The sequence below is a fragment of the Nansenia antarctica genome (genome assembly GCF_963989245.1).
Source record: "Nansenia antarctica genome assembly, chromosome: 3".
Taxonomy (NCBI): Eukaryota; Metazoa; Chordata; class Actinopteri; order Argentiniformes; family Microstomatidae; genus Nansenia; species Nansenia antarctica.
In genome coordinates this window covers 8,718,850-8,790,938 of record NC_137688.1, presented here as the reverse complement: position 1 = coordinate 8,790,938, position 72,089 = coordinate 8,718,850, and positions in this window count along the sequence as shown.

The window sequence follows — 72,089 nt, the reverse complement described above, 5'->3', positions numbered from 1 at the left end:
CCTATCAGAGAGTTGTGCAGCAGCCAGTGTCTGACCCAGTCCATCCAGGAGGCTCTGTGACTCTGCAGTGCTCAGTACTCTCTGAGACCTGTACAGGAGAACACAGTGTGTACTGGTTCAGAGCCGGATCAGGAGAATCCCTTCCAGGAGTCATTTACACCCAGGGGAACAGGAGTGATGAGTGTGAGAAGAGCCCTGAGACTCCCTCTCCTACACAGAGCTGTGTCTACAGCCTCTCCAAGAACAACATCAGCCCCTCTGACGCTGGGACTTACTACTGTGCTGTGGCCACATGTGGGGAGATCCTGTTCGGCAACGGAACTAAACTGGTTATTGGTACAGTAGGTTTTATTTATTAGCAGCTGTGATGTACAGAAATTGTGTTGAACACAGTGCTTGTTGTCTGATAACATTTTGTCACATGATGGGACATCATGTTTGGTAAAAGAACAAAAATGAATATTTGTAGATTAAGAATTTTAGGAAATACATGAAAAAAAAGCATTAGTGCTGATGGATGTATATTTTTCAATTTTCTAGAAAACGTAGATCCCGTAGTCATTGGCCTGGGACTGGCATTGGCTGTCTGTGTGATTGTCATCTTTATTCTCATCTGCACCAGAAAACCAAGGACCGTTTGTGAGCATTGCAAGGGTGAGCTCTTTGATATTGTACAGTGTGGAGGTTACCTACAGTTATACATATTCAAATGAACGTCAAATATTTGTACATTTTTAACAGTTTGTTTGCATTTATGGAAACAGGCAGTGCCTCTGATCGTCACAGACATGACAAGTCAACTACGGAACAGTCAAGTGGTCAGGTAAATACAGTAAATGAATTGTCCAAAGAGCATTGGTCAGTGATTTGACTGTTGACAACAACTTTGTAATGTGATATTTTGGAATCCCAGTCTGATTGAACCCCTAGCTTTCAATACAGTATCATTATTAAGTGTGTTGTTACCAAAGTCTTGAAACGTTTTCATTCCTCACAGGACGGAGATGAAGACATGTTGAACTACGCTGCATTACATTTCTCTGAGAGGAAAACTAAAGGAGGAAGAAAGAAGAGAGGGACACCACAGGAGAGTGTGTACTCTGACGTGAGGGGCTCAGGCTGCCAGTGAACTTATATACAGTTAGTGGTTTTTATTTAGTGAAGAATCTCCTTTTGAATAAGTTCATAAACGTATGTAGAACAATCAAAGAATTAGGCTTTATTAAACCCAAATTCATCCTAATTTATATCAAATGGTAAGCGCTCTGTTTTTAACAAAATCTTTGAAAATCAGTTTGTCCTCTATTTGTACTTACATTTTATTCTATATTTCATTTCTTTAGGAAAACACATGTGAAAAACTGTGTAATGAAATTGTTGTTGTGATATTGTTGTCAATGTTAAATGAACTTGAAAATAATGTTGTAATTCCTCTACTGTATGTCAACATTAACTCAATTAAATGACCATACAATGACAATGTTAGTTTTTCTATCAAATTAATCACCTTATCTAAAATGACATGGCTTAGATGACACTTTGTGGTACTGATCTATTAATCTTTTTTGAACTGGTAAATTCTCAACCCTGTACTTATATAGCGCCTTATTCCAAAGTGCTTTACAACGGCCTTTCATTCACCCATTCACACACCCATTCACAAACCAATGGCGGCAAGCTACCATGCAAGGCGAGATATTAATAAAATTAATGATATAAAGCCATTGATTCTTGAAGAATCTAACTTATGAGCATCATGAGCATATACTGTATGAGTTTCCCCATCAGAACCCAACATGTTACGGTTGGAGTCGCCATTTCGCTGGCGGCTCCTAGGTGCCTCTCTCTGGTGGCCCCTGGTGGCCCTGGGACATTCCTACACTCCCTCTTCCTCTCGTTATGGACTTATGTCCGTCCATAAGTCAGTCCATTTGTCTGTGGTAAATGGACTGACTTATAGCGCCTTACTCCAAGGCGCTTTACAATGGCCTCTCATTCGCACACACATTCACGCACCAATGGCGGCAAGCTACCATGCAAGGTACATGTGGCCAGTCGGGGGGTTTGATCTGCCGACTTTGCGATCATTAGACACCAGCTCTACCTCCTGTGCCACAATCTCCCCTGTTTATGCTTGGTACCTGTCTGTTTATGTCTTCACTTCCCAGCACTCCCTGCTTCCCTGAGTTGTGAGCGGCCCCAGCTGGTGGTTTGCGGGTAGACCTTTCCACAGGAGTGGAGAGGCATCTCGCCTGTTGGTCCCCTCTACTGCATTCGTACCAGTTTTGAGCAGCGTTCTCCCCATGTTTCCTCCTGTGGCTTTCTGTTGTAGTTTTCGGTTCTAGTAAAGAGTCCTTTGTTGTGCCAACCGCTGTCTGCTGTCGTCTATCTGTCCTGCACCGCACCTGGTCCACTGCACACACCACCCCTTACTTACACCAACATATCATCTGGTTTCAATCCATTCCGTTTCTAGACAATTTAAATTGTAAACAAACACTGTAGCTTCAAAACATAGTTGAAACTATCATTTTGATCTCATAGATGGTCAGTGCTTGCAAACATAGCTTAATCTATGAATTTTAGAGTGGTTACATTTCTATAGCCCCATCCCTCAGCTGTTTACCCCAAAAAAGTATTGGGAGACTGCTTCGTAGTTTGAATCCCAGATTGCCCCTTTACTGTATGTTGGGTGAGTGGGGGAGGGTAGAATGGTATACGCATGTCATAGAAATAATGAAGGTGCAATATGCTATGGGGAACACATATTGTTAAAATATTCTGATGCAAACGGAAGCACTCTCCGAAAACATGAGAGACATAAAGATATGTATAATTTTTGACAAAATAATTTCTGTGTCATATCATTCAGGACATCACACTTTGCAATACCAGCAATATGGTGGACACATTGTGACAGTGATGGAAAAGGGCCAATGTTTTTTTTTTTTTTTTTTTTTGGAAAAAGACATGCAGGTATTGGTAGGAAATCATTAAATCAATTAATTCAAACCCTAAATATAACCCTTACCCTAACCCTAAAACAACATTGTTTTGGTTCACTGCTGTTTAATTATAACAGCTATAACAATTACAACAGTTGAAAAGAGATTGGTAAACGCTGCAATCATTATGTGGCATGCGCATTACTACATACAGACTGATAGTATCTGAAACAATTCAAGTTAGATTGGTCTTGTGATATACTGTCATGCCTCTCTGTGAGCTCAACACCATGACTGTGAAAGAGAACAAAAATAAATGTGTAGATAAAATAAATCAATGCCAAGAGTCATACTAGATCAGAATTAGACCAGATTAGATTCAACTTTATGGTTGTATTGTACTTTACAACGAAATGCAGTTTAGCATCTAACCAGAAGTGCATTATGTCGTGAGCTTAGAATTATAAGGTTTTATCTCCGTCTAGGGTAGTTCAGAGATATTGAGTGTCAAAGTTTTTACATTCCATTATGTTTTGTGAGATGGGACCTTTGTATTTTATGAATTACTAACTCAACAATTTCAACATTTTAAAAAGAGCACGACACAGGCATTAATAAACACCTAATGGATTAGATTATGTAAAAAACTCAATTTTGACAAAAATGGAGATAGAATCTTATAATTCTAACGTCACGATGTGTTGTGGTGGGACAACTATTCCTTGGGCCACTGTTTGAGCATTACTGTGCTAGGGAGACCTGATTACATACCCCATGCTCCACCACCAAAAACTCTCACTCCAAACTTTTGGTGAAACATGGCAGCCCTAAAGTGTTTCTAATTTCGACACCAACACCACGATGTGTGTGTTCAGGGATGCATGAAGCTGGGGGCAGGAGGAGAACAATATGAAACGATGAAGGTTGGGGTAGTAGCCTATAGTTCCTGTAAGAAACTCATACCACTTTCACCCCTGCCCACTGCTCCATCACCTCAGTAGTCCGGATAGATGAAGACCCACTGCTCCATCATCACCTCAGTAGTCCGGATAGATGAAGACCCACTGCTCCATCATCACCTCAGTAGTCCGGATAGATGAAGACTCCCTGTCCTTTCTACGCCAGATTTCGCTGTTGTCGGGCGAGTCGCGTTATCATCTCCTTCTCCTGATAGTGGTGGACCCTGGCAATGAATGTGCTTACCCTAACCCTAAAACAACATTGTGTTGGTTCACTGCTGTTCAATTATAACAGCTATAAGAATTATAACAGTTGAAAAGAGATTGGTAAATGCTGCACACTACATTCAGACTGATAGTATCTGAAACAATTAAAGTTAGATTTGTCTTGTGATATACTGTCATGCCTCTTGGTAAGCTCAAAATCATGACTGAGAGAACGAAAATAAATGTGTAGATAAAATAAATCAATGCCAAGGGTCATACTAGATCAGATTTAGATTAGATTAGATTCAACTTTATTGTCATTGCAGAGTACAACAACGAAATGCAGTTCAGCATCTAACCAGAAGTGCATTATATGTTGTGGTGGGACAGCTATTCCGTGGGCCACTGTTTGAGCATTACTGTGCTAGGGAGACCTGATTACACACCCATTACACACTCATCCTACATTGACATGGACTACATCTCTCCATCTATGTCCGTGTGAGGTGGAGGATGATGGACATGACGATGCAGCAGAGGAGAACTCCAGTTCTGATGATGGAGAGAAACACCAGGACTCTCATCTGGGCTTCAACTGAAACAGCAAAACCAACACCAACATCAAGCTGCTATCCCCTATCATGCTGCAGTGTGTGCAGTCTCTTAACTCACAGAAGCAATATCAGGCCTTTAAGCTGTGATATCTTTGTATTATACTGGATATAAACTAACCTTCACATTCAACGTCCAGCTTGGTTCCGTTGCCGAACAGGATCTCCCCACATGTGGCCACAGCACAGTAGTAAGTCCCAGCGTCAGCGGGGCTGAGGTTGTTCTTGGAGAGGCTGTAGACACAGCTCTGTGTAGGAGAGGGAGTCTCAGGGCTCTTCTCACACTCATCACTCCTGTTCCCCTGGGTGTAAATGACTCCTGGATGGGATTCTCCTGATCCGGCTCTGAACCAGTACACACTGTGTTCTCCTGTACAGGTCTCAGAGAGTACTGAGCACTGCAGAGTCACAGAGCCTCCTGGATGGACTGGGTCAGACACTGGCTGCTGCACAACTCTCTGATAGGTCGAGGTCTGCCGATTACCCCCTACATTGTGAAGTTACATTGAAAAGTGGGCACATACAAAATAATAGAATAAAAATTAAGCTTTCTTGTATTACTAGAATCTTTCAAAGAACAGCTTAGAAATACAAAAACACAATTTTGCATTCATGGTCCTGATATTACAAAATGTTAGATTGCTAAAATACAATTACCCAGTACGGACAAAAATGTCCCATTTCTATAGTTTGTGTAATACGATGTCAATATTCCACAGAAGTATGTAGCCTCATCTGATGTGCTGATGTTTCTGATAATGAGATGGATGACATCTCCATCTTTATCCATTGTGAAACGTGGATTATTAAACTCTCCAGAAAGTACAGGATCTGCATAACCAGGTAAAGTTCCCACAACATGAGGTATTTGACCAACAGCCTGCTTGTACCATTGCATTGAACCAGATATATCATCTGGGCGTGAACATGAGAGAGAGACGGTCTCTTCAAGTTCAGCTGTGATCACTGGAATTGGCTGACGAATATCTTGAGTTTGAATCAGATCTAAAAATAAGGTGAAAAACAACGGTTTTCCAAATGCATTTCTTACTCACTCAGACATCAATAAGCATTAGTAAATGAGTAGGTGACACAATGAATAATGATGGCATCCTAAAAACATAATTCTGTGGTCAAAGCATGGGTTAGGGTTAATTAGCTTAACTAACTTTACCCCATCCTCTTTATACACTACTGTCCTATAAAATATAATTACTTATATTCCTGAGATATTACAGTCCAGTAAGACAATATTATGTAGACATGCACTTACACAGTTGAGCAAAAAGTAGAGTAAGGTTGATTCTGATCATCTTGGTACGTTGTGTTGTTGTGACAACAGATTGTCTTTTGTCCCCTAACTATGAAACATGTAATGCTGCTGTGGGTAAAAGAGCAGAGATACTGTGCAGTATGGCCTAGTTTGAGGTCTAAGAGTCACCTGATTGGTTGAGGGGAAAAGTCAACTCCCTTCCTGTCACATTTCTGACCAATAAGCTGTTTAAGTAATCAGGAGTCTAGTGATGCCTTTCGTTTTACATGTATTTTATTGTACAGTAATACATTATTCACACTAATAACAAATAACATTTACTAAGCTAGAAATATGCAGCTATTTCAAAGCATGATTTCAACATTAAATTCTTTACTGTAGCCAATACTACATGTGCATTACTATCACAACTGAGGTTTTGACAAAAGTGATGTCACAAAGTGTCTTTTTACAAGGCTAATGTGAAATATTACTAATAAACATAGAAATGTAAAGCATAAATGTTCAACAAAGAAACATATGCAGAAATAGCTCACAGAATTGGATCAAAGCAAGGCATGATGAGGTTCCAAAGCCCTTGTGGTTTGTGGTGGTACTGCATGCTGATTGCACCCAGGCCCAAAGACACTCCCCAGTACTGCCCATTATTCAGATGAATAGCATTACACCAAATGAAGTTCACTGGCAGCCTGAGCCCCTCACGTCAGAGTACACACTCTCCTGTGGTGTCCCTCTCTTCTTTCTTCCTCCTTTAGTTTTCCTCTCAGAGAAATGTAAATTGTGGTTTGTGGTGGTACTGCATGCTGATTGCACCCAGGCCCAAAGACACTCCCCAGTACTGCCCATTATTCAGATGAATAGCATTACACCAAATGAAGTTCACTGGCAGCCTGAGCCCCTCACGTCAGAGTACACACTCTCCTGTGGTGTCCCTCTCTTCTTTCTTCCTCCTTTAGTTTTCCTCTCAGAGAAATGTAATGCAGCGTAGTTCAACATGTCTTCATCTCCGTCCTGTGAGGAATGAAAACGTTTCAAGACTTTGGTAACAACACACTTAATAATGATACTGTATTGAAAGCTAGGGGTTCAATCAGACTGGGATTCCAAATATCACATTACAAAGTTGTTGTCAACAGTCAAATCACTGACCAATGCTCTTTGGACAATTCATTTACTGTATTTACCTGACCACTTGACTGTTCTGTAGTTGACTTGTCATGTCTGTGACGATCAGAGGCACTGCCTGTTTCCATGAATGCAAACAAACTGTTAAATATGTACAAATATTTGACGTTCATTTGAAAATGTATAACTGATAGGTAACCTCCACACGGAACAATATCAAAGGGCTCACCCTTGCAATGCTCACAAACGGTCCTTGGTTTTCTGGTGCAGATGAGAATAAAGATGACAATCACACAGACAGCCAATGCCAGTCCCAGGCCAATGACTACGGGATCTACGTTTTCTAGAAAATTGAAAAATAGACATCCATCAGAAATCAGGCTTGTTTTTTCATGCATTTCCTAAAATTCCTAATCTACAAATATTCATTTTTGTTCTTTTACCCAACATGATCTCCATTCATGAGACAAAATGTTGTCAGACAACAAGCACTGTGTTCAACACTATTTCTGTACATCACAGCTGCTAATAAATAAAACCTACTGTACCAATAACAAGTTTAGTTCCGTTGCCGAACAGGATCTCCCCACATGTGGCCACAGCACAGTAGTAAGTCCCAGCGTCAGCGGGGCTGAGGTTGTTCTTGGAGAGGCTGTAGACACAGCTCTGTGTAGGAGAGGGAGTCTCAGGGCTCTTCTCACACTCATCACTCCTGTTCCCCTGGGTGTAAATGACTCCTGGATGGGATTCTCCTGATCCGGCTCTGAACCAGTACACACTGTGTTCTCCTGTACAGGTCTCAGAGAGTACTGAGCACTGCAGAGTCACAGAGCCTCCTGGATGGACTGGGTCAGACACTGGCTGCTGCACCACTGTCTGGTAGGTAGACATCATCTGCCTGCTGCCTAAATAACATGCAACAGAACTAAAGATAGTTAACCAATGGAAAAAAGATATATGTAAAAGAAATATCATGTATGAATACATAAATCACTTATCAAGAATATGTACAGTATGTCTGTTTTCTAATTAATTTGAATGATAGGGATTAACTTGGATTTAATTGATTTAATTAATACTATTTCTATCAATTCAGTGACAGTATTTTTCTATGTAATTAAGCCAACAACAAGTGAAACACTGGAGATAGAAGAAAAGATCACAATGGTACTGTATTACAGTTACGACTACAATGTTTATAATTATTACTATACCTTTTAATGACAGAAATGTACCAGATTTGAACTCTGTTTTCAACGAATTACCGATTGCACAGCAATACATTGCTTCATCTTTTCTGGACGTCCTCAAGATAGTCAGCTGATATGTCTTCTCTGTCAATTTCACATTGAATCGTGAACCGTTGTGCTTATTGTGAAACGTAGGTTCTAGTAAATTTGGATGCATTGTTACCAATAAGTGTGGGATAGCTCCCACAGGTTGCTTGTACCAGTGCATGAATTCACTTTCTTCTGTGAAAACACACATCAGGGTCACAGAGTCACCAAGCTGAATGGTGGTCACTGGGTCTAGCTGGCGCACATAGTCGGCATCTAAATCAAGAGAAAATACAATCATATGAAAACACAATCTTAAACATAGTTATCACACATATTGTGCAAGAACACATTGAATAAGACATTAAAAGAAGTAGAATTACTCTTATCACTTTTTTTTTTTTTTTTTTAACAGTACCATACCAGTGTTCTCAAGTCTTATTTTCTACATCTAATCATTCCCTGCAGCTCTATTTTATATATAGTGATAGAATCACACTTACGCATGGTACCAAGAAGAATCACAGTAACCCATGTTCTGATCATCCTGGTACTGCAAGTAGCCTCTGTGTAGTAGCTCTGATGCTGCCTCGGCTTAAATGACAGCACAGTATCAAGAGGATCAAGGTCGTCAAATTGGTCTGGAACATAAACTGTAAGTAGTTCTACTTCCTGTTAAATATCTCACCACGAGGATCATGCTCTTTCAGATGGGAAACACACCCGATTGGCTGGGACATCCAGCCAACCCGTTTCCTTAGAGCTGAGGTAAGCAAGAGAAAGGGTTTGAGAAAGGAGTAAAGAGTTTGTTGTTGTCAGTCACGGTATCACTATGGTAACTGTAGTTATTCTGTCTGTTGGTGTCAGGCTACAGGGTCTAGCTTATGTACACAGCACACATTATTTCCAGTTGTTGTGCATTTCAGTGTTTTTGTATATTACAAAAGGTACAATAGGTAGAGAGTTCATAATAATGAAATCAATATTTAATTAGGTTTTACCATACCGTTATTCAGTGTATAATGCACTGACTATCTCACTTACAGCAACTTTTGACATTTTGAGTCTGCATTTAAAATGAACAACTACTTTAAAGTGCCAATCTGGCAATAACAAGCCAGCTGACGGATGAGTCTGGAGAAATGTTACCACTCTCAAATTCCCTGGACGGAGCTATGGATGCAAGGACTGACCATCCATGAGATGAAAATGATAGTTTTAACCATGTTTTGATGCTACTTTATAAAGTGTTTGTTTACAGTTAGATTTTTTTTTTTTTTTTTAAACAAACAATGCAGTAAAACAAGCTTATATGTTTAGTTCTGATGGGGTAAGACAGTTGAACTAATCTCATTACATGTAGTATACATTGTATGTGATATTTTTCAAGAATCAATGGCTATATATTATTCATTTAGAAGTCCAAAAATGTATTGACAATTCCAGAATGCCCCTTTAATGTGATAAATCAATGTGGACACCATTGGTTCACCGACCTTTATGATAAAACGTTTCTTATAAAAAGGAAGTCATGCTAACTTTTGGATGTCAATCTTTATTTATAAATGAAACCTTCATATGACAGTGGACATGCATTACAAATGCATGCCGTCACATTAGATTTAGATAATGCAGAATGGCAGATATAAGCAGGAAGCAAATAATCCATAGTTCACTATTTACAGTATTTTATGCATCCTTATGTAATATATAATAGTAAAAAAATAATAAAAAAATAAAATAATATATAATAGAATAATTTTAAATACACAGAAATGTGCAAATCTATATATATTGGCACATTTCTGTGTATTTTAAATGGTTAACTAAGTGCACCTAAAATACTTTTCCTCTAATTGCTTGTTTCAGTCCGGTGTCCGCATCACTGGTGGACTGGATAGATACGTGATGCTCCTCCCTCATGTTTTCGTCCTGGTTCCAGTGCTTTATTGATGAAGATCACTGCAGTGTATTGTAGCTGATCACCATCCCACCTAATGAGAAGATAGAGGGAAACAGGAGAAAACGACCATTCATTCATCGAGTGAATATTTATAATTGTTCAATGCATAAACCTTCATGCTGTCTTCCCCCCAAAAATGTTATAATAACTGAAACACATCATACTTCTTAGTTGAACAGTGAACACGGTCTTCAATCCCATCCCAAACTTCTGACATCAGAATAGACGCTCTCTTCCACTACTGCACATGGCTTTCTTTCATCTTGTGCTTTCCTCTTCTTAAAGTTCACGGCAGAGTAATGCAGCGTGTCATCATCATTTCCCTGAGGGGATGACACTTAAGATTTTAGACGTACTACAGTTTGGTGCATTTATACCAATTTAGAATTGTTTTAATATCAATCACATTGCATAAGCTCCATATTTCCTCTAGAAATATGAAAAGTACCATTCAAAGCCTACAACCTGCATGGCTTTTTACATTTTAAGGAGCATGCATAAGATTCTATAAGGAAACTGATGGTTATTACAATTACATTCATTTCAGTAATTCAATGTGTGAGTTTACAAGGCATAGGAGGACATATTGACATCTATTTGCTGTAATTACTTAGTAGATACTGTACCTGCTCACTCTGCTGATGGTCACTGGTCATGTTAGGAGATGTCTGCAGGGAACGGCCACCTGATTAACACATGAAAGAGATATGTAATGTTTTTGCAATTGAGTAAATTCATACATACTATGGTTCAGGTCACCCGTACAGTACAATTGTGTTACATTTATGCACTGTAACATTGTACAATAACATTGTAGTAGCAATATTGTACAGTATGTTTTTGCATATTCAATTGACTTACTGAGTTTCTAACTAACAACAATAAAACACTACTTGTTTCATTGAAAGCTAAAAAAAGTGAGAATTACACTTACCATTGCAACAATCACATGTTTTCATCCTTTTGGTGAGAATGAGGAAGGCTATTATTCCAACACTTATGGCCAATGCTGCACTCAGTGAAACCAGAACGGCGATGTAAGCCTTTTTAGAATCGCAGCACACGGCAGCGCTGGCTCCTGGAGAAAATGTAGACATTTGTGTCAATGAATCTTGGAGTGTGTGACTGAAATGAAATGATCAGAACCAATACCTGACAGATACTGTATTTCAACTAACGCTATATTTTGGGAAAATATATAAAAAATTGTGATGCAGGCTTTATCAGAATCATGTAGACTAAGTATGACCTCTATAGATTACAGACCAAACCATCACATGTCCTTTCAAATGTTCAATATTGATGGTTCATTTGTTACCCTCTATATTCAGTTTAGTTCCGTCGCCGAACAGGATCTCCCCACATGTGGCCACAGCACAGTAGTAAGTCCCAGCGTCAGCGGGGCTGAGGTTGTTCTTGGAGAGGCTGTAGACACAGCTCTGTGTAGGAGAGGGAGTCTCAGGGCTCTTCTCACACTCATCACTCCTGTTCCCCTGGGTGTAAATGACTCCTGGATGGGATTCTCCTGATCCGGCTCTGAACCAGTACACACTGTGTTCTCCTGTACAGGTCTCAGAGAGTACTGAGCACTGCAGAGTCACATTGGTCCCTAAATGGGTTGGACCAGGCACTGCTCTTTGTATCACACGTCTAATAATGGGCTTGGGACCTGCTGGACGATACAGAATAAAGAGACAGACAGTGCAGTATCGTCTCTGTGGTCATGGTTAGTATTAGCGCATACATATTTTGAGCGGTAAATAGTATTTGTGTTTTTGATGCAGCATCAGGTCAACTTGAAATGAGATTCCCAAACTGAATACAACATAGGGTTTATATATGTTAAATATATATGTAAAAAAAAACTACATTTTGTTAATATTTCATTATATCGATGATATTTCTTTCAGTAGACATTGTGTATGCACAATACGATAACAGTGAGATGTAAGATCATTAAAACAGTTTATAATTACCTTTGATTTGCAGGACAACTCCATTGATGAATCTAACACGGGCTGCTTGCACATTGCCTGTTGCACAGCAGTATGTAGTAAAATCAGTCAGTTTGGCTTTTGAAATATGCAGGTTAAACCTCCCTCCCTCTTTATCTACAGTGAAGCGAGGCGCATCATGAAAACCATCATAATGTAAAGAACCTTTAAAGTTGAATGTAGATACTATGAATTCATGTCTTTCTCCTGGTATATGCCTGAACCAGAAGATGAAATTATAAGTATTATTTGGACGAGAACATTCAAGCATCAAGTTGTCACCAAGCTGAGCTGTCACCAGAATAATTGGATGATCAGGTGTGCTGCCTGAAAGTTAACATAAAAAGTACAAGATAATTATAGTACATTTAAGACATCCTATGTATGTATAGGGTATATTGTCAAAAACACATTCAAACATTCATTTTGTATTAAGTGTATATACTTACACATAGCACCGACCACAACAGAAAAGGCATAAAACATAATCATCATTGTCATGCTGCATCTAATGAAGCAACTGTTATCATCAATTTACCTACATGGGAAATAGTGCCTTGATAGTCATAATGCATTACTATCAAGAGAGGAGGGGACAAATTAAAAGCTTATCTGATTGGCTTTCTGAAAACCCACAATGGAAAAATGGTTTGGCCTAAAAGCAGCCACGTCATAGAAATTCACACCAGTATTGAAAGAATAGTACTACAGAAATCTCTACATTACATTGGTATTGTTTTTGAAATAGTAGAGTATAGGATCTACACCCCCAAAAATGCCCACTGCTTACTATGACCGCTGCATAGGCTGACTCTGTAGCTTTACTTCATCAATATGCTGTTGTGTTGACTTTCTTGATCTAATGAAATTGCTGATTGAATTAAGGTCATTACAACTAATGGACATAGTTTGATTAGAATATAGGCAGACATAACAGGCATTACCACCCTTCAGGCTGCCACCATGCTGACAGGCCAGTATTTTCTTTGCTCTACTGCCATCTTTTGGTGAGGAAATGCATGACATCAACGAGAGAAAAAGGCTGATTGCAATGTGAATTTAGTTCTGTAAGAGTTTGTTGATGATACCAAATATTGAATATAATTATATGAGTACATTATACAATTATTTTAGAGACAATCATTGAAATGTATCTCAGCATAATTCAAATTAAATGGCAATTGTTGTTAGTCTTGTTACCATAACCAGTTTTATCACACTTATATAACTTCTTATTTAATGAACAGCTTAAAATATCAAGTAATAACCACTGTAGAAGTCTGTAACTACAGGATGCAGAATATACATATATGTAAAAAGATTGAAAATGATCATTACACACTCCTGGTGCTTACACCCTAATTCATTTTTAAAAATATGGGACTTTTATCTTGCTCTGTGTTATTGAACTATTTCTAGTTCACTGCAAGAGTTATACGATCAAATCAAATCAACCAAACAATAAATAGGCATAACCTCTAGAATTGCGCATGTAAAGGTACAGTATGTGCTATTCCTGACTAGTGTTGAAATCAGACCTCATAATTACCCTTGATGATGAACAGAGATGTATTTCAAAACTACACCTTATCTCCATACACTGCTTCATGAGTCCCTGGGCTTCGACTCCTTTTTGACTTAATAGTCTTTGGTACACTGCAATTAATTGAGGGCTCTCTCCAATGACTTGGATGAATTGAAACTTCAGACACACCTAAGTTTGACACTCTTCCCAAGCTTAACAGTGACTGTACGGAGATGGTTGGATAGTCCATCTGCAGAAGGAACACAGAATACAAAGAGATTTGTAAGTTTCATAAGGAATGTTCGGTTGCACTTACACACGTTTCTGACCTGCAGCTTCAGACTAATAAATGACACCACAGATGAGATTTTCTTTAGTTCACTTAAAAGAGTGAAAAGTGAACTGATCAGCTGTCTTGTGTATGCAAGTGTAGGTGAAAGGGCAACGTCGTCTGGGATAACGAGGCCTGAAGTCAATCCGTTGAATAAAGGCAGACTTCACTCTATATTTATGCCCACATTGGAGGTGTTAACTGTGTTAAAGCGGCCAGCTCGGACACGTTGTATTTACTTTGGGTTAAATATAGCCCAATAGAGAGGTTCAGTGGCCTCAGAGAGGGAGACAGACATGGGGACAGCTGCTGGGTGTTACAGACCACACAGGAAGTGAGAAACAGAGGGAGGTGAGACAAACCGTGCTGCCATTGCTGTTTAGTTCATAGGTTTCTTTTTTTTTTTCTCTGTGAAGACTGAAACCATTTCGCTTGGTATTGTAGACTGTTTGTTTACCAAAATATATGCTATAATGGGACACACTTTTGAGAAATGTGCTTATTAGTTTGAGCTGTGGTGTACAAAGGCTATAGTTCATGTAATGATATAAATCATAAACAAGATAAGGCTTGAGACTGATTCTGTTGAAATGATCCCTTGTCTACCTACATCCCTGCCATCTGTCACAAGAGACACTACATTCGATCCCTGGTTAGGGTTTCGGGCACCACACATCACACCACACTGAGCTATAACACTGCTGGTTAAATCCACTGTAGATGTCACTTTCAGTTCCAACCCAAAATATATTTTTAATTGTATTCTTCCCCAGAAATGCCATTAAATTCAGCCCTGAGACATGTTACAATTCCACACCAGTTACACACAAGTATTACATCAAAGTAGGAGATTTAGTAGATTAGTTTGAGGTGTAAACAAGAGAATTTAAAGGTGAACTGCGCTGTGCTTGGCAGATATAAGCAGGAAGCAAATAATCCAAAGTTCACTATTTACAGTATTTTATGCATCATTATGCAATATATAATAGTAAAAAAAATATATATATATATATTTAAAAAAATATATAATAGAATAATTTAAAATACACAGAAATGCGCCAGTATATATATATATATATATATATATATATATATATATATATATATATATATATATATATATATATATATATATTTGCACATGTCTGTGTATTTTAAATGGTTAACTCAGTGCACCTAAAATACTTTTCCTCTAATTGCTTGTTTCAGTCCGGTGTCAGCATCACTGGTGGACTGGATAGATACGTGATGCTCCTCCCTCATGTTTTTGTCCTGGTTCCAGTGCTTTATTGATGAAGGTCACTGCAGTGTATTGTAGCCGATCACCATCCCACCTAAGATAGAGTGAAACAGGAGAAAACGACCATTCATTCATCGAGTGAATATTTATAATTGGTCAATGCATAAACCTTCATGCTGTCTTCCCCCCCAAAAGTGTAATAATAACTGAAACATATCATACTTCTTAGTTGAATAGTGAACACGGTCTTCAATCCCATCCCAAACTTCTGACATCAGAATAGACGCTCTCTTCCACTACTGCACATGGCTTTCTTTCATCTTGTGCTTTCCTCTTCTTAAAGTTCACGGCAGAGTAATGCAGCGTGTCATCATCATTTCCCTGAGGGAATGACACTTAGGATTTTAGACGTACAGTACTACAGTTTGGTGCATTTATACCAATTTAGAATTATTTTAATATCAATCACATTGCATAAGCTCCATATTTCCTCTAGAAATATGAAGAGTAGCATTCACAGCCTACAACCTGCATGGCTTTTTACATTTTAAGGAGCATGCATAAGATTCTATAAGGAAACTGATGGTTATTACAATTACATTCATTTCAGTAATTCAATGTGTGAGTTTACAAGGCATAGGAGGACATATTGACTCTATTTGCTGTAATTACTTAGTAGATACTGTACCTGCTCACTCTGCTGATGGTCACTGGTCATGTTAGGAGATGTCTGCAGGGAACGGCCACCTGATTAACACATGAAAGAAATATGTCATGTTTTGACTAGTGAGTAAATTCATACATACTATGGTTCAGGTCACCCGTACAGTACAATTGTGTTACATTTATGCACTGTAATAACAATGTAGTAGCAATATTGTACAGTATGTTTTTGCATATTCAATTGACTTACTGAGTTTCTAACTAACAACAATACAACGCTACTTTGTTTCTTTGAAATCAAAACAAAAGTGAGAATTACACTTACCATTGCAACAATCACATGTTTTTATCCTTTTGGTGAGAATGAGGAAGGCTATTATTCCAACACTGACGGCCAATGCTGCACTCAGTGAAACCAGAACGGCAATGTAAGCCTTTTTAGAATCGCAGCACATGGCAGCGCTGGCTCCTGGAGAAAATGTAGACATTTGTGTCAATGAATCTTGGAGTGTGACTGAAATGAAATGATCAGAACCAATACCTGACAGATACTGTATTTCAACTAACGCTATATTTTTGGAAAATATAGAAAAGATTGTGATGCAGTCTTTATCAGAATCATGTAGACTAAGTATGACCTCTATAGACCACAGACCAAACCTTCACATGTCCTTTCAAATGTTCAATATTGATGGTTCATTTGTTACCCTCTATACAGTGTGCGAATTAAATCACGGTGTGCGGGGGAGCCGCACATCATGCGAGGGCGACGCAACGCCACATAGCAAGCCTAAACACTGCCCTACACAACACAACCATGCACATAGCCCTTCTCATTATAACACAGCAATCCATAGGCCTACAACACAGCAGAAGCCAAGTCTATAAAAGCGGGTCTTACCTTAACACAGAAGCGACCACAGATAAATAAACATTGTCCACATCCCCTTTTCCTGTCACGTCACATCTCACATATAAAATCATATACGCACGTCCGTGCACTGTGCTCTCATCAATAGTGATGCTTATTTTTGACTGAGCCTTTTTAACATTAACAACAAACTTTTTGCACATTTCGTGAGCAAGGTGGTGAATAATCTCAGCACAGGATTTATCGGATCTGTGTACAGGGCCTACCTTTGCCCCATTGATCTCTTGGAGCTGCATGACGGGTGGAAGTGTTTTAAAAGCCATCCTTTCCTTGGCTACCATATAGGCGGATCTGAACGCGATTGATGTTTCCTCGAACAACTTTGCGTTGATACAGAGAATCCTGTTTGGCATTATTTCTTTTTGTCTTGTTTCTGCCAGTTCAACTGCCCTTTTGTGCGCCTCACTATCCCGGTGCTTGTAGATTTTCTTACGCAAGTTGTTCTGTCTGTTACTGGTTACGTCCCCGTTCATCCACTCTTCTGACAAGTGCGTTCCAACTGTATCGGTGAGGAGAAGGCTTTTAGCATCCCTGCATAGAGTATAGCCTAAGCAACTATTCTTTGAGAACAGCCACGGGAGACGTCTGGTCCAGTCACTCCACTGTTCGCTGGTCCAGCCAGCCAGAGGGACCCCAGCATCTTCGCACCCCCCATCTCCAGCAACAGGCGGGTGGTCATCAGCAAGCTCGTGAGTGGGTAGTGGATGCCTGCAGACAGTGCCCCCACGCTCCGAGCGGCTCTAGGCTAGCGCGGTAAAATCTTATCTCATATATATATATTATAATTATATTATTTTCCCCCCTTATTTTACACCTTTGAGAAAAACCATGACCAAAATAGCATTTATTTGGCTATCATATCAATATTTTAGAGCTCCCCCAAAATGTCTAAAAGCATGTTTCTAGGGGAGCTCATGTCACCACTAGGGGAGCTATAGCTCCCCGAGCTCCCCCTTATTTCGCACCATGCCTCTATATCCAGCTTGGTTCCGTTGCCGAACAGGATCTCCCCACATGTGGCCACAGCACAGTAGTAAGTCCCAGCGTCAGCGGGGCTGAGGTTGTTCTTGGAGAGGCTGTGTTTCAGTATGTCTTTTATTCAACTGCGGTTCCTTCCGCTCACGCCCACACATACAACATCCGGGTCGTACATGTAACATTATCAGGTCACCCCTAGGTGTCCCTGTAACACAGGCTACTAACATATGCCTATATGTAACATCTCCTTTCCTTTAGCTGTTTGCAAATTACATGCTTGCATCTCCGTCTGCAATTCCATTGACAATAACAATCCCAAACAACAACAATAGCATTACAACATTGCATTATTTCCCTTTTTTTTTCTTTTTTTTTTTCAAAGTCATAAGTCCAGTCGTTGTGGCGGCCGTGACAGGCGACCACTCCGTGAGTAGACACCCTGGCCTGCCGTGGCAGGATCCCCCGGCGTCGCCGGTGCCCTTGGTGTACGAGGATGTACCTCGCCGCCTGTCTCCCCCCGACTTGAGACAATCCGTGTCTCGGCTGAGGCAGTCTCCCCAGCGACCTGGGTCTGGTCAGGACTGCTCCGCTCAGGCCGTAGAATGTCTGTCTGTTGCGCTTGAGCTGAGCGCTCTGCAACACGCAGATCCACTCGGTTGCGTCTGTACAGTGTGCCGTCCACATCCACCACGAACGAGCGGGGAGCGACTCTCTGGAGGCACTGGCCTCGTCGCCACCGCCCTGTGCGATCACCTGGCAGAGGCCTCATCCTAATGTGATCTCCAACATCCAGCTCTGGAAGGTCTCTGGCAGACGTGTCATAGAATGACTTGGCGACCCGCCGTTTCCACCGCAGCTTCTCTGCCACTCCGTCCACCACACGTGGTAGAAGCAGGCTGTCCGCGACGGGCAGTGAAGTTTTGAGCCTGCGTGCCATTAAGCGCTGGGCCGGGCTGCTGTCCAACCCCTCTGTGGGTGTGTTGCGCCAGTGAAGGATGGCCATCCACGCATCCGTGCCATCCAATTTCGCCCGCTTGCAGAGTGACTTGACAATCTTAACGGCCGACTCAGCCTTGCCGTTGGATCGAGGATGTCGGGGTGAGGATGTGACATGGGCAAACCCCCAGCTCGCTGCAAACTTCCTGAACCGTTCGCATGCAAACTGTGGGCCGTTGTCCGAGACCACCCTCTCTGGCTGCCCATAACGTGCAAACTGAGCTTTGCAGCGCGTGATGAGCGTGTCAGCAGACAGATCTGGCAGCTGGTCGATTTCCCAGAAATCCGAATACTGGTCCACAATGATGAGAAAGTCCTTGCCCGCATATGAGTAGACGTCCATACTCACTGCCTGCCACGGGCGCACCGGTATGTCATGCGACATCATCGGTTCCTTCTGCTGGACCCGTGCGTACTCATTGCATGCGGAGCAGTTCGCCACAAAGTCCTTTATCTCCGCTCTCATGTTCGGCCAGAAGAGCGTATCCCTGGCCCGTCTGTAACACGCCTCCCCACCAATGTGGCTAGCGTGTATGCGTTTGAGCAGCTCAGATCTCATGGCTTTTGGTATGACGACGCACTGTCCCCTGTACAATGCTCCGTCTTGAACATTCAGCTCGTCTCTGAAGGGCCAGTATTCCCGCACTGCCAGCGGAGTGTCCTCTTTAAAGTCTGGCCAGCCACTGAGGATCACAGATGCCAGCTCCTGAAGCACATCATCCGTCTCTGTGTGCTGCACAATCTGGTGGAATCTGAAAGCCGTAACGTCCAGGTGCTGCGCCTGGTCCAGCTGTGAATACCCGGCCTGGGTGCTGTTCACGGCGCACACAGCATGCTGCACGTACGGGGTGTCAGACCCACGGCACGGGGGCGTGGCCCTGCTCAGAGTGTCGCTGACATACATCTCGGGGCCCGGCTTGTACACAACATCCAGATTGTAGCTTTGCAGCTGCAGCAACATGCCTTGTAGACGTTTCGGTGCGCTCAGGAGGGGCTTCTTGAATATTGTGATAAGCGGCTTGTGGTCTGTTTCTGCAGTGATAGCCTCCCTGCCATACAGGTACTGGTGGAATCTCTGGCAGGCAAAGACTATGCTCAAACACTCCTTCTCAATCTGAGCATAGTTTTGCTCTGTCGGCGTTAGTGCCCTCGATGCAAAAGCCACCGGCTGTCCCCCTTGTAACAAACAGCCCCCCAGCCCGGTCATGCTGGCGTCGCTCTGGACCGTGACAGGCTTTGTGATATCATAGTACTTGAGGACGGGCGTGCAGGTGACCATACGCTTCACTCCGCGCACTGCATCTTCGTGTTTTGGCAACCAGTGCCACATGACGTCCTTATCCAAGAGCCTGCGGAGCGGCTCACAGACCTCCGAGAGCTTTGGCAGAAACTTTGCAAGGTACGTCACGAACCCAATAAAGCGCTGCACTGCTTTCACGTCGGTGGGTGTCGGCATTTCCAGCACGGCCCGTGTCTTCTCTGGGTCGATTTTCAGTCCCTCCGAGGACAGAATGTGGCCGTGGAAGTGTACGGCTTTGAGTTTGAACTGTAGCTTGCGTTCACTCAGCCTGAGTCCCACTGCTCTGCATCGTTCCATGAGAGCACTCAAGTTTCTGTCATGGTCCAGTTCGGCCTCGGCATCCGTATCGCCACACCCGACCACCAGGATGTCATCCGCGATCGGTTCGATGCCGGCCAGGCCCGATAGCAGCTCGTGTTGCTTGCGCTGGTAGATCTCAGGCGCTACTGAGACTCCGAAAGGGAGCTTGAGCCATCTCATCCGACCCCACGGTGTCCAGAAGGTCGTCAGACGGCTGCTCGCGTCGTCAAGCTTGCACTGTAAAAAGGCATCACGAGCGTCTGCCAACGTGAAGAGGCGAGCCTTGGGCAACTTGTACAACACATCTTCCAGCGTAGGCATATGGTAGTGAGACCTCAGCAGCGCTCGGTTGAGAGGCTTTGGATCGATACAGATTCTTATTTTCTCTGGCTTTGCGACAGTCACCATGTTACTTATCCATGCTGTCGGCTCAGTCACCGGCTCAATGTTGCCGACCTTGACATGTCTGTCCAGTTCCTCCTTGACTCTCGCCTTCAGAGCCACTGGAACATTCCTCGGCGCGCACTGCACCGGCGTCACATCAGGATCCAGCTCGAAGTGTATCTCGCCCGGGACTGACTCGATTGGGTCATTGAAGACGTCATGATAGTCTCTCAGCAGCTGATCTTTGGTGAGGGGCACAGATTGGCTTGCATCAACTGTGTGGAGTTCATCTGGAACGGTGAAGGATACGAGGCCCAGACGTTCGCATGTGCCCCCCCCGAGAAGAGGCTTTTGCTCTGTGTCGACTATTTCAAATGTGAGGTTGTGCTTTTCTCCCCGGATGACACATTCAGTGTGGAATTTCCCCAGTGATGGCATGATTTCCCCCGAGTATAACTTTAACTTGGCTGCGCTCGGGCCTAGCGCCGCTCTGGGTGACAGCTTCTCTTTAATCTTGCGGCCCATGACATTGCAGGTGGAGCCTGTATCCAGCTGACACTGTTGCCTTTTCTTATTCAGGCATAGATTCACAAACCACTTGCGCCCCTGCTGGGCCTTTGCAGTATTGACACATTCAGTTACTAGAAACAGTCTATCATCAGTGTCTGAGTCATCTTCTCTTTGCTCATCATTTTCAAGCACATTCACTTTTTTTATTTTGTCAGCCTTGCTGCCAGCCTGGCATACCTTGGCAAAGTGATTTGCTATGCCACATATCCGGCATGTCTTACCGTAGGCTGGGCACTGCTCCCTGCCCCGTTTGTGGCTGCCTCCACAGTATTTGCAGCTCCACTGTGGCTCTCTCTCCGCTGGCGCTGTTTTCCTTTGATGTGCGCGCCTCTCACTCTGCCTGTCCGCGGCATTCACATTGTCCGTCTGTGCTAGCGGGGCCATCACTCTCATGTGTCTCTCGGTTAGCTCAGCGAGCCGGCAGATTTCAGTCGCTGTGTGTAACGTCAACTCACGTTCGCGTAGCAGACGCCTCCTGGTGCCCTCACTCGCAACACCCAGCACGAGCCTATCACGAACCAGCTCGTCCTTCAGCGCACGGTATTCGCATGACGATGCTCTCTCCTTAAGCCTTGTCAGGAAACTGTCTATTGGCTCATCAGCCTCTTGTTTGCAGCTTCCAAACATGTACCTCTCATAAATGACGTTTCTCGCCGGTTTGAAGTAAACCCCCAAAGCGTCCATAATCGCTTTTGGGTCCTTCTGTTCATCCTCCGTCAACGTGAGGCTATGTGTGTACACATGACGGCACTCACTTCCCATCAGCCATCTCAGCGTGGCTGCCTTGACCAGCTTCGACTTCTCGCTCAGTCCGGTAGCGAGCAAAAAGTCCTCAAACTCCGCACGGAAGACTTCCCAGTTTTTCGCCAGATCACCAGCCATGCGCATACCATCGGGCGCGGGGATGCTGTTGCTTGCCATGGCGTTTTATTCCTTTAAGCGTCTTTATTTTATTTTTATTTTTACTTAGATCCCGCTTCTGACTCCATGTTTCAGTATGTCTTTTATTCAACTGCGGTTCCTTCCGCTCACGCCCACACATACAACATCCGGGTCGTACATGTAACATTATCAGGTCACCCCTAGGTGTCCCTGTAACACAGGCTACTAACATATGCCTATATGTAACAGGCTGTAGACACAGCTCTGTGTAGGAGAGGGAGTCTCAGGGCTCTTCTCACACTCATCACTCCTGTTCCCCTGGGTGTAAATGACTCCTGGATGGGATTCTCCTGCTCCGGCTCTGAACCAGTACACACTGTGTTCTCCTGTACAGGTCTCAGAGAGCACTGAGCACTGCAGAGTCACATTGGTCCCTAAATGGGTTGGACCAGGCACTGCTCTTTGTATCACACGTCTAATAATGGGCTTGGGACCTGCTGGACGATACAGAATAAAGAGACAGACAGTGCAGTATCGTCTCTGTGGTCATGGTTAGTATTAGCGCATACATATTTTGAGCGGTAAATAGTATTTGTGTTTTTGATGCAGCATCAGGTCAACTTGAAATGAGATTCCCAAACTGAATACAACATAGGGTTTATATATGTTAAATATATATGTAAAGAAAAACCTACATTTTGTTAATATTTCATAATATCGATGATTTTTCTTTCAGTGGACATTGTGTTTGCACAATACGATAACAGTGAGATGTAAGATCATTAAAACAGTTTATAATTACCTTTGATTTGCAGGACAACTCCATTGATGAATCTAACACGGGCTGTTTGCCCATTTTGCCTGTTGCACAGCAGTATGTAGTAAAATCAGTCAGTTTGGCTTTTGAAATATTTAGGTTAAACTTCCCTCCCTCTTTATCTACAGTGAAGCGAGGGGCATCATGAAAACCATCATAATGTAAAGAACCTTTAAAGTTGAATGTAGATACTATGAATTCATGCCTTTCTCCTGGTATATGCCTGAACCAGAAGATGAAATTATAAGTATTATTTGGACGAGAACATTCAAGCGTCAAGTTGTCACCAAGCTGAGCTGTCACCAGAATATTTGGATGATCAGGTGTGCTGCCTGAAAGTTAACATAAAAAGTACAATATCATTATAGTACATTTTAAAAAACGTCCTATGTATTCAATCCACTAATGATATTGTCAAAAACACATTCACACATTCATTTTGTATTAAGTGTATATACTTACACATAGCACCGACCACAACAGAAAAGGCATAAAACATAAGCATCATTGTCATGCTGCATCTAATGAAGCAACTGTTATCATCAATTTACCTACATGGGAAATAGTGCCTTGATAGTCATAATGCATTACTATCAAGAGAGGAGGGAACAAATTAAACGCTTATCTGATTGGCTTTCTGAAAACCCACAATGGAAAAATGGTTTGGCCTAAAAGCAGCCACGTCATAGAAATTCACACCAGTATTGAAAGAATAGTACTACATAAATCTCTACATTACATTGGTATTGTTTTTGAAATAGTAGAGTATAGGATCTGATTCTACACCCCAAAAATGCCCACTGCTTACTATGACCGCTGCATAGGCTGACTCTGTAGCTTTACTTCATCTATAGGCTGTTGTGTTGACTTTCTTGATCTAATGAAATTGCTGATTGAATTAAGGTCATTACAACTAATGGACATAGTTTGATTAGAATATAGGCAGACATAACAGGCATTACCACCCTTCAGGCTGCCACCATGCTGACAGGCCAGTATTTTCTTTGCTCTACTGCCATCTTTTGGTGAGGAAATGCATGACCTCAACAAGAGAAAAAGGCTGATTGCAATGTGAATTTAGTTCTGTAAGAGTTTGTTGATGATACCAAATATTGAATATAATTATATGAGTACATTATACACTTATTTTAGAGACAATCATTGAAATGTATCTCAGCATAATTAAACTTAAATGGCAATTGTTACCATAAGCTATTACAGTTTTATCACACTTATAGAACTTCTTATTTAATGAACAGCTTAAAATATCTGCACTATCAAGTCATAACCACTGTAGAAGACTGTAACTACAAGATTGAAGATTAAATAATTACACATTCCTGGTGCTCACACCCTAATTAGTTTTTAAAAATATGGGACTTTTATCTTGCTCTGTGTTATTGAACTATTTCTAGTTCACTGCAAGAGTTATATGATCAAATCAAATCAACCAAACAATAAATAGGCATAACCTCTAGAATTGCACATGTAAAGGTACATTATGTGCTATTCCTGACTGGTGTTGAAAGCAGATCTCATAATTACCCGTGATGATGAACAGAGATGTATTTCAAAACATCACCTATCTCCATACACTGCTTCATGAGTCCCTGGGCTTCGACTCCTTTTTGATTTAATAGTCTTTGGTACACTGCAATTAATTGAGGGCTCTCTCCAATGACTTGGATGAATTGAAACTTCAGACACACCTAAGTTTGACACTCTTCCCAAGCTTAACAGTGACTCTATGGAGATGGTTGGATAGTCCATCTGCAGAAGGAACACAGAATACAAAGAGATTTGTGAGTTTCATAAGGAATGTTCGGTTGCACTTACACACGGTTCTGACCTGCAGCTTCAGACTAATAAATGACACCACAGATGAGATTTTCTTTAGTTCACTTAAAAGAGTGAAAAGTGAACTGATCAGCTGTCTTGATTGGTTGTTGTGTATGCAAGTGTAGGTGAAAGGGCAACGCCATCTGCGATAACGAGGCCTGAAGTCAATCCGTTGAATAAAGGCAGACTTCACTGCAGGTTAACTCTGCATATTTATGCCCACAATGGAGGTGTTGACTGTGTTAAAGCTGCCAGCTCGGACACGTTGTATTTACTTTGGGTTAAATATAGCCCAATAGAGAGGTTCAGTGGCCTCAGAGAGGGAGACAGACATGGGGACAGCTGCTGGGTTTTACAGACCACACAGGAAGTGAAAAACAGAGGGAGGTGAGACAAACCGTGCTGCCATTGCTGTTTAGTTCATAGGTTTCTTTTTTTCTTTTCTCTGTAAAGACTGAAACCATTTTGCTTGGTATGTAGACTGTTTGTTTACCAAAATATATGCTATAATGGGACACACTTTTGAGAAATGTGCTTATTAGTTTGAGCTGTGGTGTACAAAGGCTATAGTTCATGTAATGATATAAAACATGATAAGGCTTGAGACCGACTCTGTTGAGATGATCCCTTGTCTACCCTCCATAATAGCACAGCACTGCCATCTGCTGGTCACAAGAGACACTACATCCGATCCCTGGTTAGGGTTTCGGGCACCACACATCACACCACACTGAGCTACAAGTCTGCTGGTTAAATCCACTGTAGATGTCACTTTCTTTTCCAACCTGAAATATATTTTTATTGTATTTCCCCCCAGAAATGCCATTAAATTCAGCCCTGAGACATGTTACAATTCCACACCAGTTACACACAAGTATTACATCAAAGTAGGAGATTTAGTAGATTAGTTTGAGGTGTAAACAAGAGAATTTAAAGGTGAACTGCGCTGTGCTTGGGGACTTTATCCGAAGTTATCCGTCCTGGAAGTAAACCATATCATTTCCAAAATCCACCGGTCAGCCTTGCTCGCATTTAATGTACATTTTGCCTGGTGCTCACATAATGATGTGAAAAAGAGACTCTTGGTCAACAATCAAATAAATGACACAAATGGAGAGGCCATGGACAGCACTATCCATGTATGGTTACCAGTGTATCACAGTGTCGTGGAAGTCTTTACTTAGAATACTTAGAATACTTTAAAATAAAATAACAAAGACTGGAGCTGCTGGTTTTCCCATGGACTTTTATTGCAAACAACAAAAGCCAGAGTCAACTCCCGACCACACTCGGTACATGATAGTTATAATAATAATAATAATAATAATAATAATAATAATAATAATAATAATAATAATAATAATAATGACAATAATAATAATAATAATGACAATAATAATAATAATAATAATAATAATAATAATAATGACAATAATAATAATAATAATATTACTCTCAGTCTTATCAAACAATCATGTTTACTGGAAGACACTGGCTGAAATTAAATCAAACTCACTCTGGAAAACTGTAGTCTGGCGCAACATAAACACTGTAGTATTTTAAAGTAATTGTGTTGACATAGGATCAAACCCCAAATCAAACAGCTTTATTTACTTTTGAAAGCAAGTGAATAACAAAAATTATCCATTCTGGAAGTAGGCTAAACCATATAATAATAATAATTTTCACCAGTCAAAAGTCCACCAGTCAGCCCAGCTCACATTTAATGTACATTTTGCCTGGTGCTCACATAATGATGTGAAAAGGAGACTCTTGGTCAACAATCAAATAAATGACACAAATGGAGAGGCCATGGACAGCACTATCCATGTATGGTTACCAGTGTATCACAGTATCGTGGAAGTGCTGTTAGATTCCAACCTCACTTTTAAGGCACATATCAAAAAGGTCTGTAAAATTGTCAAGTTTAATCTGTCCAACTTCCGCTTTATAAGGGACTACATGTCAACAGAGGCAGCTACCATGTATGTCCACGCCATGATCTTCACACACATCAACTACTGCATAACAAGCTGGTCACAAGCAAATCCCACAACCTGCAAAGCACTCGAGTCACTATACAAACAAACAATCAAAACACTAAGCCAAGACACTTTCACCACTGCACAATACTGAAGAAACACAACATTCTAAGCTGGGACAATCTGAAAACCTACACAAACCTCTGCCTTGTCTATAAAACTATCCACAATTTAGCCCCACCACCACTTAACACCTTCATCTCACGACCAGGAAGTACAGCACGCACCACAAGGGGTGTCACCAGAGGGGACTGCACCATCCCATTTAGGAGGAGTGCCTTTAGTCAGTCTGCCTGGTCAGTTAGAGGGGCACGTGAATGGAACCTGATTCCAGGGCACCTTAAAGAATTAGGTACCTTTAAATCATTTAGAAAGCACCTAAAACAGTGGATGATCAACACACACACCTGCCAACATTGAAATGTCCTGTCCTATACCTGTATGTCATGTGTACCGCCTGTCTGTGTACCGCCTAACATGTCTTACCTGTACAGTCTGTGTGCTTGTTTTTAGTCTGCTTACCGTGCGTATATGTTGCTTGCTTTTAGTCTGCTTTCAAACCTGCAAACTGCGACACTTTAAATTAATGTGCAATAACACTATGTGCAATATGACAACCCTCGGGTACATAAGGTTCAGAGATAGGAAATGTTAGGATATTTATAGCATAGCATAGAGTACAGCACAGTGTTTTATTTGTATAGTATAGTATAGTGGATAGTGTACATAGCCTTTATTTATGTAAACCAGCTCTTTTCCCTTCTTGTTTTTAGTATTTTTTTCCTAGCACCAGGGGAGCCCCCCCCCCCAAATTTCGTTGTTTGGTACCTGTACTATATCAATGACAATAAAGACCATTCATTCATTCATTCATTCATTCATTCATATGTACCCTCCTTTTAGCCGCCTATGATTAATAGGGGTGTAACGGATCACGGATAATCCGTGATCCGTTCGGATCGCCCTCCACGGTTCGGAACGCATGTGTACCGCGGATCAATAGCAAAATCGTTTTTTTTTTTTTTTTTTTTTTTTTTTCTAACACCAGGGGAGCCACCCCTCCTAAATTTCGTTGTTTGGTACCTGTGCTGTAGCAATGACAATAAAGACCATTCATTCATTCATTCAAATGTAACCGGTAGAAAAACAATCATGTGCGCTTTATTCTCACTCTCTGCATGTGTACTGAGTTGACAACAACATTCATTCACTCATCTCTGTCCCACTGTAGTCTCTTTTCTCTGTTTGGTGATCAAAAATGAGGTAAAAACTCCTGGCCAAAGTTAAGAGTATTTATTCAAAAAAGACAAGATCGGGTCCTCAGATTACAGGATCAGGTTTACACACAAACAGTCACGACGTGGTCAGAGGAAGACAGAAGCAGACTGAGATCTCTGTGTTCCCTGGTTTTATAGCGGTCTCTCAGCCAATCACATCACAGTATGTTCTTGGCCAATCGTGATCCTTCCTTCTAGGCCTCTGATTGGCCTATACCCTTGGGGGCGTGCATGTTCGTGTGTGTGTGTCCGCGCATGTGCGACAATTGATTCTCAAATCTCCCCGCGATCATCTGTAATAATATGTATGTATATATATATATATACATGTAATATGTGTAAAAATATACGTTAATATATGTGTGTTATATGTGTAAGATATACGTTATATAAGAAGGCTATTAATATGTGTAAAAATATACGACACATCCCCCCTCGGACCACCCAGAGGGTGTTCCGAAACTAAATGATCACATAAACCAAAACAAAAACACAAACCTCACATATCACAGCAAAGAAAATATAAAAAATAAAAAAATAAAAAATAAAAAAATAAAAAATAACTATTAAGAACCCAAAGACATCATGCAAAAAATAGAAACCAACCAATAATAAAAAGAATCTTGAAAATAACAATCACAATTAAACTAAACACAGTCCATCATGCACAAATTAATATAGAAACTTCCAACGACCGATGTTTTCTTTGTCCTTGAAGCGCCAGGGACAGAGGTTACTAGCACATGAACCCAGTTGGAGAACAGCCTTTACCGCTGTCTCAGATTGATATCCTTTCCCAGTCAAGAGCGTTTTCTTCGTTGTGCTAGGAACAGAACCGCTTTCCTATCTTTGCATAACCACCACATCACTTCTCAACTGACATCAATCACATGATATAGAAAGAAACAAACAGTAATCGAAGCAAATAATCATAAAACATCACTTAATAAACAAATCATCAAAGGAGGAAACAAAATCAGAAAGCAAAACAGAATCCAGCTTTTGCTCATCAGCTATGTTGGTCAACATTAAAGCATTAATAGGAACATCAGAAATACACTTTCCACAACATTTGATTAAAATACCAAGTAACATAATACAGATGATAATGACAACAAAAATAATAGCGACGGACCTGATCATATTACCAATACCTGAAAAAGCAGAATCAAAGAAATCTAACATATTCCAACCGTGTTCTTTATGTAAATCCTCTACACCCTTCTTGTTAGATTCATGAAAATCATACAAAGCGTTATCAGAATCCGAAATATAACTGCAGCATTCACCGCCTATCAAAGCACAAGTACCACCCTGACTGGCCAAAATAATGTCCAAAGCCATTCTATTTTGGAGAGCTACATTCTTAGTTTCAGTCAATTCAGTGGCCAGGGCAGATACTACAGCATCCGAAGCATTAATGTGTTTTTCAAGAACGGATGATAGGGCACTTAATTCAGTCTGAGAGTTGTAGACACCATAACTTGGGAATATTAGGCCAAAAAACTTCTGAGCGGTAGACAACGCCCTACGACTACGATGGGTTGCTTGTTTGTGAAGTACAGACATCTCCTCCCGAGTAACTTTCCTAATCAAAGGTATCAGATGAGCCAAATAACAAACACCCTCAATCAAAGCAGGAAGCTTAGAGAATGCATCATTATCACACACAAGAAACACATGTTCCGGGAGTTGAAGCTCCGTACCAGGATACAAGAACATGGTTCCACCTATACAAGACGCGGCCCCTAACTGACGAACCGCGCTGCTCTTGGGCCGTACTTGAATGTCAATACAGGTTGTAATATTTACGAGAGGCATGACTTTAAGCTGCGTGGTGCCTTTCTGCCGTCTGGTAGTATTGGTATCATGTAATTTCATTTGAGGCACCATAGCACAATCAACAACTTTACATTTCAATCCAGAAATAACAACTGAACCCCTCCACCGTGTAGAAGTCACACTCCCAGAACATGACAGATGAGGACTCAATGCAGTACCATTTAATTGAGCGAACATAGCTTGGATAATATATATCTTCTTCGGACCTGTTGGTTGTGACAAATGTGTAAGCCTATCAATAATAACCTTCCCCACACCGCTAGGCCTATGGTGTTTGTTAACCGCTGCTGTCAGACGTTCCAACACACCAATATCCACACCTGCATAGGAAGAATTTAAAGGAACCAGAATCGTGCTGGGCTGACAAGAAGAGCTCTGGTTCTTGCCCTGTAAAACAAATGGGGCTAAACCCTGCCAATTATAATGAAGCCATTCTGCTTTAGTTAACGGTATGGGGAAAAACATAGGAGCAGACGCACTTACAGGGACCTGTTGACAAATCCAGCAATCAGAATAATTCATTTTTGAAGCAAAATCTTTCATGATACTAGTGGCAGAATTAGGGTGGGACCGTGTCCCCAGGTGATTAGAATCATACAACAAATAATCGTCAGTAGCGACTACAATCGCCTTCGTAGAAGCCTTCACAGCAACATTTTCAACCTTTCCTGATAACTCAACGTGAACATATTTATGCACAAATTTCTCACAGTCCAACCTATAGTGGTGTGGAAAGTCAGGCTTGGTCCTACAAACTTTGTCCTTGAAATTGTTGGATTTACTAGACACCTGTTCACCGATATCACGTCTAGCACACCAATACGAGTTCAACACCTGGTCAACATTAGTTAATGTCACACGAGTTTCTTGCGTGTTGCTTGAGTGTTGATTAAGTGTAACATATGTAGCATCCAATAAATACCACTCGTTCGCTTCGGCGGTATAGATCAAACAATCATCAACAGTACAACGTGAATGTGGGCAAACAAAAGCTCTACCTGCTGTGATCATTCTTCTCTGACGTCCAGGCATAACAGTGTGTGAGTAAAGTGTAACATTGTCCAAAGAAGTCAATGGGGTAGGAACACTAAGGGGTATATTAGTCTCTGAAACGGCATGGCTTGAGTTTCCTCCTAATTGGCCTTGGTGTTTTACGGGGTCTGTCTGGTTGGGGTGTATCACTGACAGGTCTGTGTCTCTCAATGGTACCTCGGTCCGGGCAGCCGCCCGGGTTGCTGACATCTCCGTCTGGAGCATTGTCAGGGTCGGAAGGGGTGACAACAGGGGCAACACCAGGCTTGGTAGAACCCCCAAGAGGGGTGTCGCAGTCACTGGATCCTTCACGGTCTCCGTTGGCCCACTCATCTCTGGGCTGGACAGGGTCTGGGACGAGGCCCCCGGCATCATCTGCATCACGGCGCAGATACTCACCAACATCTTCGTCAGCCTGGATGTCCAAGCTGTGGACTTCCTCGTCCCCAGGGGTCTCCTCACCATCCTGCTGAGGTTCTCCCTCATCGTCCTCATTGGGTGCCTTGATGCAGTGATGAACGTGATACCAGGTGGGGGACCCCTTGATTTGGAGGGCAGTCCCAGTGCACCGAACGACCTCGTATGGTCCTTCCCGTCGAGCCTCATGCCACTTCCGTCTGTAGACCTTCACGTATACTTTGTCACCCGGTTGCAACGCGTCCTTCCTCTCCTGTGCGTTCACCTCCTCTTCACGTTCCTGTTTGTGGAGCACATAAGAAGAGATACTCTTTTGCCGGTTAGTCATGTACTGTACATAGGCTTTCATGTCACTCTCCAGGAGAGCCAAACTTGGCCCTTTCCCACTGGTTCGTGCACAGGGAGCTGTCATTATCCTCCCCATTACCAGTTCATGGGGAGTCAAGTGCAGCCCTCGAATCTCACTGGAACGACAGGCCATCAATGCAAGAGGGAGTCCTTCCAACCAATTAAGACCTGTATGCTTACAGACCTTAGAAAGACGGTTCTTAAGGACCCCGTTCATCCTCTCTACTATCCCCTGGCTTTGAGGTGAGTAAATACACCCAAGTCTCTGCTTGATTCCCAACTTTTGTAGTATAAGCTTTACCGTCTTATCCACAAATTCCTTACCATTGTCTGACGATATCCTATCTGGAATTCCAAACCTAGGCATGACTTCCCTGCATAGGAACTTTGCTACAGACTGAGCATCCTTTCTTCGAGTGGGGCAAGCTTCTACCCATCTGCTGAACCTGTCTACTACAACTAGCATGTACCTGTATCCTGCAACAGGACGAATCATGTCCACATAGTCAATCACTAAATGTTTCATTGGCCCGTTTGGGGTAGGGATATGCCCGGTTCCCACTGGTATTCCAGGTCTGATATTGTTCTTCAAACAGACCACACATTGACCAAGGATATGGTCTATTTGTTCCAACAAATATGGAGCCCAAAAACCATATTCCTTGGTGATCTTGCGTCTTACCTCCCCCCTGGACACATGTGCTAATCCATGGGCTTCCTGTATCAGTATGCCTAATAAATCTGGGGGTGCCACAACCAGTCCCTCATGATTTCTCCATAGACCTGTGTCATCCTGACTAGCTCCCCTTGTTAACCATAGGTTTTTGTCTAGCGCATTTGCCTCACTCTGTAACATCAACAAATCCTCAAGCGTGACCATGCCCTGTAACTGTGCTTCATGTGTGACCAGCAGAACTTTACCTGCTTTGTCTGCTCCTGTAATAGCTTTGGCTGCATCATCTGCAGCCCTGTTACCTTGTGTGACATGTGATGAGTCAGATCTGTGTGCGGCACACTTCACTATGGCTAATTCCCTTGGTTTCATCATGGCTTGTAACAGCTTCATGATTTGAGCGTGGTGCTGAATAGGCGAACCATCAGTTTTCTTAAAACCCCGTCCCTTCCATACAGCTCCATGTAAATGACACACATTGTGGGCATAGGCAGAGTCGGTGTATACTGTCACTCTTTGTCCGGTTCCCAAGTTGCATGCTTCTGTGAGGGCAATCAATTCAGCCAACTGAGCTGAGCAAGGCTGAGGAACAGCCTCGGCCTCCACAATGAACTCCGAATTTTGGGATCGGACTATGGCATACCCGGCACGTAAATTTTCTCCTACCCGGTAACAAGATCCATCAGTCCAATACTCAACGTCAGCTTCCTTTAAAGGCAAAGCTAGTAGATCTGCTCTAAGCTTAGAGTACCTCGTAGCTTCCTTCACACAATCGTGTGGTTCCCCATCTTCTGGGGTTGGCAAGGTCTCTGCTGGGTTAAGTGTGTTACATCTTAGTAATGTTACATCTTCCCTTTCCAACATCCTGTAATAATCCCTAATCCTAGGCATCGTCAAAGTGTACTTGCCTTGATTCAAGAGGTTCCTTAGACTGTGGTGGCAGAGAATGGTAATTGGGTACCCCATTGTTAAGGTTGTTGCCTTCTCGTACATAAGATAAGCCCCGGCCATTGCTCTGTAGCATGGCGCGAAACCCATTTCTACCTCTGAATATGCGACAGAATAATAGGCTATGGGCTGTGGACTAGGTCCAATGCCTGTTGGTTGCGTAAGAACAGCGCAGGCATACTTCCCCTCGGCTGAAGAAGAAACATACAATCCAAATTCTTTGGAATAATCTGGAAGCGCTAAAGCTGGCGCTTCTTGCAATTTGTGTTTAATTGTCTCAAACGCCAAATCAGCTTCCCTTGTCCAAGTAATGCAAGATTGGAGGTTATCACTACCTGTTTCCTTAATCATCCCCCTCAATGGAGCGACTAGTCTAGTGTAATCCTCCACCCATGCTGAACTATACCCAGTAATGCCCAAAAACATCATCATTTCCCTAACCGTTCGTGGTTTTGGAGCCTTCTGAATAGCTTCCAAATGTTCATTAGTGACGCTGCGATGTCCCTGTGTAATGGATTGTCCTAAGTAAGTTACCTTTTCCTGACAATACTGTAGCTTCTTTTTAGACACCTTGTGTCCCTTCTCCGCCAAAACCTTTAACAGCTTAACGGAATCCCTATGACATGTTTCTTCATCTGGGGCACAAAGGAGTATGTCATCCATGTACTGAATGGCAGTACTACTTATCATCTGTTCTAACCCGTCTAAGTCCTCCTTCAAGACCTGATTAAAAACATGAGGACTGTGTTTGTACCCCTGTGGCATTCTGGTATATTGATAATGCTGACCTTTGTAGGTAAACCCAAATAACCCTTGACTTTCTACACTAAGAGGTATAGAAAAGAAAGCCCCGCATAAATCAATCACTGTAAACACTTTGGCTGTAGATGGAATCTGAGTCAACAGCACATGAGGATCAGGAACTTCAGCTGGATAGCTGACAACTACCTCATTCACAGCCCGTAGGTCATGTACCAGACGATATGAACCATCAGGTTTCGTCACTGGCAGAAGAGGTGTATTGCTTAACGGATATTGAGTTATCTTCAGGACTCCTGCCTCTAACAGTCCTTTGATCTGTGGCTCAATTCCATCAATTGCTTCCTGTTTCAATGGGTATTGGTTTTTCCAAGGGGGTTTTGCACCCGGTATGAGTTCAACTCTCAATGGACGAGCTGATTTCACAAATCCAATGTCTGTACTGTTCTTTGCCCACAGGTCGGCTGGCACATTCTGCATCATTTCTTCTCTGAGGTCTCTGTCAGCTTGTACAGGAAGGATTAGCTGGTTCATTAGCTTCACAGTCTGCGGATGTCCTATTCCTTGAGCAGAGATCATTAGTTTTGTGAACTGTCCATCAATGCTCCTCCAGATAGCAGGGTTTTCTTTTGTCGTTACAAATCTGGCTTTTTCTGAGTCTGCCATCATTGCCCCTAAATGCTTCTGTTTATAGTGTTCAGATATCATAAGTGTCACATGAGGGATGCTACCCTCAATCTTATGCTCCTGATCTAGATAAGTGTCACTGTTTATCTTCATAGCCACTCCCTGAGGGCCTAGGATTATACAACTTGTACTAAGCTGTACCTGTTTTGGCTGATGCTTCAGCCACTCATCTGGGGTTGCATCTGCAACTTCTCTAAAATACTGGAGTGTACAATGCAATGGATCAGTAGGCCTTCTGGCCTCTGCCATGTGTGCCAGGATATAATTGTCCCACATCCTTGCTGGTTCCATTAGGTCTGGGCTAAGCCCTCCCACCCAATATACCATAGATGCGTTGTTGTCCATCATGACAGACAGCTGTCTGTTCTCTTGTGGCACTGTCACCTGACAGCCGTCAGGCGTGCATTTCACGGTACAATTTAATTGGCATAGTGCATCTCTCCCTAGTAGCCCTATTGGCGTGTGTTCTGATACAAGTATTGACAGATCTGCTCTCTGTCCTTTGTACTCTAAGCTTACAAGCTCAGTGGTAGGGATCAGCTGTTTAATTCCCTCGAATCCGATTGTCTTCACATATTTCCCAGACATAGGAAGGTGCGTGGCGTCTTCAGGCTTCAGACAGGTGTAGGCTGCTCCACTGTCCACCATCAATTCTAATGGACGTTGGTTGACCGACACCCATATTGTAGGTTCATCTTCAGGCCTGTTTGTCACCACCAGCTGGCACCCCCCTTTCGGATCTTCTGGGCACCCCTATAGCGCAGCTGCTGGGCCTCCATAGGGGTTCACCACTCCTGGAGCCGGTGCAGCAGGGGGCCTATATCCTCCTTTTTGTTTCCCCCCTGCGCCCCCCTGGTTCTTCTTAAAGCAGGTACGTTTTAAGTGTCCATACTGGCCGCATAGGAAACATGGTCCTAGCATCTTCCTCGGTGCTGTGGTCCATCCCTCTTGTGGTGGTCCTTGGCCAGGCTGGTTGTATGGCTGGTATGGAACCACTTGCACCCCTGGTGGCCCCTGTGGGTATGACTGGGGAGGGACAATTTGCAGTTGCTGTGGCTGAGATGGGACCTGTAGGGCTATAGTCTGCTCTCTCTCTCTGGTTTTCTTGCCTTCTGTCAATTGCACTTGAGTTAGTTTTCTGAGTGAGTCCTCGTCTTGTGCCTTCTGTGTCTGAATCTTCTTTCTAAATAATTCTACTTGGTGTGCTATGTTGTCTATATAAACAGCCTTGCTCATGTGTCGTAGCCCCACCACTTCTGCTAACTTGTTCTTAACTGGGGTAGGGAGACCTTGTTGAATCTTTTCCCTGATTATGGCTTTTTCTAACGGGTTATCTTCGGCATCCTTCCCTGTCACACTTCTCCATTGAGAGTGCACACGGGCAACAAACCCCCGGGGATTTTCATCTCCCCCCAGTGGCTTCACAATGACATTGTCTGGGTGAATGTGAGTAGGGTATGTTTCTCTGATTGCCTTCCACAGCTTGCCTCTGTTTGCTGCGAAGAGCTCTGGGTCATAAACGGATGTATCGATATATCTATGAAGTCCCGCCTTCATCAATATTTCCTGCATGGTGTCCAATCCTGTAATGGTAGCTAAGAGTCTTTTCAGGTCTCCCATAGCAGCGTGCGTTCCTGTCAATCTCACGTCGACTTGCGTCGTCCAGGGGTGGCCACCATCTTCCAGGACTGGGAGTTTTTCTATCACTTCTGACAGATCTGTATGATTCCAAGGACGATATTCCATCTGGTTACCTCGAATCAGCACTGGGAAGTTCCCCTGAGTTGCCTCTTCTTCCGGTGCTGTTTCATAATCGCTTACTTGTGGCTCCGTTTTTACGTCCCGCCTTGGTGTCGCTCCGGACCTTGGGGAGTTCAACCGGGATGCAGGTGATGATGCCGCTCGAGATTGACGATACGTTTCTCTCTCTACGTCTAGGTCCTGCAGCTGTTGTCTGTAGTCTTCTTCGTTTCTTAGGATTCTCGCATGGAGTTTTCTTGCCCTCCTTTCTCCCTCCTCTTCCTCCCTGTCTTCCTGCAGCTTCTTCTTCTTTTGCTTTAAGCTCTCTCTTCTCTTCCCTACCTTCAGAGACTTCTGCTCATCTTCAGAACTATTTTCTTCTTTTCCCTTCTTATAGCGTATTTTCCCTCCCTGCTTTTCGGCCCTGGCTAGTAGTTTTCTCATCGGAGCACTGTAGCCTCCTTGTGCATTGCTGTCATCACTGGAATCTTCGCTATCACCTCCACTGCCATCTTCACTGTCATCCGTCTTGTCCCTCCTGTCGTCCCCTTTTCCCCTCGGCTCCTCCTTCTTTTTCTGTTTGGCACCTGACCTGTTCTCTGGTTCGAAGTCCACGGTCACTCTCGCTCTTCCCCTCTCTAGTACATTTTCATCCTTATCTTGGATAGTGAAGGTTCCGCTCGTACTTAGGACAGGGACCTGAGGGTAGATCCGCTGAGAATTGTCCTCCAGTCTCTTGGCATAGGGAGGAGGACTGGAGATTGGAGCTGTGTGTGAGAATGGAATGTTCACTTTCTCTTCCATTGCTTTGGCCAATTCATCTCTTTTTTCTGGATCCATGTGAGCTGTTTTCTCATTCCAAGCTAATGCTACCTTCTGCCCCTCTACCTTAAAGAGGTCTAAGATGTCTAATTCTAACTTGCGTTTCTCTGACCTATTTTTCCCTTTCTGATTTGCCTTGTGTACATTGATAAGTATCTCCAATGTTGCAATTAATTGTAAGTCAAAGGTGCCTTCCTCTGGCCATGGTTGTTCAATGTCTGCCCAACGAATATTCCATTTCGTTGACATTTTGCTAATTTCTTTAACAAGAGGATTCATTTTTTCCACTATAGCCACAGGGGATAAAGTTGCCAATATTCCACTAGCTGTGGTAACAGCCGTTACAATTTTAGTGGATGCGGCTCCCATGTTAAGCTGATTGATTTATACTGCTCAATATGCTGATAATATGCTATAAGGTGTACTTTTCTTACAACCCACCTTCTGTTGCCGTATCTGCTAAACAGATGCTAGTCCAACTCTTAACTGTGTCAACTGTCCACACAGAACACTACAACTCCAGAACAACGGATTGTTTCAGTGGTATTGTGTATTATTGACTTAAATGTAATCTATGTGTGTGTGTTTTAATCTAAATGTTTTTTCCCTTATTATGTATGAATGTGTGTCACTTAATTGCTCAATCAATACTAATTATAGTTCAGGTCAACTTAATTATTAAACTACAAAGGCTGTTCAACACAATTATCAAATTACAAAAGCAGGTCACGCTCTAAGTCTTTCTGATCCACAACCCCTTGATTGATCAATCCTCAGATAGAAACTGTTCTGCTATTCTTTAATCAAGAACTGTGAAAAAAGAACTTAACTTCAAATAAAAAGATGTAAAACACGAATATTAATTACAACCTGTAAAGAAATCGACTTGTCATTTGGAAGGAATAAAATGATTAATTATTAATTACAATCTGTAAAGAAATCGACTTGTTATTTGAAAGGAACAAAATGATCAATTATCAATTACAATCTGTAAAGAAATCGACCTGCTACTCGAAAGGAATGCACAATCAACTAGACTTAGTCATTTACACTTCATTGATGTAAACCTGTGAAAGAAAACGTCATCCCTAGACCACTATAAACCAATTGATCAAAGTTTTGTGAAAACTGAAAATGAAATAATCTGAATAATTAATTCAATCAATTTGTAATTACTTAAATTAATTGAAGTAACCATCCATTTATTATTGTAAAGGACTATTTCATCGACCTCAGACGGATGCACTGATGGAGGACCAGTGCTCCAAAGTGTCTTATCGTATTCCGTCCACTGGAGGGCAGCAAACAATTAAAAATGTCTTATCGTGTTTCGTCCACTAGATGGCAGTAAATAATTAAAAAATGTCTTATCGTGTTTCGTCCACTAGATGGCAGTAAATAATTAAAAATGTCTTATCGTGTTCTGGCCAGTAGAGGGCGCCACACTGAAAATGTCTTTATCGTGTTCTGACCAGTAGAGGGCAGCACACTGAAAATGTCTTACAGAATGACTCTATCTTACCTAAAACTCACAATCTATCTTTTACTTTTACAATCTCTACATAAATCAATTGTTAAGTGAAAGGAATGAATGATTAGTTAGAATTATTCACTATATCATCATATACATTGATTTAAAACTTATGGAATCAATCAATTGTTTTGGGAAACAGAAAATGAATGATCTGAATAATTAATTCAACTGATAAGTAATTAATTAAATCAATGTAATACTGAACAGTCATTCACAACATCAATCTATGCATTAACCTTTTAGATTCTTTCACCAATATTCTGTAAGCAGGCCTATTCGCTCCGCGTGCTCTCTCTGTGTGTGAAATGTGGCTGCGCACGAGGCCCCGTGTAAACTCCTGTTTTCCGAGTAACCGTACCTTTAAACTTATTTGAAATACCCCGAGATCAATTCACTATATCTCTATCTTTATCAATACTAGTCTATGTGTATGGTTTTATCGTTATCTTTAAGAGATGAGTACTGAAATCTATCAAACTCGCGCGCGTGTGTATTTGAGAAAATGGAGGTCAAGGGGGGGAAGAGGCCACCAAACAATCCTTTGTTCCACTTACCGCCTCTGAAGAAAACCGCTGTGGACTTCACAACATTGCTTTTCCACAATAATTATTATTTTCCACGACACAGCAATTTCAAGAATATCTTTCAATGCAGTTAAACGTATTATTTGCCAAGATAATCTTATTCAAATACTCCTAAAATGGCGTATGCTTTCTAGTAGAGGCTCTGTGTGTCCACGTGTCTACATGCGTTCAGACAAAGGAAAAGATGGCGTCTTTTCAACTAGAGGCCCTGTCTCCACGTGTCTGACATGCTTTCACACAAAGGAAAAAATGGCGCCCTTTCTACTAAAGCCACGTTTTTTCTCCGTGTTCTCAAGTAAATTAACAATGTATATCTTTAAAATAGCGCTATTTTCTGCTCACAAACACGGACTAAGCTCTTACTTACAAAACACATCAACCAAGAATTCTCATTCTTTCACACCCATCAGACTATTTTCTGACACAAAACACATTTATTAGCCCGCTGGGAAAACGTCTTTCCCTCAGCTTTTATGCTAATACCTTGTTCCCAAAACAAGCCTACAAGCAGCTCATTCTCTGCTGTACTACAATTATACCACACACACGATAAAATATCGTACAATAAAACGTTTTTACCAATACAGGTTTTACAACCCGGCTCTCTGCCTATCCTCTACCCAGTTATATACTTCAAGATTCTTTAAATATAGCCCATCCGATTTACAGTCAATTTTGCCAACAAAGAAAGGTTATTCAGCAGAAAACTCACCTTTGTTGAAGAGTTGCAAACCGGCTGGCTATTTTTTGTTCTCCTGGCTGGCTCGCCACTTTGTAGTCTCTTTTCTCTGTTTGGTGATCAAAAATGAGGTAAAAACTCCTGGCCAAAGTTAAGAGTATTTATTCAAAAAAGACAAGATCGGGTCCTCAGATTACAGGATCAGGTTTACACACAAACAGTCACGACGTGGTCAGAGGAAGACAGAAGCAGACTGAGATCTCTGTGTTCCCTGGTTTTATAGCGGTCTCTCAGCCAATCACATCACAGTATGTTCTTGGCCAATCGTGATCCTTCCTTCTAGGCCTCTGATTGGCCTATACCCTTGGGGGCGTGCATGTTCGTGTGTGTGTGTCCGCGCATGTGCGACAATTGATTCTCAAATCTCCCCGCGATCATCTGTAATAATATGTATGTATATATATATATATACATGTAATATGTGTAAAAATATACGTTAATATATGTGTGTTATATGTGTAAGATATACGTTATATAAGAAGGCTATTAATATGTGTAAAAATATACGACACCACTTATATCACGTCATATCACCCGCTAAGCAGCCTGGGTGATTGTGTAAACACACAAAAAAAGTACTCTGTTACGTACTCACTCCACGTGAAGCTGGGAATCCACAGCAACAAGTATCATGGCGAGTGCTAGCAACGTTGGCGAACTGGAAAGGCCTCCCTCGTCATTGAAATCACATGTATGGGAGCACTTTGGCTTCCCTGTTACTTATAATAATGATGGAAGGAGGGAAAGTTACGGTGTGTAGGCATTGTGCCACGCGGAAATCTTATGAGGCAGGCAATACGTCAAGCATGGCCACACATTTAACGCGACATCACCCTGGTGTGTTGATGACGGGGGGCAAGAAAAAAGTAGCTCAACAACAACTTCTCCAAACGTCATTTAAACAGACGATTCCTGCAGACTCAGACCGGGCTAAAGCCATTACCAATTCAATTGGGAAGTTTATCGCAGCAGACATGAGGCCATACTCCGTTGTGGAGAACGGAGGGTTTCAAAATATGATCAATGTGCTTGAGCCACGTTACAAAATCCCCTCGCGCCCCCACTTCAGTGAGAAGGTTGTGCCCGACCTCTATGAAAAGGAGAGGATCCTAATTGTCGGCGAATTAGCAAATGCATCCTCTTTTTACAGAATTCAAGGAAAATGTTGTTTTTATTTAAAAAAAAAAAATGTTTTGTGTTGATCCGAAAAATGATCCGATCCGTGACTCAAAATCCGTGACACGATCCGATCCGTGAGTTAGGTGATCCGTTACACCCCTAATGATTAATGTATGCTCTTTTAACCCCCTATGTTATGCCCTTAAGCTAAATGCTTGTCCTGTCTACTTTTTTGTGCCTAGTATTACCTATATTTTATCTTTTAAATGTACTTTTTTCCTCCAGGGAGCCGTATACAACATCATGGCATACGGACTGCGGATGAAAACTAGCTTTCGGGCTAACTCTGGCGTATTTACAATTCATTTTTGTTTTATTAATATGCACTGTCCCTTGAATAAATAAATGAATCTGAATCTGAATCTGAAGTCTTTACTTACTCTACTTAGAATGCTTTAAAATAAAATAACAAAGACTTGAGCTGTTGGACTTATTGCAAACAACAAAAGCCGAGGCAGTCCGCTGAGAGACAACTCCCGAACACACTCGGTATATGATAGTTATACCTTTGAATATTCATCTTTCTCAGTTTACATCCCTCATATGTAAATTATTCATACTTTATTGGATGTTCGCCACCAATACGTTTCAGCTTGTTTTTACTATCTTGTCACGGCTGTGTCTCTTCGCCCTCTCCCATAGATCCATCTTCTAGGCTGAACATATTGGTGGGAAAACACTACTACTACTTCTTCATGTCTCAGGGATGTCTTATTACCGTTCTGTACCACTCTCCATATCCAACAGCCGGTGAGCATTTCTTATCTACAAGCACACAGCTCCTGGGCCCCACATCCCCATCATCAATACTTGTCTGTGTTTTTTTTTACTATAACAGTAAGACAGGACACAGTAATTAAGGTGGCGAATGAAACATTTTATTTCTGAGAGCCACATCGAAGCATTATATTGAGCTAGACAACAACAGTGTCGTCATCATAATGCACTGGCCACTTTTCTTCACAAGCTATTTCAACTACTCTGGTAGACGAAGTACCTCTGTATTCACATTTGGGGTAGTACAGGTTTCCACCTCTGCGCGTACACATGACTACAGGGAAAGGGTTGTTGCTTCTGACAATAAAACCCCGACCTGCAGCACGCAGTTTGGTGCCACCACCAGTGCATATGGCTGTGACCTGTTGCGAACTAGCAAGAATGAAGGTGTTTATTGGTTTGCATTCATTACTGTCAGGAACTTTCAACCCCAATGTTTTCATGTAGCCCGTACAACGGCTGGCAGTCACACCACCATTGACGTGCTGTTTGAGGAACTGGTTGTGTCGTGTATTTTCATGCTCTGTAACCATAGCAATGGCCCTCTAATACACACAATGGCCTTTTGACCAGCATGTGCAGAGGCTGTAATATCATCATGGGAAGATATAATTGCATTAGGGCCCGAGCCAGCAAGACGCCCATATAGATCCTTAGGATGGAATAACATCCTATTTACAGGACAGAAAATGACCTCACCTACTATGATCTCACTGGCAAAACTTTGTATCTGACCAAATTAAAATGACGTGGACTCTGTTTTGATTGGCTCAGCGACAGTGACAGGGGGGGGTATAAAATCCTGTACACAGATGGGCTCTTTCTCTTTTTCTTCATATCCATATCTTTGACTTCATATCCTGTGACCGATTCGCACCACCAGCACCATTGAGGGGCCATGCTGTGTAACCTGCTTTTTTGAATAAACATTCTTAAATTTGCTCAAGAACTCTTCTTCATTTTTAGCAGTAACAGATACCAAAATATACGAAAGTTGTACCGCTCTTTGACTTGGGCAGGTTGAGCGTGTATCATCACTGTAGCACAGAGCAACACCAGGATCAGGGAAGGCCACTGGAACCCCATGTTGATATCCTGTGGATACGTTTCGGCATTAAGCTTACATGAGCACAGAGGTACACTGACAAGACACGTACTGGACTGTACTGTACTGTACTGTACTGGACTGTACTGCACTGGACTGCACTGGACTGGACTGGACTGTACTGCACTGTACTGTACTGCACTGTACTGCACTGTACTGCACTGCACTGTACTGTACTGTACTGGACTGAATGCGTTGCAGTTGACACTAAAACTCACCACTCTAATAGCGTTACCCACCTTTAAACACTCACTTTTAGATGTTGTCTCGGATCACTGCACCTGCTTTTAAGATAACTTCCCCCTGGTCCCTGCTGTCTTTATATACTGTGTTGTGATGATGTTTTCGATACTTGTCGTGTATCGCACTCATGTTTTATATTGTATATATTGGGTTGTGTTTTATATCGTATATACTGTGTTGTGTTTTTGTGTACAGACTTGCCTCTGTTCTGCCAATTGGCCAGATCGTCATTGCAAATGAGAATTGGTTCTCAACTGACCTATCTGGTTCAAAAAAATAAATAAATACTGTACTGTACTGCACTGTACTGTACTATACTGCACTGTACTGCACTGTACTGTACTGTACTTTACTGTAATGCACTTTTACCTTCCTAGTCAGATTGTATCTGGCAAAGCTTGTTCCGAGTCTTACAAACAAAACATCTCACATAATGAAGAATTTAGTGCACACTCAAACATTGATAACATGTTGTTGCATAAAAGACGAGAAGGAAAACAAAACTCACTTTCGTCTGGTTGACTGGTTACGGCGGTCCTGGTTGACTGGTTACGGCGGTCCTGGTTGACTGGTTACGGCGGTCCTGGTTGACTGGTTACGGCGGTCCGTCTGGTTGACTGGTTACGGCGGTCCGTCTGGTTGACTGGTTACGGCGGTCCTGGTTGACTGGTTACGGCGGTCCGTCTGGTTGACTGGTTACGGCGGTCCGTCTGGTTGACTGGTTACGGCGGTCCTGGTTGACTGGTTACGGCGGTCCTGGTTGACTGGTTACGGCGGTCCGTATCTGATGTGATTAAGATGTTTTGTTCTTCTGTCCTCTCAGATAACTGTACATATACAATACAGGGTCAAGCAAAAACAACAATTACATTAGGCACACAGTTATTCATTCCTTCGCAAGGAGACAGTTGTATGACCTGTAATAACTAAAAACTACTTACATGCCGGAGTATCGCCACAAGTGTGTTATTGTAACCCCAAGTTCTGACTTTTATACTGTTGGGTATGCATTTTGATTGGTTGACCCTAGACACACGCAAAGCGGAATTCTATGGAACAAGGAAGTTCCCATATTTGTTCATGTTAATATTTGTTCCTAAGGAATCTTGCACAGTGCTTCATTGTCTTTCTGAGGAATAGGTGTGAGTAGAAGGGCGTGTGTCAGATAAAAGTGGAAGTCCCTCAGCTTTATGTCATAGTTCTCAAAGGGAGGGAGGGAATGCTTAAAAAACAAGTGTCAAAATCAGTTAATTTACATTTACATTTTTAACATTTAGCAGGTGCTTTTATCCAAAGTGACTTACAGGAAGTACATTTGTCTAAATTAAGTGAATCATCTATACATCAGTCTTCATAAGAAACCAAAAAAAAATCTATGCTAAGACCAGATGGCATTGGCAGTCACAAGCTAGAAGAAATAAGGATTACTTAAATAAATAAATAAGTTGTATTATTAACAGTAGAGGAACTGTACAGAGGGGGTAGTGGGGGTGAAGAGGTCTTTAGGAGGGACAGTCAAAATGTAGTTCTGCAGCATGGACACAGACATAGCTATTGGTCCTTGCAGCATTTTGAACACAACAAAAGGGAAAACCTGCTTGCTTCTACTCTGTGTTGGCAATGCTTTATGAGGTGGTTTAGTTATTCGGCTAAAGGGCTTCAACACGCTATGAAAGTCTATGAAATTGCAGAATGTAAGCATAACTGGAGACATTTTGTCATTTTTGGAGACGTCATTGTTATGATTGCTAGCAAAAGAAAATCTGAGCGGTTGCTAACAGACTGTAAGTATGTTCTGATTTGGCGCAAGGTTTACTAAGCTTGAAGGTAAGGTAAATTGAGTAATTTACTGAAATGAATCGTCAATTTGCTACTGCGCTGTTGCAACAATAACGATGATGCCTGTCTCGGTCTCCAAAAATCATGAGAGTCTTCAGTCTTGTTGACATTCTGCAGTTTGTGATTTACAGACTTTCAGAGCATATTACAGCAGGTTTTTGTCACTAGGTATTTGTCTCCAATGGCCATTTCCAAGATTGCTAATCTGTTTGATGGTGCATCAAACATCGACATGTCATGACTCTGCTTCTCCCAGTAGAGTAGATAGCATACACTAGGAACGTAGCATATGTTATAGGAAAATATGTGAAAACAGGAAATGCAGACATACAGAATTCCGATTAATCTACAGTATGCTTTTCCTCAGTGATGGAATGTACTTGATCTGGACAACAACTGGCAGTGGTAAAAAATGAGAAGAATGTGAAGACTGGCCTAGCGCAGTTCAAATCTGCGTATATCTTGTATAGATTAAGTGGGATATGTACACATTAACCACTGAGTTGGGAAATGTATAGATTAACTGGGATACAATATGTAACATATACAATATATGTATTATATATACTGTATGTGTACCTGTTTGGGTCGATAGATATCGAAGATAGATACCGAAGGAAAGAACCTCTCATTTGATGTTGGTCTATACAGTTGCGTGTGCCAGCCTAGGATCTTAATGTCTGATAAATACTAACATATCATTTTGTTGACCATGATTTCCAGTGCATGAAGAGAAGTGACATCAGAAGTGACATCAGAAGTGACATCAAAGTCAATGCAGACTGAGACCACAATCAATATCCATTTTGTTTGTTTTGTATTTTTTACTTTCCACAGAAGAGGTGACTCTGATGTGGCTAATGGATATCATCCAATAGGCTTATTTCATCCTGCAGTTCAAAGAAAGAAAAAAAAAGATTTAAATTTTTCATTCGCACCCCTGCATGATTTGTATCTTTTCATGTTTTTGGATGTATTGACATTTTCAGAAACTTGAAAAATGAATAAAGAAAGAAAGAAAGGTAGAAAGGTAAAAAGATGGCAGGGCCAATACAGAGTAGAGCGACAACAAATTGCATGAATATTTCAAAAGGAAGAAAAACGCTTCTATCACGGTGAACTTCAGGCCTCATTAAAGTCTTTCTCTATGAAAGCTTTTTAGAAAGACAGAGAGAAAGAGGGAGGAGGAAAGAAAAAAAACAGGGACTCTTTTAAAATGGCATCCATCACCAACGTTTCAAGGCTGCGCAAGTCACTGTTATCCCCGAGAACACGGACAAGGCAGCTCTGTCTGCCCTAATTGCAGAAACCATTAGCGATCTTACATTTCCCTCCAGATGACACCAGCCACCAGCAATAGCTGCACACATTAATTGTTCCCTCCTGTGTCTCTGTCTTCTGCGTGTCTCCTCCCTCTGAATAGACAGTAGATTCACAGATTAGGCAGCAAATTACAGACGAAATAACGAAGACGAGTGAGGTCAAAGGTCAAAGACAGGGATGCAAACCGATTGACAGAAAAATAAAGTACAAGCTAAGCAATAATGTACAATTAGTCGCGAGGGTGGTGTAGTAGTTGTTTATGGGGACACGGCCCTCAGAGATTAAATCTCCTCTCTGCTAGCCAAGACGATCCGAGTGGTTCACAAAGAAGAATCCCAGATAGGGCCTAGTTAGTTTGTTGTTGGGGGGGGGTGGGAGGGGCATACTGGGCATACTGATACCTGCCTGCCAGGTGACCTGGAGAGAATCGCTGTCTTCTCCAGGGACCCTCACCACTGGGGTACCCCAGGGATCTGTCCTAGGGCCCCTACTGTTCTGATTCAAGACCCTGGTGCTTGAGGGACAGCCCCTGCCTACCTGCAGGAAATGGTCACCCCCCAAACTCCAGCCCGTTCACTCCGCTCCTCCACCTCTGCTGGCCGACTGGCCCCACCACCTCTACACCAACACGGCAGTCACGTCTCTTCATGACACTGGCGGGGCTGGTGGAATGAGCTTCCCACAGCTGTCAGAACTGCAGAGTCACTACCCATCTTCCGTCGGAGACTCAAGACCTCCATCTCTTCAGGTTACACCTTAACTGCTCCTCCTGAGACTTCTACTGCCCCCCAGCACTGCATCCCCTGAAGACACCCGTTTTTTTCCCCTTTACTGTGTCCCCTAAAACTTCTATTCATAAGAGCAATTGTGCATCATCTCCTGACTGGCAGTCAATGGAAATTTGTTAAAATAAGAAAGCCGTATTGCTTTTTAGATATTAGGATTTCAAATCCGATGGCCAATCAGGCAAACAATTATATAGTGTTGTTGCCGATCAATGATCGACGTCATTATATGGAGAGAATTAATGAAATAGGCAACCTGCCATGTGGATGAACGACCCGACCCAATGGCCTGAGGTGCCATATCCTGACATATACAATTACCTTATTGAATCTCCAGGTAATGTGTTTCTGACATCTTTCACTTTTGCTGCCCTCCTCCACCGGCCCTAGTTTAGGACCTAGCTTGCTGTTCATTATTTTGATGATAACTCGTAGCTAGCTAGCTATAACGTCTTTATATATATATAATATATTAATATATATATAATATATATATATACATATGCCAGTAACATTTCTACACTTCTAGCACCCAACAGGGGACGTGATCGTTCTGGTAACAGGGAGATGACGTATGACTGCTCTGGAGACAGACTGAAAGGACACACATTGCCTATTTCATTTCATTTCATTTTCTCCATATAACGATGTCAATCATTGATCGGAAATGACACTATAGTTTGCCTAACTGGCCATCTGAGCTGGATTATTCTTCCTGCTACAACTGGTGGATTGATGATTCACTTGCTTAGTCAAATGTATCGAGTGTAAGTCGCTTTGGAATAAGGCGTGTATGTAAAACAAATGTAAATGTAAATGTAAATACTGAACCCACAGCGCTACAACAGCCACCTGCAGACCTAGCGATTTTGCATGCTTGACCACAAGGCCCTGTTGGAAGCAATTCAACCAAATGATATGAATGAATCACTCATTTCCAGCCAAATGGTGGCCTTTTGAGGCCTCAACCTGGACAGACACGCAGCCATGGACGTGTCTCTAGGTGTTTCACACAGCATCTTAACCTACTTAAGTGTCACTGATCCATAGAATGCTGTACAAAAGGCGCTTTCAGCCTTGGACAATGTTTGACCCTCAGAAGCTGGAGAGAATGCCGATCTAGTGATTAGAAAACAAAGATCAATTTGGGAAAGACAATTGGCATGTTTTGTTTACTTGTGATGGTATTTGCTCGAAATTGCTTATTATTAACTGCTAAACATGATACTGCAGAGCTACGGACATTTCAATCTGAACGGGAACCTGAGTCCGCCTCCAAATTAATTCTCGGAACTTAATGTCAATATTGAATACAGGTGTGTCTCCAGTATGTACTTGAAACTGGAGGATGTGTCTATGTACTTCTCAAGAACCACACAATAACCTTGATGACATCATTTATGATCAGTTGTAAAGTACCAATAAGATGATGGCATTGTAAGATTCCAGTGGAATTTATACTGTATATCAAACAAACGTGTCCTACCACCATGTACGTTCTCTGAACAGTAATACTAGTAGTAATCATACTGAACATTAAACCCAGTTTGAGGGACAACAAATGTATTCAACTTCTGGGACTCAGAGTTCTAAGTTTTTCCAATGGATAAGCAAATTGTACCTGAGATAAGTTATTTAACAGTAAGCACACAAGTTATGAGAATGTACACAGAGACTGAGAACGTATACAAAGACTGAGAACGTACACAGAGACTGAGAATGTACACAGAGACTGAGAACGTATACAGAGACTGAGAACGTACACAGAGACTGAGAACGTATACAGAGACTGAGAACGTATACAGAGACTGAGAACGTACACAGAGACTGAGAACGTACACAGAGACTGAGAACGTATACAGAGACTGAGAACGTACACAGAGACTGAGAACGTATACAGAGACTGAGAACGTATACAGAGACTGAGAACGTACACAGAGACTGAGAACGTACACAGAGACTGAGAATGTACACAGAGACTGAGAACGTATACAGAGACTGAGAACGTACACAGAGACTGAGAACGTACACAGAGACTGAGAACGTATACAGAGACTGAGAACGTACACAGAGACTGAGAACGTATACAGAGACTGAGAACGTACACAGAGACTGAGAACGTATACAGAGACTGAGAACGTACACAGAGACTGAGAACGTATACAGAGACTGAGAACGTACACAGAGACTGAGAACGTACACAGAGACTGAGAACGTACACAGAGACTGAGAACGTACACAGAGACTGAGACAGACCTTTTCCCCAAAACATTTGTGGTGCTGGTGGAAAGCCAGTGGGAAGTACAGAAAGACTGTGTAAGGTAGGGAGATGAAAGGGATATGGAAAGTTAGATCTTTACCTTTTCTTTTGATTGTTTTCCCCTGCTTTTATATTCATTCTATGCATGTATATGTTTTTATATATGTTTTTATATTCACTTTATGTTCTTATTACCGAGGCTCTTCTCAGGAAAGGGCAGAGCAGACTGTTTTTCCTGAGAAGGCTGAGGTCTTTCGGTGTCTGCAACAAGCTGCTGCAAATGTTTTATCAGTCGGTGGTTGCCAGCGTTCTGCTCTTCGCCGTGGCCTGCTGGGGTGGAAACACCTGTGCCAGGGATGCTGCGAAGCTAAACAAACTGGTGAAGAAGGCCAGCTCTGTGGTGGGGACCGGGCTGGACAGCCTAGAGGTGGTGGCAGAACAGAGGATGGGGAAAAAACTGGCGGCCATGCTGGCCAATCCCTCCCACCCGATGTACTGCGAGCTGGCGGGGATGAGGAGCAAGTTCAGCCACAGATTTGTTCTCCCCCGTCAAAGTACAAAAAGATTTGGACAGTCCTTTGTTTCAGCTGCACTCCGACTCTACAACCAGGCCCTGCAGGGTGGGGGAGACCCGGAGCTGGAACTTTGGAACTTGGAACTTTTTACTTATTGAGCCGGCACTGTTTTATCTATTTATTTATTGAATGTTTTCTGTTTTCTGTATTGAATGTTTTCTGCCCTAACTGAGCTGTTTGACAACAAAATTTCCCCATTGGGGACAATAAAGGTTTTCAATCAATCAATCAATCAATATTCCTGTTGTAAAGCACTTTGAGCTGCATTTCTTGTATGAAAGGTGCTATATAAATAAAGCTTTACTTACTTACAAGTAAAATGTAAGCAAAGGGGTGAAAAAAAGGATAACAAACAATTCAAGAAGGTTATAGAGAGAACACTGCCCCCACCAACAGGCCCTATACAGTGCCTCCACACCTACACACATGACGTACAGCATGTGCACATACAGCATTTGCTCTGCCTGTCAGACACAAAGAACGATTGGACGATTCCCGTTTTTTAAAGGGTTGAACACATTTGCATGTGTTCTCGACAGCTGCCTTGATAACGTCAAAGGGGGATTGAAAACCAAGTGCTGAAAAACTCATTGTTGAGGTTTTGTAAACTCCTCTTTTTCCCCATTTCTGTTGCCCCCCCTGACAAATTAAATTGTGCCACTTTGATGGGTGCAGTCGTGCCATTCATAGGTCCAATTTAAGCGGCTTCTCAAATTGACAGGATGTTGCCCCCGGGCATCGTCCCAGAGACAGAGACAAGCATGACAGTTTGATTCAGCTAAAGCTGGCCAAATAAGACACGGGAGTCGTGAAGCCTTCAACCTCATCTTGCTCCCCTCAATTCTTCCCCCCACTCAGCTTCTACAACATCTTCACTAAATGTGTAGGAACACACAAAAGGGTTAATGAGAATAACGTTAACAAAGTAGACTAGTAGAGACAGCGAATTTAGCTAGGTTGTTTAGCTAGCTACTAGTAAGTAGTGTGGCTAACGTGACCGGTCAGTCTAATATAGCTGAAATATTTTATTTTTATTTTTAACCAAACTATCTCTGTTTCTGGGATGAGGGGGGAATTGAAATAATGAAGAATATTGAATTATGTATTTGTGGGAGCAAATTCAGCAGCTGCATACCGTAAATAGCCTGGGCGTTTGTTTGCTTTAACCACGGAGCGCCCCCCCCCCCAGCGCAATGTTAATCCTTAAATCCTAAGGCCTTCTCTGATGTTCTAGAAGGCCCAGACGGTTCCCTATTGACGTGCCCTCTGACAAGTTCTCTTCTCAGTTGTTTTCTTTGGTAATGAATGTACCTCATTTGAAAGGCTTAATGTACACGTGTACTTACCGTACGTACCTCCAACCTAAAGCCATCAGCCGTCGCCTCCAGATTGCTCTAATACACTGGTAGAATTTCAGAGAATGCAAGTGGGATCTCATTTACCACAGAATTATAAGCAGGAGCTTTCACACTGTTTAGTGTCATACCAGCTGTCACCGTCTCACTCGCCGGGGTTTATTTGATTATTTTAATATCATTAAGTCCTTGTAGTCTAAAACCCATAGGTTTGGTTTCACAGTTTGGTCCCTCGGTAGGATCCGATCAAGGCGGATTTGTCTCAGATGGGAGGAGGAGGAAGGAGAGGAGAGGGGAGGAAAGGAGGAAGCGGATGGGGAGGAAATGGGAGAGTAGCAGAAATGAGGAAAGGGGAAGAGAGGAGATGGGAGAGGAGAGGAGGGGAGGGGAGGGGAGGGGGCGGGAGAAGAAAGGGGAGGGGTGGAAGAGGATAGGGGAGGGGCGGAGAGGATAGGGCAGGGTAGGGGGCGGATAGGGGAGGGGAGGGAGAGGATAGGGGAGAGGTGGAGAGGATAGGGGAGGGGAGTGAGAGGATAGCAGTGGGGAGGGAGAGGATACGGGAGGGGAGGGGAGGAGAGGATAGGGGAGGGGGAGAGGGGCGGGGGAGGGAGAGGATAGGGGAGAGGTGGAGAGGAGAGGGGAGGGAGAGGATACGGGAAGGGGAGAGTATAGGGGAGGGGGAGAGGATAGGGGAGGGGTGGAGAGGAGAGGGGAGGGGGAGAGGATAGGGGAGGGGTGGAGAGGAGGGGAGGGGGAGAGGATAGGGGAGGGGTGGAGAGGAGAGGGGAGGGGGAGAGGAGAGGGGAGGGGGAGAGGAGAGGGGAGAGGTGGAGAGGAGGGGAGAGGTGGAGAGGAGAGGGGAGGAGAGGGGGAGAGGAGAGGGGGAGAGGATAGGGGAGAGGTGGAGAGGTTGGCTCCCCTTGGTTCTGCCAGCCTGCTGGGTGGAGCTGTAGTTAGGATATCGTTTCACCTGTGAGAGAGACGGTGACAGGAACACTGGCCAAGAGTGCACTCCGGGTTTTGTAAACTACAGGAAGACACCTACAGTAAGTCGCTGTCAGTTAAGTTGTTTGTGTGAATAGTTTCAGATACACACAGGCTTAAGCCTAATCCAACGGAGGCAGCGAACATCCAGTTCTGATATTAGAGGCCAATTACATCAGACTCCTGTTGAGGATCAAAGGGATAACAGGCCATACATTATGCTGTCAGGAGCAATGTTAGATTGTATATTGATGTGCCTCAAATTACAGTTCATACATGAATATATGCATGATGAAATTCATTTGGGAGGATACATGCAAAACAACATGTTTTGTGAGGTCAGAACGCTACTTTCCATAAATCCTGCATAATAATGATTACAGGAATACTTGAAACCTTAAATCCTTGTGGAAATGAATTAACTGTAATTGTGTGACCATCAAAACATAACAACAACATTATTTCATACGGGCCATGGTATTTGCATCTGCCAATCAATCAATCAATCAATCAATCAATCAATAGGCTAGGTGCACAATCTCACTACTTCCTGAAAGGCAACTGGTATGAACATATCCTGTCTCACTCTATTGGTTTAATTGATTAATCAGCTGTGCACTGTGTGTTCCAACGGTTTACCGCACAGCTGATTAATCAATTAAACCAATAGAGTGAGACAGGATATGTTCATACCAGTTGCCTTTCAGGAAGTAGTGAGATCGTGCACCTAGCCTATTGGCTGTGTCAAATTCCACTCGGTTATTCACAAATTCCATTTCCAGGATATTCACGATACCACAGAGCTGCTCCATGTGAGAGGCCAAAGCAGGTTGTAAGAGGGTAGAGGAGGCTGTGAGAGGGTAGAGGAGGTTGTGAGAGGGTAGAGGAGACTGTGAGAGGGTAGAGGAGGCTGTGAGAGGGTAGAGGAGACTGTGAGAGGGTAGAGGAGGTTGTGAGAGGGTAGAGGAGGCTGTGAGAGGGTAGAGGAGGTTGTGAGAGGGTAGAGGAGGCTGTGAGAGGGTAGAGGAGGTTGTGAGAGGGTAGAGGAGGTTGTGAGAGGGTAGAGGAGGTTGTGAGAGGGAGGTAGAGGAGGTTGTGAGAGGGTAGAGGAGGCTGTGAGAGGGTAGAGGAGGCTGTGAGAGGGTAGAGGAGGTTGTGAGAGGGTAGAGCAGGTTGTGAGAGGGTAGAGGAGGCTGTGAGAGGGTAGAGGAGGTTGTGAGAGGGTAGAGGAGGCTGTGAGAGGGTAGAGGAGGCTGTGAGAGGGTAGAGGAGGCTGTGAGAGGGTAGAGGAGGTTGTGAGAGGGTAGAGGAGGCTGTGAGAGGGTAGAGGAGGTTGTGAGAGGGTAGAGGAGGTTGTGAGAGGGTAGAGGAGGTTGTGAGAGGGAGGTAGAGGAGGTTGTGAGAGGGTAGAGGAGGTCGTGAGAGGGTAGAGGAGGTTGTGAGAGGGTAGAGGAGGTCGTGAGAGGGTAGAGGAGGCTGTGTGAGGGTAGAGGAGGTTGTGAGAGGGTAGAGGAGGCTGTGAGAGGGTAGAGGAGGCTGTGAGAGGGTAGAGGAGGTTGTGAGAGGGTAGAGGAGGTTGTGAGAGGGTAGAGGAGGTTGTGAGAGGGTAGAGGAGGTTGTGAGAGGGTAGAGGAGGTTGTGAGAGGGTAGAGGAGGTTGTGAGAGGGTAGAGGAGGTTGTGAGAGGGTAGAGGAGGTTGTGAGAGGGTAGAGGAGGTTGTGAGAGGGTAGAGGAGGCTGTGAGAGGGTAGAGGAGGTGAGAGGGTAGAGGAGTCTGTGAGAGGGTAGAGGAGGCTGTGAGAGGGTAGAGGAGGTCGTGAGAGGGTAGAGGAGGTTGTGAGAGGGTAGAGGAGGCTGTGAGAGGGTAGAGGAGGTCGTGAGAGGGTAGAGGAGACTGTGAGAGGGTAGAGGAGGTTGTGAGAGGGTAGAGGAGGTTGTGAAAGGGAGGTAGAGGAGGTTGTGAGAGGGTAGAGGAGGTTGTGAGAGGGTAGAGGAGGCTGTGAGAGGTTAGAGGAGGCTGTGAGAGGGTAGAGGAGGCTGTGAGAGGGTAGAGGAGGTTGTGAGAGGGTAGAGGAGGTTGTGAGAGGGGGGTAGAGGAGGTTGTGAGAGGGTAGAGGAGGCTGTGAGAGGGTAGAGGAGGTTGTGAGAGGGTAGAGGAGGTTGTGAGAGGGTAGAGGAGGCTGTGAGAGGGTAGAGGAGGTAGAGGAGGCTGTGAGAGGGTAGAGGAGGCTGTGAGAGGGTAGAGGAGGTAGAGGAGGTTGTGAGAGGGTAGAGGAGGTTGTGAGAGGGTAGAGGAGCAACACCTGGATGCTCAGGTGTTTAACATTGTCATATGTCTTTGTGTGATGGCAGACAAAGGAAAATGATTCAAACCGAATTACAAAAGTACAAAAACTCAACATATTGTTTTGCTCACAATTTTGCTAGCTCCTTCTGTTTTGTTTTCATTGATTAGCATGGCGAGAACTAGGCCATAGCCTAATTCGATTTGGATCTAAAGCGGTATGCTTTAGACTTTCAATTCAAGTGGGGCGGTGGAATCAAGGAAGTATGCATATGGATATTTGGGTAGTTATCTTCGCATTATCTTCTGAGTGATACATTTTCTTCGGAGTGACCAATGTTGACGTCAAACCTACGCCCTTGGGTGGAATATTGTTATCTCACTCCCAAGTTAAGATATTAAGATATTAAGATAAGATATTGTTTAACACTAGAACAGCCGTGCCTTTTTACCCCTCTTTAAGCTCAAGCTGCTATTTACACACAACGACCACTAGTTGGCTGCTTGTAAATTAGCCTGCTTCCTACACAGAAAAACTTCAAAATAGCATTATATTAGCTTATCCTGATGTGATTTTGAAAATGTAAGGGTACTGGGTGGTAGAACGCACATATCTAGGAAAAGTCATGAAAGGAGGGTCCTGAAATTTGATCGAGTGCAAAGATATAACAAATGTTTTACTCACAGGGGTCAAATGACCCCTCATGGTTGATTAAGTGTTAAGGCCCGCCAGATGACTGGGCTGGGCTGGTTGATTTCCCATCTTGCTCAATGATCCGGGCAGAGAAATGCTCATCTGACTCAAACCTGGGTTAACTCACGGACATGGTGCAGTAGTAGTGCTCACATCTTGAACGTAATGTTGATCTTTTTACTTAAGACCCGCTTTTCAAAAATAAGTACTCCAGCTTTCATATTTCACTGTTCAACTAGATTATTGTTTATTACAACACAGAACAGTAGGCTACAGTACACATGGTTGTCAGTGCAGGATAGGACCAGACTTTTTTTGTCGTTGCAGAATTGTGATCGGGCCATGAGCAAGACAGTAACGGAATTGAGAATCTACCATTGTGGCTCCTTTGTTTATTTTCATTTTTTTGAATAACAAGGGTATGATTTGAGTCATGAACATGGATTGGGAGCATGGGGTTGGGGTGGGCCCCAAGTTAAGATATTGCGTAAGGCCTGCAGGATGACTGGGCAGGGCCGGTTGATTTTGTCATATTGCGGCCAGAGAAATGATTAGCTGACTCAAACCTGGCGGCTAGTGCAGTTTATGATTGATGGATATTTTGTTGATGCGCATGTGGGGAGTGCTAGCCGACTTTTCCATTGACAGGCGTTTCGTCAACGAGGGGTAGCCGAGTTTTGGATTGACGGACGGGTGGTAGCTTGCCCTAAAATCGACGGCAAAAGGGTGGCCGCCTCTAGCGGTTGTGGCGCTAAGCAACCGCATAGACTTCGGCCGGCGGCCAGCCCTGCCGTCGACACAAAGAACTAAATATGCTTGGTCCCTGTACTGAAGCCCCACTTCCAAGCCACTTTCCTCTCTTCTCTCCTTTTGCCCTCTCCTTTTTTTTTTACAAGGAAATTCCCTCAGCTGTGAGCCGTGGCTAGAGCTGTGCAGATCGATTTGGACTGCGCACCTGCTTCATTCAGTGGTGTCACTGCCCCCAATTCATCTGCATAAGGACTGGCAGCCTCGGCTTTGGTCGTCTCAGCCCGGCTCGCTTAGAGATGCAGCAGAGCGCTCCACCTCTGCTCCCCGTGGACTACCCCTGTTGGATAATGGCTCTGCATGAATCTGGTAGGAGGCCTTTCTCTCTCTGCATCTGACCTGCCTAATAAGGAGACCTCCGGTGAAAAATATACAATGGAGAGAAAAATATGGGCGGAAAAGGGAAATAACATTAGAATAATGAAAGTCTCATTGCCCCTCTTTGCACTTTCTGTAATCTTTGGCTGTCGGTGTGAAGGTGTGTTGTGCTGCTGCATGACATAGTGCCTTTAGCTAAATCGTTGTTGATGGCTTCAGACGATAAAGAAGACTCGTGTGGGAGTGATCACCCGAGACACCTCTGTAAGGAAATGAGATATGAGAGAATGGGATGGATTCAGTGCATGACTGACTTGAGAAACCTTTCTCAACACAAATGTGGCCAAAATCAGGGCTTTGGAATATTGAAGACATACAAATAGAGTTCACGGCCACAGATTACTTTAACCTCTTTATATCCACGGACCCAGATGGGCATCCGAAGTGATATAAAGAGTTTACCTCGATCAATTCTCTTCATCGATATCACATTTTTTTCACAACTTTGCATGCTATACGATGCCACCATTTTTTCCCAGAGACGGTAAACACGGCCTAAGTCACATCCAGTTTTCTCCAACTGGAGAATGTGTCATGTCCGGTTTCAACGCCAAATTTCCTCTCAACTCAAAAAAATCCAAAAAAAAAAAAAAAAAATAAAATAAATCTGATACATGAGAAAGGTCAAAGGTCAAAGATGGTGCCAAAATATCTCCAAATGGCCTAAACATATAGGTGTCCGCCTAAACATACCTGTACTAAAACAGGTACAAAGTTGCATTTGCTCACATTACTAGCATCAACGTTGGCACAAGTACTAATAAGACCCTGGAGTACTGATTCCTAGATGATTTGGGCTTGGTTATCAGGTTTCCAAGGTGATATTCACTGTAAAAGCTGTTTTTTTTTTAGGCGGAGACTGAATTTGAGATGTTTTATAATGTTCTAGCTCTATTTACTCTGACACAGTAACATAGATTTTGATTCTGACACTTCTACAGCCACCCCACAGGTGTTAGCTTTCATTTGATAACAAGATCATTATGAAGGCCCTTGTGATTGTGGAGATATTCTATATTCACTGTGGGCATGTCATTTCGAGCAGAAAACCAGAAAAATGAGGTGGATAAGACAACACAACCTTATTCGTAGCATCTTTTCTTATTCCACATTGATGTTGTAAAAATAATAGCAATAATAATAACTTAAATGTATATAGCGCCTTTCAGGGGACCCAAGATTGCTTTACAGAAATACAAGAACATTACAAAAAACAATCAGACAAACAGCCAGGCAAACACAAACAACAACTAAACTAGAGGCTGAAGTGGGACTTGAGGGCTGTTTTAAAGGCGTCCAGGGTGGGGAATGTTGACAGAGGAGGTCAGTTAAGTACTGGGGGGCGCGGGCATGGAAGGACTTGTAGGTGAGGAGGAGGATTTTGTATGAGCTGCGGGACTTGACCGAAGCCAGTGGAGGTGGATGAGGGTGTGGGTGGAGGTGGAGGTGGATGAGGGTGGGGGTGGAGGTGGAGGTGGATGAGGGTGGGGGTGGAGGTGGAGGTGGATGAGGGTGGGGGTGGAGGTGGAGGTGGATGAGGGTGGGGGTGGAGGTGGATGAGGGTGGGGGTGGAGGTGGAGGTGGAGGTGGATGAGGGTGTGGGTGGAGGTGGAGGTGTAGGTGGATGAGGGTGGGGGTGCAGTGTAACCTCTCTAACAACAGACGAGCTCAGTGGCAGTCAGACCTGGACAAAATAATCATTTCAACTATTTTAATTACCGAGGGTGTGCTTGATTTAGCGGGCCAGCCACAAGAGAACCAACTGAATAATCCCAGACCTGCTAACTCTGCACGCAGAGGAAGCTAAATCAAGCGAACCGTAGTTTTTTTCCGGAACATCTTAAATATGTATTTCACCCAGGTCAATCTCAGTGACATCTGTGTTTTAACTCATCTCTGCAACGCAGCGATGGGTGGTGGCCATTTTTTTAATGGGACATGGTTGAAGACATCCCCTCAGAATCCCCTCCTCTTACTGTAATCCTTCTTAATGGGCATCAGATGCAAATGCACGCCAGTCTCCTATCCGGCAGCCGGTGTCAGACACAGACCATTGGCCCAGCAGAAAGTGCGGATTATCCCTTTAATCCAAAGCGTTTCAGTCTTGCACTTCATCGTACAGCAGATCGGTACAGTCCTGAAGGGGCAGGGGGGTAACGATACTACTGTATGTAGACAACCAATTAGATACTCCTGTCATAATGTGTGGTGTAAATGTCTTATGGGAAAGGGCCTGGGAGGAATTAATGTGAAAGGACAAGACTGTTTTCAACGGACCATACTGTTTACTTCACACAGGAGTGCACTATGTCTTAAACTAATAGCAAAGTTAGAGTCTTGGAAAACAAAGTGCTAACTGGATATGCAGGTTGTACATTTCCTGTCATTTTCATTTCAAGTGACTCTATAGGGGTTATTCCCGTCCCCAACTCATTTGACAGTCCCTGCGTAGCCTACCATGTTAGTCGTTTTGCTGAGGAAGCCAGTTGGATCCAGTGAAATCCCATGCTGTTGTACCTAACATACAGTATCTGTCACAAACGGATTCGGTATGAAATCCTGCATTTCGTAATGCTGAAGTCACCCTGTGCTAACTGAAAGAATCGCACTGCAGGACAGCTAATGCAAGAGTTTCATCAAATCCTCACAATAATAATGCTCTCCTTTGTATTTTTGGTGGAGTGATGAAAAGTGTCTGAAGCCTGGTTTAGTGCAGTGTCAAGGAAGGTAATTGGAGTCTCCCTCAACAGCCAATGCCAGAGCTATCCCAGAGGCACTGAATGACTTGGCAGAAACGTAAAACAAATAATTCAGAAGGTAATGCACAACAGAGAGGCAAAACAACAACAACAACAACCTCAACAAAAACAACAGGAAATGACAATGAATGAAACCAGTGAGAGTGGGCAACTCTCTTTCCTCTCGTTTGATACCGGGTATGAAACTACAACAGTAATCATGATGGCGGGCACTGCAAGAAAGATCTATGTCCACAGTCCTAAACATTTTTCGGATTGCTTAAACACTCAAGACATTAGCGACGAATGGCAACATGTTCACAGAGAACATCTTCAGAACTGAGTAGACTGATACATAATAGTCAACAGTTAGTAAGATAATGATTCCTGACTCATTCCAAGACACATGCTGCTGAAAGATTTCAAAAAGACATTAGTACATAATCCACCCACACAGCTTTCATACAGTAGTTTCCCTATTAGGTAAGTATTATTCGTAAGTGCTGTTTGCTGTAAATGTATTTGCACAACCCCCACAAACTTAGGAACATTAAGCCTGCTGACGACGCTTGTAATATGATACTCAGCTTTGGCACAACATGGCACAACTTCAATTAATGAAAACATTTTCTTCAAACACGTAACATGATATGAATAACACAACTCAACCCAGGTAGGGAAGTCGTGAGCTTAGAATGATAAGCTTCTATCTCCGTTTAGGGCAGTTCAGAGATATTGAGCGTCAACGTTTTGACATTCCATTATGTTTTGTGAGATGGAACTTTTGTATTTTATGAATTACTAACTCAAAAATGTCAACATTTAAAAAATAACACCACACAGGCATTAATAAACACCTAATGGATCAGACTATGTAAAAATCTCAATTTTGACCAAAATGGAGATAGAACCTTATAATTCTAACGTCACGAAGTGTAAATGCTGTTCTCTCAACAGAGGATGGCAGCAGTGTCACACTGAGGCCAGTGGACGCCCCGTTGCTTGGATGCACAGGAGTCATTTCTATGTGTTGTCTGTGGCTGGTGCACATTTAGACTCTGTATAGTGGAGGTTGTTATGTTTGTGCTTATGAGCGGGGCCTCAGTGTTCCAACCTAGTACTCCTATTGACATAGTGCTCTGATGAGGCCGTGATGTCAGGACATTGGCAATGCTACAGGGTCAGAATATATTTGAGGTTGAAGTGAGTTGAATTAACAATTCCCAAAATGGAATACAAACATTTGAAGCCGTTTCCAGATTATTGAGAAATCATTGACATTGGATGCCTTTAATTATTTGTTATTATTATTATTGTTGAGTAGTCATTTCAATTTACTTCTTCAATTGACTGAAGTGAAATTCAACTCACTCCAACCCTGTTGTGTGTGTGTGTGTGTGTGTGTGTGTGTGTGTGTGTGTGTGTGAGGTCAGTATTGTCAACGCAGAGCTCTGGAGAGTCCTGGCGTCCAGTGTAAATGGCTGGTTCATACCATACCCCCAGAGATCACTTGCCTAACTGGGCATCTCTTTTCTGAGCAGCCGGATAACCTTTAAAGGGCACATCAGATCTGTGCCTTTACGGTAAGAAACCCCAAGGGGAAGTGTTGGAGTGGATATGCCAAGCAGGAATCCAACTACTGTAAGGACCCATTGAGGTGCTCTATATTCTTGGCACGTGTCTTTCTGGGTCTCTCTCTCTCTCTCTCTCTCTCTCTCTCTCTCTCTCTCTCTCTCTCTCTCTCTCTCTCTCTCTCTCTCTCTCTCTCTCTCTCTCTCTCTGTCTCTCTCTGTCTCTCTCTCTCACAGCCCTCCTTCTCCTTCATTTAAAGCTTTGAGGACAAGGCCTCCATGTTTCAAACAATGACTGATAAGCTCTGGCGCTGTCAGTCAAATATATGCATGGTGAATGATGATAATTCAATTCTGAACAGAAGGTTCCATTGGCTTGGAGTATGGTGGGAGCTCACATGCACATGTATATACAGATGTGACTAAACTGTCTATTGACCTTATTCACAATGTGGATATTACTGATTGAAGACAACGCTAGTGGGATAGTAAAGTAAATCACACCAAAAAAAAGCAGCGACTTTATTCCAAGCATCACAGCAAACTATTTCTGATTGCAAACGGCCGAGAGAGAGCTACAGCTTTTTAAAGTAATCGAAAACAACAAAACCTCCCCTTTACAACAGTTGCCAAGCTTACACACATCTCAAAAACCTCTAACGCCAGTTTTTTTTTTTACGGTCGGTTTTACCAACTGACAAACCAAGCTATTGAGCTATAAGAACAAAAAATTAGTCATTTCTCCCCGCCTGCCTCCTCCTACCTCTCAGACCTCCCCATCTGATTTTCCTCCTGGTTCAGTTAAAAGCAGTTATGAATGTAAGCCTGTGGTCTGTTCGTAGTGTCAGCGTGATGAGTTGTGTTTGATCCCGGCCCCGCTGCTCTGATGAGGAGTGGCAGCGCTGGGATTCAGACCCGTTGAAACGCTAACACAGATGGATTGAGACACATAATGCAGAATCCACAGAGACTCACTCAGAGGGGCTGAAATGGAATTCTATCCTGCCTCGATTTCTTGTTGCCGGCTTGCCCTTCACGTTGAATGACACACACATATACACACAGACGCGCACGGATGTATGTACGGACATATGCACGCATGCACACACACACACACACACACACACACACACACACACACACACACACACACACACACACACACACACACACACACGCACACAAACTGATGATGTTGGTTGGTTGGTTTTGTTTGCCCACCTCTTGGCCACCTCTTGGTTGCACATCTGAATGAATTTCAGCCCTGATTATTATTTTCCTCACAGGAAAACAGACTATAATATTGACCATAGAGTGTAACACATACGTATTAGATAAGATGATGAAGAGATCTGTGATCTGTGTCGGGGACGTCGTTTATAACCACACTCTCGTGGTAGGTAGCACTGTCTGAGACCCAGCCCTGAGAATGGTAAATAAAATGGTACATTTCACATTTACATTTTTGGCATTTAGCAGACGCCTTATTCCAAAGTGACTTACAATCAATACATTTGAATACTAAGCATGTGAATCATCAGTCCACCATTCGTAGCAGGAAGAGTAATCCAGCTCAGGCCCGGGGCCATTGATAGAAGGAAAAACCTTCTCCTATCACCTTCTTCTAACCCTTTTTTAAAAATTATTATTATTATTATTTATTTTTTTGACACTGGAGAAACAGAGAAATAGTACAAGGGGGGCAATAGAAGTTCTTAGGGATACAGTAGAGGGGAAAGCGGGTGTCTTCAGGAGACGCTGTGGGTGCTGAGGGGCAGAATTATTCCAAAGCACTTTACAATGGCCTCTCATTCACCCATACATTCAAACACCAATGCAAGTCAAAGCTACCAGCTCGGGCTTAGCTTAGTTTACCGGAGACCTGGGTTTCATCTCCGCCAGTCACACATGGATAAAGATACAGCATGGAGAGGGTGACAGTCACATCTCTCCCCCTTTAACACACATCTTTCAGAACACGAGCTGCTTCAGCCCGTCCGACGCCGCTTTACATCCACCTGTCACATCAGAGTGAAGGGAGGAATTACACTCCAATGCTAAAAGAGGCATACTTGAAAACAGACCCTCAAACTCATTTTCAGCACTGAGGAGCATTCGTCAGAAATGTTGGGTGGTCTTTAAACATGCTGTTTAAAAGTACAGTATATATATATATATATATATATATATATATATATATACACACACAGCATATTGCAATGAGACAAAAGTGATGCACACGTTAATATCTTGCCCTAATGGTCCAACGAAGGTTATAAAGGTCTGATAAAGGTGTTAAACTGCATTTTCACAGCAAATTGTAAACCGTAACTTTCACCTTTTTTTGGTTGTAATTACAGATATTTCACTTTTTACAAATGAGATCAAGGTTATGAAGTAGAGACAGCCAATTCCTGTGCACAAGGCCATAATTGTCATACTCCGTCTCATTATTTTGGTCTTGCTTGGCTTAAATCGCAGCCGTCTTGACAAGTGACATTGTACCGACAACAATGAAACATAAGCTCTTTTCTCTGCATACAAAACATTGAACAAGGCAGAGAGAATAAAAAGTATTCATTCCTTCTAGCACCAAGAAGCCTGAGAGACATACTGTAAGCCTTCGCAGTGTGTTCTGTAACGCACACATCAACAAATAATGCTTTGAAATGTTTGTAAAGGCAGAGCTTAGTTTGCAACAAAATGGAGTCATTTGCAAATAAATGGAAATTAAAATGCGAAGCTTTTAAGGAAGTGGAACAGATTTTAAATGACTTGATTGTATCCAACTTTTTGTATCCACCTCCACCTGAAAACTGAGGTAGTAGTGGGGTCAGAAATGCATCATCTTTGAGAGGCTTGGATGCTTGCTGGGAAAGATCGTTGTGGGTGCGTTGTTGAGTCTTTGACAGGGTTGGACAACTTACTGTACAATAGATGATAGAAGGATCAAGTCCCGGTGAATAGTGTCAATGATTCAATGCTTGCAAACAATTAGAATAATTTACTCACATTCATAACCGAGATATACAGATATGGATATCACAGCCTTCCCTGACCACCTTCTTACACAATTGTAACATTGTGTAACATGGGTCTGCTCTGTTTATGATAGTTTTGTGTGCAACACAAGGTCGTAGTGCTGATGTAACTGAGTCTATGTCATCTAAGTCTATGATTCAACTGAGACTTATGGTTATTACTATATTTACCATATTACTAGGTTTCCATATCTAATCTATGTTCCTGCACAGTTCTTTATATAATATAATAATAATAATAATAATGCACTTGCACTATGCACTCACTGCAATGTAAATTGCTTTGGATTTGAAAATCGTCAGCTAATTGGCACATATACATGTATAATTGGCACACATACATGTATAATTGGCACACATACATGTATAATTGGCACACATACATGTATAATTGGCACACATACATGTATAATTGGCACACATACATGTATTATATATACAATTAGCTGACGATTTTCAAACCCGAAGCAACTTACATGGCAGTGAGTGCATACACATGTCAGTATAGATGGTCCCAGCAGGAAACGAACCCACAACCTAAGCGTTGTCCTAACCTAAGCCACACTCTACCAACCGAGTCAGAGAGGAGCCACAGTTTTGCGGTAGCCTCACACAGATGAGTGTAATACACTTCCTTCTTTCAGAATGTCTCTTGAATATTATCTCAAACACATAAACAAATGGTGAGAGAGAAAGGAAGCAATGTAGCAAAAGCCTTCAAGACCAGAGAGATGAAATGAAAGAAGAAGAACGTTTATTGCATCGGGTGGTGAGAGAGAAGAGGAGAGTGGAGTAATGGAGAGGATAGGAAAGGAGAGGAGAGGAGAGAGCAGAGAGAGAGAGAGAAAGAGAGAGCAGAGAGAGAGAGATAGAGAGAGAGAGAGAGGGAGAGAGAGAGTTAGAGAGAGAGAGAGAGAGTTAGAGAGAGAGAGGCAGAGAGGGAGAGAGGGAGAGAGAGAGAGAGAGAGAGAGAGAGAGAGAGAGAGAGAGAGAGAGAGAGAGAGAGAGAGAGGATGCTGGCAAGGGCAGGCATAGACAGAGAAAGAGAGAGGCTCAAAGCCTGAGGAGACTTCTTTTGCATAATCACATGTTACTTCTCGTTTGGCTGTTCTTCGGCTCAGGCACCTAAAGTGCTGCATCTGTTTACAAGCATGCCACTTTGCAGAGGAGCACAGACCCACTCCTTATTCATGAGACAACTCTTAAGGGTCTCCAGCTGGAAAAAAATGGAGAGACAGAGAGAGAGAGACAGAGAGAGAGAGAGAGAGAGACAGAGAGAGAGAGAGAGAGAGAGAGAGAGAGAGAGAGAGAGGGAGAGAGAGAGAGAGAGAGAGAGAGGGAGAGAGAGAGAGAGAGGAGAGAGAGAGAGAGAGAGAGAGAGAGAGAGAGAGGGGGGGGGGAGGGGGGGGGGAACATGTTTCCATTCCTGTCTTATTCACGGGGATGTTTTAACATGTATGGGTGGAAACATCCGCCGCCACCACCGCCACCGCCACCCAAGCAAAATGATTTCCTTTTCAGACGCGAATGCTAATTCTATTTTGGATATGACATCTCTTTGGTATCCTGGATACATTGCTTTCTTGGCCTCAAAGCTTTAAATGAATGATATGAAGGTGAGCTGGCTGAGAGAGAGAGAGAGAGAGAGAGAGAGAAAAAGGGAGAGAGAGAGAGAGAGAGAGAGAGAGAGAGAGAGAGAGAGAGAGAGAGAGAGAGAGAGAGAGAGAGAGAGGGAGGGACAGAGAGAGGTAAACAGAGAGAGAGGGGGAGAGCCTTAAGGCCAGAACATATTGCCTTTGAGTGCTGGGCAAGTGCTGGACAGAAAAAGGCCAGAGGGACAAACATGCCAGTCAGCTGTGCCAGAGGAGGGGTGCACTTATGGATTCACAATAACGTGGCTTCAGCGGTCGGTTCTGGAAATATACTCAAAAGCAGATCAACAATAAAGGGCCACAGTATGTCTATCTGTCTGTAGAAGATGAAGTCATAGACGAAGGATGAAAGCGGGAGAGAGAGAGAGACAGAGAGAGAGAGAGAGAGGGAGGGAGAGAGAGAGACAGAGAGAGAGAGAGAGAGACCGAGAGAGAGAGAGAGAGAGAGAGGGAGGGAGAGAGAGAGACCGAGAGAGAGAGAGAGAGAGAGAGACATGAGAGAGAAATCACACAGACCCACAAAAAACTAAATCTAATATAGATAAACCCCCTTATCTGATATCTAATACCGTGGATATAGAGCTTAGCTAGAGAGAATAGTCGTACCTGGCTTTCAGTTACCATTGGAGAATACTGTCTCTCTTATGTGCAAGATGTGTGTAAACACTTTTATGTGTGCATGCTCAGTTTCAGGGTACACATACAACTTCTATGTACATAGCTATTTGTAAACATTCTAGATGAGAAAGTAAAGCAGAAATGCCAAAGGCAGACATATTGCAGATCAAATGTGGAGATGCTAAATGACTGTCATTAAAATCGCAGAGACTGCTGATGAAAAACCCAGGCGTGCTGCTGTATGGAAACTGAAAAAAATACTTATTTTTTCCTGCTCAGTGCTCTGTTGACATAAAGGGGAAAATGATGATTTACTAGGTGGGCTTTTATTCATTGGTTGTCCCAGATGAATAAAGATCAAATTATGGGTTTATGAGTTTCCCTGTCTATCTTGACATTTATATGAGCCTGGGCTGAGCTGAATGTGATTTATGTTTACAGGGAGGGCTGGAAAACAAATGAAGTAGCCTGGAATCTTATTCTAATGTTCCTGCGACGACGAGGAGACGCTTGGGGGACCGGCGTAATCAATTTATGTACTACCCTAGATCACACAGGGCTTTGTGGAGGAACACCTTTTGGCTAAGGGTTGGGGCAAACATAAGCATGGGAGAAATTGAAGTGAGGGTCAGTAGAGAAATGTATCTGACCATGATAAGGAAACAAAAAAAAACAAAGCACTCACTCTTCTGTCCATCGTTTGTTTTAACGAGAAAGGAGTCGTGCGATGCAATGACTCAGGCGTCCACTTGGGGGCAGTCAAGCACAACATTTGGCATGGCATAAAGGAAATGGACTCTGCTGCATTTGTCATAAAAACTTGTGTGTGTGGGAGGAAGGAGAGGGAGAGGGGAGAGTGAGAGACCATCCATAATGTATATGATCAGTCAGACCCTTAGAATGCTCTCCACCGAGAGAAACAGTATAAAGATGCCTATTTGCAGGGTTTTATGATATTTATAATGTCATATAATGAGAAAGCTCTGTTCAGATAGGTGAGCCGAGCCAAACCGCACCATCTCTCTCAATAACACTTGATATCTTACTCTTCATAGTGAATATGAAAGGTATAATTCTCCTTGTATGAAAGATGACTACGCTGTCTTCTGACATCCTATTATTGCTCAATGCTTTGTCTGGTTTTGCATATTAAATGAAGTAAAACAAATAATATACATGTTATTCTTTATTCTCATATTTTGACATCAATCATGTAAACATGTCTTGAATGTTTTTTTTCTTCTTAATGTTTTTTTTCTTCTTCACCCAGTTGCTTTTTTACTACCCAGGACTTCAAAAAAGGCAGTAGCTTTGCACTCATTTCAGAGAAGGAAGGATGAGCTTATCTTACAATGGGGCTTAGTGGGAATATGGATGGGAAGAGTTTAGCATATTTCTCTCCTCTTTTCATCACTCCGTTCAGCTGATTTGTAGCTCTCCCTGTACCTCCTACTAGCCCCTATGTGCTGGTGATCTTCATCCCCTCACTTGAAAGCTGTTTGTCATTTTACCTTTACCTTTAAAGGAAGGGTCAGCATCCTTTCATTTACCTTTACCTTTAAAGGGGTCAGCATCCTTTCATTTACCTTTACCTTTAAAGGGGTCAGCATCCTTTCACCACGGCTATGTGTGACACGCTCTAATGCTTTGGTCCTCGTATCGGACAACCAATCGGACAACCAATCGGCAACCAATCAAAATGTTCAGGAGGTGCTGGAGGAGGAGGTGGTGGTGGAGGAGGAGGTGGTGGTGGAGGAGGGGGTGGTGGAGGGGGTGGAGGAGGTGGTGGAGGAGGGGGTGGAGGAGGTGGTGGAGGAGGAAGAGGTGGAGGAGGAGGTGGTGGTGGAGGTGGTGGAGGAGGGGGTGGAGGGGGTGGTGGAGGGGGTGGAGGAGGAGGTGGAGGTGGTGGAGGAGGAGGAGGTGGAGGAGGAGGTGGTGGTGGAGGTGGTGGTGGTGGAGGAGGGGGTGGAGGAGGTGGTGGAGGAGGAGGAGGTGGAGGAGGAGGTGGTGGAGGAGGGGGTGGAGGAGGAGGTGGAGGAGGAGGTGGTGGTGGTGGAGGTGGTGGAGGAGGGGGTGGTGGAGGTGGTGGTGGAGGAGGAGGTGGTGGTGGTGGTGGAGGAGGTGGAGGAGGGGGTGGTGGAGGTGGTGGTGGAGGAGGTGGTGGAGGAGAAGGTGGTGGAGGTGGAGGAGGTGGAGGTGGTGGTGGAGGAGGAGATGGTGGAGGAGGAGGTGGTGGTGGAGGAGGTGGTGGTGGAGGTGGTGGAGGTGGAGGTGGAGGTGGTGGTGGTGGAGGGGGTGGAGGAGGAGGTGGTGGTGGAGGTGGTGGAGGGGGTGGAGGAGGAGGTTATAGTGGAGGGGGTGGAGGAGGTGGTGGAGGAGGTGTTGGTGGGGGTGGTGGAGGTGGTGGAGGGGTGGAGGAGGTGGAGGAGGGGATGGTGGAGGAGCAGTCACAACCCCAGCAGGGAGGCAATGGGATTCAAAGAGGACAGCAATGAGTGGGCTGAAGGGAAGGGACAGATCAAACCCCCCTGGACAGAAAATATCTCTCGCTTTCTCTCTCCCTCTCTCTCTCACTCTCTCTCTCACTCTCTCTCTCTCACTCTGTGTCTCTCTCCACAGACACCCAGGAGCCCCTCTGCATACTGTATGATATATTATTGTTTTGATGTCTCCATATAATTCTGGACATGTGCTTTATCTGCATACAAAAAAAGAGAAGAACAAAATGTTGATATTAGATTAAAATAATGCTGTGGAGAATGGCGAGGGGTACTCTAGCATGGTGAATTAATAGGATAGGAGGAATTTGAGAGCTTTGGGGATCTGAACATTGATTTAGATTTGCTTTCATCCAAAATCAGTGAATCATAGGAATGATAAACAGGCATATAACGAGCATACCAATGTATCAGTGGGTCCACAATGCTTTCAAAATCTGAGGCAGAGGCATATCACGATGATTACAATGGCTCTGTGGAGATGGCCTGCTTGCATTGGCTTGGGTATCTAAAACCATGCGTGGATATTAAGCTTTCCCTTTGAATGTCTGTTCATAACATTTACCATGCTTTTTAGAGGGATATTAGCAGCAAGTCTGATGTTACAATATCACCACATTAATTTGTCTCAAAATTGTTTGTGAGAATTGCAAGACAGATGAATCCCCACAGTTATCGATGAACTGAAATCTATGACAAAAATACACACATGTTTCCCACTTGCTAGCTCATCAGGTGGAGGAGTGTTCTCTTGGAGTCAGACTGCTTGAGTCGGGCCCGATACACACTTTGGATTTACTACTGCTTGAGTAGCGTCACCGTGTACAGAATATCCACTCTGAAATGTAAACATTGGTGAAGTGAAGATGAAATGACTCTCGGCACCTAAAACAAGTGTTTTTTTCTTTTTTGTTTGTTTGTTTGTTTTTCCACCTGTTTTCGAACCACTTCAAGCACCGGGTCAGACACAATACATTGCCTCTGTCATATGGAGAACACTGAGAGGTGCTTTGTGTCTTGCAACCCATTTTTTAATGCCTGCTTTTTGTTTGAGGATTATGCCATGACAAAGAATAATAGCATGCAAGATATGCCAGGTTTATCCTAATACTTCATCATATTCATCAAATCTTCTCCCATTTTTAGAGCGTTTATCCTGGAAATACATATTCATGACATGTACTCATTTGCATAGCTGACAGAAGTGCATTTCGGCACTGTGCCAGTGAATAATGACAACCAAAACAGCTCTATAAAGATCTCAATGAAAAGCCTCATCAAATGCATGATGCATAACCAGTTCATGAATGATAAATGTTGTGCCCAGCCTTAGTCCAACATAATCACATTGTAATAACATGTTTATTAGCTACATAACACATGATAACACATCATTTCCCACAAGTGTAAATATCATATTAGGTTACGTCTTTATCTGACGTTACACACGTGTCACCTCAGACTGAACCATGGCTCCTCAGAGAGAGGCAACACACAGTGCAGGAGGGGACTCTACCAGTATGAAACAAAGGCTGTTGTGGGAAGCATGTACACTCAGCTCTCTCTCTCTCTCTCTCTCTCTCTGAGTGACAGAGACCCTCTCTTTGTTACAAAGTGTGTGAGTCTACCTGTCACTCACCCGCTGATAACACCGAATAACCCGGTCCATTGTTATCTCCCCCTTTAATTCCTCGCCCCCTTGTCCAAAGCCATTCACTGCCACACAGTAATCCTCACTTCTTATTTTCTCCCTCCTCTCTGAGCTCCTGTTGTCCGATTCCATTCCCCTTCCAACCCCTGCCTCCCCCCCCAGCCTCGACCGGGAGGTCAAAAACTCTTCAGGACCAGAGGGAGGGAAGCCTTGCTCTCCTTGTGTACTGGTTTCAGATAAGCCTCTCGCCTTGTGGAAAGTGACAGCGGTCCTGTCGCTATTATTCTCATCACTGGCTAAGGCTTAGCAACAGGTACTGGTTTCCCCCCCCCCTTCTTCTGTCCTCATCCTTTCTTTGTCATCATCACTACTTTACAATAGTAGCCAAACATCTGGCTTCTGGAGGGGGGGTGGGGTGGTGAGGGGGTGGTGAGTTATATTCAATGCTATGAATATCTTATGAGTCTTATGATCAGATTTGCATATTGTTTATGCTACAGTATCACACATGAAAGATATGTTCAAATTACAGATAGGCGAAGCATTGGTATAATGCAAATCCTGAACCACATTCACATACAAAAAAAACACAACAAAACAAAACAAAAAACCCCCAACATAATTCATAGCTTATTTTCTATAAGCACACGGTGTAAGAACATCCCCCCTGTAATTACCGAAATGTTGAAAGTAGAATTTGAAATGCGTGCATATATCATGAGAGACATTAAAAAATAACAGGATGAAATGGATGACCTATCACGCTCTCTGATGTTGACAGTGGAAAGAAACAGTACAGGGTCTGCTCTTCGTTGAGAACCCTGCCAGTTGTGGAATAGTGGAATAGGCGAGGGGGGGCGGGGGGAGAGAGCTTGAAAGTGTTTTTCCACCTGGATTGACTCTCCGTGCTATTCCTAAGGGACGGAAATGGAGCTCCCCACACCTCAGTTCCTCTCCCTCTCTGCACCGTATCCCCCCGTCCCTCATCCCTCAGTCATGTGTGTAGGACAGTTCACAACGCTATACCGGGGCCTCCTCAATGTCCTAAATATTTCAGCATCACTTTATTTATTTATCCGTCTCCAGATATGACACTCATAGGCTACGGCTGATCGACTGACTGTCTCAAGGGACTGTATGGCCACAAATACCCAGTCTCATCCAGGGGAGGAGGAAGTG